This window comes from Cygnus atratus, chromosome 5, assembly GCF_013377495.2.
Source record: "Cygnus atratus isolate AKBS03 ecotype Queensland, Australia chromosome 5, CAtr_DNAZoo_HiC_assembly, whole genome shotgun sequence".
In the NCBI taxonomy this organism is placed as follows: Eukaryota; Metazoa; Chordata; class Aves; order Anseriformes; family Anatidae; genus Cygnus; species Cygnus atratus.
In genome coordinates this window covers 50,852,373-50,913,320 of record NC_066366.1, presented here as the reverse complement: position 1 = coordinate 50,913,320, position 60,948 = coordinate 50,852,373, and the positions used below count along the sequence as shown (strand labels likewise).

Here is a 60,948-nt window from a genome sequence, read left to right as displayed (position 1 = left end):
TTAGTAACAGTGCTTTGCTAGAAAAAAATAAACAGGGCTGTATCTTGAGAGATGAAAATAAGCCAGTTTTCATTAAGATGGTTTAATAAGACCGCTTGATTGAGCTGTTAAACTGCACCCACCTACAGTCAGGTTTTCCCATGCCACTGTGACATTACTCTTTCTGATACCCAAAAGCAGCATCTGTACCTGATTGTTGCTGATGTCTCCTGAGAAGCCAGGGCTGGTGCCATGTGCCCACAGAACTGGGGTGGCTTCTGGGTGCCCAGGAGCAGCCAGAGAAGGGGTTGCACTCGTGAGCATAAGTGGTATGTGGCTTCCGATCAAAAGTCCATCCAGACCTCTACTCTTTGCGCAGCAGTGGTTGGTGATGTTAAAGTAGAGAAGAAAATAAAAACAGTAAATGTGTAGATAATTCTTCCCAGCTTCAGCATTCTAGGGATTTCCTAGATTGGACTATATATCTGTATAATCTTACTAAATAGCTTCAAATAAATCCAACCCCATGAATGAATCTAGTATGTACCGGGAGGAAAAATAATCATACATTGTAAATGTTTTTGACTTGAATTTGTTTCTAAGAACTCTCTAGAGGGTTTTAGGGTTCTTTCTTTCTTTTCATTTACAATTCCTGCAATCAAAACTTACAGAAGGAACATTTTTATTTTGATAAATATTTTATTTTCTATGTGGGCAAATCTAAAACAATTCGTCTTAAACTTTATCTGTTATATTTTGTTGTCAAAGAAAGTGCATATTTTGTGCTGGGCATTTTGACATTAAGTGATGTCTGACTGGGCTGGAAAACACCCTGGAAATCTCAGTTCAGGGGCTCGGTTTGAGGTCCCTGGCCAGATTGTTTGTTTTGACCACACTATCCGGTGCCTTTTGGAAAACTAAAGGTTATTTCTGCAGCATGGATGTAGTCAGACTAGGAAGCAAGGAATGGGATGGATAAGAGCAACAGCCCACATAGGGTTACTGAGGCTGTTCAGATGGACAGAGCTTGAGGACAGCTGTAACGGAAAGCATTCCTGAGTAATCAAAAGCCTCAAGCATGTTGTAATTTATAAAAAGCTCTTGTAAAAGTGAGCAACAGGCAAGATGTAGCTAGAGGAGTGTATACGTAAGCACCCATGTTTAAATTTTCCATTTAAAATTAGAACAGCAAGTCATGTGTTATCCATATCTGGGTCCAATAGAAATAAGGGACTTTTTATGAAGTCACATTGTTAACCTCAGAGTCCACTGCCAAAATGATTGCATCTCAATGGCCCATGTTGAACCACTTGAAGCTTCCCCTCAGCCTTTGTGCTCTGGAATGAAGAGTGAGAATTTGGGTAAGCAGATATGACTCTGGTACAATGTGGGTGGGCATGCTCCCACTGGCTGTTGATGGTTTTGTAAAGCCTAGCACCAGAAGTGATGTAGTTTCCATCTGGTCTCTCCAATGGATGCTGAGTTGGAAAACACACCCTTTCATGCAGTGCGTGATCTTGCATGTTTTTGTGACAACAATAATAAGATTTAATAAATGCTACTCTGTTGTACTAGATTGATAGATATTATAGATCATTTCTCAAGGTGTGTTGCTGGTCTTAGTTGTGTCTTGTATCTGACATCACCCCTGCAATGTGCAGTACAGCTTTGCCTGGATGCTCTGGAGGTATCATGGTAGCCACTTTTAGAGAGATTGTTGGTATGAATTAGCCAGTGTTACTCTTGTAAAAGTCTTTGAGTATGCCTAAACTGTGCTAGGATTAGTTTCTGACATATAAAATTACCCAGAGATCTGGAGATTCTCTCTGTCCATTAGTGGATAGAAAGCTCTTTGCTTGGGAATTTCTCCTAGGAAATTTGAGAGTAATGTCCTAAATTCCCTAAAGAGAAAGCGTTCTCCTGCTCTCTCATGCTTAGAAAATGACAATTATTGCAAAATTGTCTGCAAAACTAAATAGAGGCAGATGTGCTTTGGAGCAGCCACTGGCATGTGGGACCAGTTTTTAATACTAATATAGTGATTTGCATGCTGAATTCTGTTTCTCTTTACAAAGCTCAAAATAAAGCTCAGAAGTATCACAGTTTGAGTATTTGCAGTAATTCCTGGCATGTGCATTTGTGTATGTGCAGGGATTCACACAAGCTTCTTAATAAAAAAGGCTTTTTTGTGCCTCTGCCAAGCGGTCAGTCTTCTGCAATGGCTCAGCTTACTGGATGCAAAGGCCTCTCAAATGTTGAGACAAAAATATTTCTATCGGAACTGCTTAGGGCTTTCAACACCTGGTCTGAAGTGCTTAAGCATGAGCTGAGCTCTCTTCAGTGTCCTAAACACTGCTAATGCCATGGATACTTTTTCCTGTTGTGTTGGTCTTGCTGAATTCACAGAGAGGTGGTGCTGGATCCTCTTGGTAGTCACTGCTGTTTTATAACTCTTTAGAAAAGGTACTAGAGTGCATGTCAGTTTGTTTGGGGTTGTCTCTCCCCCTGTTATGAATTCGAACTAATGAACATGAACACCACAACTCCCTGTTTCTGAGGTGTGTATTGGTACCAATAAACAGAGCAGAGTAAATTAATTAGCCTTCAAAGCAGCAGGGAAAGAAATCCGGATGGACTAGCCAGCCTTCTCTATAGCCGACGAAGTATAAACAACACCCAGAGATGAGAGAGGTGATTTCAATGCCTTTGTTTATGGCCAAATTAAAAGCATGGGATAAATTCCAACTGCTGAGGCAAACAGCTCGGCAGGAAGGGTGTTTTGTCGCATGGTGGACCAGGGGACGTACACTTGTGAGAAAGGTATGTGCTTCCCCTTGCTTGTCCAGGCCCTGAGGAGCCTTGGGGTATTTATGGCAAGTACAAGGAAGTGCACAAAGCAGTTTTCCCTCAATGTGGTTTTGTATTTTAATGAGTTTAAATATCTCATCAGCTCGTATTTTCAAGTATCCTGAATGTTATTTATCACTGAAGCAAACACTCAAGGTTTCTCCCAGTATGATGAAGTCCGGAGCTCTCCTTGCTGACAGGAAATATCAGTGCTGGTTTATGAGCAGTGCCAGACAGCAAGCAGAGGAAATGGCTGACCCCACCTCCTGTCTCCCCAAGTTTTTATACCACCCCAGGGCACTTCCTCTGGAAAAAGAGGTATTGCAACAGGGGGATTAAAGAATCATAGAATGTCTCAGGTTGGAAGGGACCTCAAATATTATCTAGTTCCAATCCCCCTGCCATAGGCAGGGATGCCACCCACTAGATCAGGTTGCTCAGGGCCTCATCTAACCTGGTCTTGAACACCTCCAGGGATGAGGCATCCACAACCTGTCTGGGCAACCTGTTCCAGTGCCTTAGCACCCTCTGAGTGAAAAATTTCCTTCTAACGTCTAATCTAAATCTCCCCTCTTTTAGTTTAAAACCGTTCCCCCTTGTCCTGTCAATATCTGATTGAGCAAAGAGTTGCTCAGTCAGACCCATAGGCTATCTAGGAAGGATAAAGGACAGTGGAGACTAGCTGCATTTTCTCAACTGAGAAATTCTCTGCTCGAGGAGGAGATATTTTTGATATATAGTTGAGGTATCCAGCTCCCTTGCTTCTTCCTTGCCCAACTTTGGCATAGATGATAAGATTGGGTCATGCTGTGGCATGTGGCTGCTTGTGAGTTATTTACAGCCAGCAGAATTTGTCCCCAGATATGAGACTGTACCCAGCCAATTTAATTAACTGATACTCTGGCTAAATTCCTTGTTCTGGCAAGCAGTTTATTAAGGAAATACTTAATCGTTCAGAAAAGCTAAACAGATTTTATTAGCATCAGAGCTTGCATTGGAAATGATGGAGAAATACCAGCATGAGTTTGAATTCTGTAGCACGCTTTTTAGCCTAGCTCCTCCTGGCATCAGAATTTTTTGGGATTTGTCTGCTTTTAAACAATGTTTCTAAGAAAATGTGTTTGAATCTCAGCTTTCATAGATGAAATTCTTTCTGCTTGGGATGACCTACAGACTTCTCCAGACTAGTGTGGGACCTAACTAATCCTTGGGGCAGTTCCAATCATATAATTATCCATGCTCAAAATTGCTTGGGCTGGAGTCTTTCCCAGGACAATTCTCATCTATGCCAACAAAATATTTCCTTAATTTGGGCAAACCCTCAATCAACTTGATCAAAGGTCAACTCTACAAACATAGGGAACTTGAGCAGTGGCTTTCTGGGAAATTTTGGGAAAAAAACTAATGGCAGGATTTTAATGAAATTATAGAATTCAATAAATGTTTTTCATGTATTTAAAAAATTAAGCTGACAGGTGTACCATGTTCTTTGATAATGACAATCTATACTATTGCCATATAACAGTCTCTCAGAGCAATTTTTTTATAACATTATGTTGACTTCTTGTAATAATATTTGAAAAACATTTTGTCAACTTTCTTCTGGTTCAGAAGGTGATGAACATCATGATCCTTCCCAGACAGAGGTATCCTTTTGGAAGTACCATATAAACAAGGGGAGACAATGTCTTGTTCAGAGAGCTCAAGTAAACAGGAGAGCCAGTGGGATGGGGGGGGCCAGGATGAGAACCAAGTTCTCCAAGCACCCAGATTCTTGCCTCTGGCAGACCAAACTTCCTCTGTCTGTTTTCAGCACCTACTTAAAGAACAATTTTCGTCACTGGTCCTTTCCCTAATATGGCTAAAGCTTTAAATACTGCAGTATACCATTGTATGATTTTTCCTGGGTTTCCTCCATGCTATTGAATTCCTTTTTCCATTACAAAGCCACTACTAGATTGAGTGCTTACTTTCAGAAATACAGCCCCAGAGGAAACAATTATGTTTTTCCTCTTGTTGGCCATCTGTCTTTCTGATAATTCGTTATGTTGTGGACTCAATTTATTTTTAGTTAATTCTGAGCTGTAGCATGTGGCTTTGTTGTCCTAACAGTTTTTTGCCTGTTTCACAATAATTTACTCAGATGTTTCCGCTTAGTCAAGTTCCTTACAGTCAACGTCTATCTGAAGAAACTTGCCTTCCATTCCGCTTGTGTCACCCTTAAAAAATATGTAGAAAGTGAGGGCAGAAATCACAGTCTTCTGTGAAATCTGATTATTTATGTTTTTAATTATTAGTAATTTTCCTCTCATTGCTTGAAATTCTTACGGTCATGTTAGGGAAATGATAGTCACTTGTTTTAGGAGACCTTTTATGTAAATTTTATGAAAAAGATTTTTTTTTTAAAAAAAAAAAAACAACTTACAAGATAGATTGCAAAGTATATATCTTCTTCTTGTATTGTTTTGGAATGTTATTAGTTAACTGCTGTTTTCCTGAATTAAATACTTGGGAGAAGGCAGATCTTGTGGCTCAATTAATCACAATCTTCTACTGATACTGGAATGCGTAAAAACTTCAGTTGTTGGGCATTTCTAGATACTCTTTTTTTTGTTTGTTTGTTTTTTTTGGAAGAGTAGCAGTTATGACTCCATTAACTTTCAAATTAGTATTATTTTACAAATACACCACTCTAGTTTTCTAGATCTGGGAGATTTGGTCCTAGGCTAAGTTGTGTCTGTCTGACACCTATAGAAACTGTAGAGATTCAACCTGGTCTCTCATTTCCTTAAGGAGTGCTCCAAACAGTAGGATTGTATAGTATGATTTTGCAATATTCCTCAGGCAGACCACCTCCTATGTGAAGAATCATGTATTTTAATTTGTTTGAAACATGTTTTATGCTAGTTTCATTTTTTGGTCCTTAATTTTTGTGTTGGAAGAGATGGTGACCAGCTCATCCCTACTAAATCTCTCTGTGCCAGTCATAGCTTTGTAGATCACTATCAAATATAAATTGTCTTTTTATTTTTTTTCCAGATGTTCAACCAGAGACCCTTAGTTTTATCAGATTTTTTTTGAAAACACAAACTTTCTTTACTCTCTCCTGTTGCCCTTTGCTGAACCTATTCAGATATCCTATCACGGATAACAGAACAAGAAGTTTGCATGTATAAGGGAAAAATTGTGACGATTTAGGTATGACTGGCAGGCATCCTATAATGTAAATTGGAGTCTAAATACGTTAAAAAAAAAAAAAAAAAAACACCAATCTTATTTTTCTCCCTTTTATTTTTGTCTCCCTTTTATTTCTTACATGGAGATGAGTTAAGCATTTGCACTTTGAAGCAACACAGAAAAAGCAGTGTGTATAATTTAGGGACAAAATAAAAAGGAAAGGAAAAAAATAAAGATTGAATGTCCACTTAGGTATTTTTTTATTATTATTATTTTTAAAGTGAAACACCAGAAAGTGGAAACATTCTGTTGTTGATATATACCTTGCTGAGACACAATATCACTCATTGAAAAGCAATGACCAAGGGTGGTGACAGGAAACATAAAACCAGCAAATATTTTTTAAGGTTCCTGCTCCTGGGATGTACTGCTTTTAAAAATCCAGAACCAGGGAAGGACAATAGGCGTTTATGTATCAGCCAAGCCGTAGTTCTCATACCCTTATGCAGGGAATTTTCCCTTTGTTTTCTTCAGGGATGCAGGTTCACACAGCAAAGGAGTAAAAGCACTAGAAGGACCAGAGGAAGAGATTCATTCTCTTAATGTACCGGTTCAAAAAGGGAAAGTTGAGTCATCATTCTGCAAATGGAAATATTGACAAGGATCACACCAATACTAGGGGGTTAGAATTTTCAAACTCCCCTGGCTTTTGGCTTTGCTAAAGCATGATAACTTGGGTGACTAGAAATTGTTGCATTGTTTTTCTCCCAGGCTTGCACTTAGTCATCATCCTGCTGGTCATTTTCTTTGCTATATGTGAAATAAAGAGTCCGACTGAGCTTACTGTTAGTGGTCTAATTCAAGAAGGACACTATTGGAGCCAATATTGTATTAGGCAGAATCATTTAAAATGTGTGTGAAACAGATGAGTAAGATTATCTTTTGGACGTTTACCGAAAATATTGCTCAATTTAGTGAAATTGATAAATGATGATGTTATTTAAGTAACAGAAATGAAATTTTAATGCCTTTGTTTCCAAGGATTCTCAGCAGTTTATCTGAAAATACATAGAAGGTCTTGGAAATAACTTTCCTACTTTTTTATTTTTATTTTTTTTAAGCTGCAGGAAAGAAAGGAAACTTTCAAGGTTGTGTTATGTTATAGACCTTCAAAAAGCCTTGACAGGAATTCTTAAAAGGATTCTAAAGCCAATGGATACTTCTATTATTTAACTTGAACTTGTGTATAAATAGGCCACAAATTTCCAAACAATGTTTCTCACCACCTACATTTTATGAATCTTTTCTGTAACTGAGTTTCATATATTTAGGAAGAGTATTTTTTCAAAGCTACACTATGTGGCAAGTCATATCTAGGAGAAGAAATGAGCTACATTTTTATTTTAATATATGTTTTAGGTTTGTGATTCATCTCTAAGCAACTAACAGAACTGTATCCTTTATGACTTAGGAAAAAGAATGAAGTAAGGGAATGGTGTGTGTTTGTGTGGCTACTTTGAATTTCTCATATATTGATGGACAGATGGAATATGAGTAATTTTGTTTTTATAACCTATTAATAAACAGATTCATCATTCACTGATATGATGATAATGGTGATATGAGACGATTAGTTCATAGTAGATAGAGTAGCATTCCAGTAGTGAACTCTACTTCTAACTCAGGGCTATAGAATTGCATTAAACAGTATTTGTTATTGACAGAAAAGGAAGGAAAATAGTATAGTTATGGTTATGTCAGAGCTACTCATCTCCAAAACAAGAAAGGAGAAATATCACTGTAGGCTATCATGTGAGCTTTGAAGTATTATTGGTAACAAAAACCATCCACAGCCTTCCTTGTGTCTCAACTTTGCAGCTGTTCAAGGAAACCAATGTACTTTTCCAGTGTCAAATTATCTAAGAATGCAAAGTATTTGTAGTAGTGTGTACATTGACATAATTTAAAGAACATAGGAGAGAAGAGGCAGGGAAACAAATCAGCATAGAATAAAAATTCTTAGATATTGTAATGTGTTGAGGTAACTTCATAGGTCAGGGGAAAAAAGAACAGGAATATCCATCACAGCTGGAAGCTTAAGCAGTAGAGGCTTAGAGGCTGTTTTTCCATGCAAGCAGATAAGGCTTTTGCTACTGATTTCATAGGGACGAACGCTTCTTAATACCTATGAATGTCTCAAATCCAAGTTAAATGTTCTTTAGCTCTTAAAGGAGCTAAACTAATGCACTGGCTGTGCAAAGTTTACATGTACTGGTATTTTGTAAATGACTATTACAGAAGGATTACTTAGTTCTCAATACAACAAAATTCTGCTATTTGGAAGAGCTTTCTTTCAGAAATTTCCTTTATTTCCCTGGAAGTCCAGCCAAAGAAACTATGATGTCATCCTCTGACAGCCTAATAGATTGCACTAAACCAACTGAATCAACCAAACCCTACAGTTGGTGTAACGGACACTAAAATCTGTTACTTCAAAAACACGCTGTCTTGAATCTGATTATTAGAAAGGCTTCCAGCTTGAGAAGGTAACACACAAAACCAGTTATAAACAATATGTGAAAGAACAAACACGAGGCTAGATCTTGACAGTGACAGAAAGCAAACCAATCCTGTAGCTGTTTTACAGATTTTTAATGAAGTTTAAGTACATAAATCATTCAACAGATAAGACTTATGCTTCAAAATGACTTGGATGGTTCCATAAAATGTTTGGTTTCTGAATTCTGTCATCAGTGTTTCCATCTTTTTAAGTTCTCATATCTCTGCTATGGAAGCTGTCTAACCAAGAATCTGGGATGACTTAAATTTGTTTTGGGGCATTGCCCGAAGGATAGCTTGTGTGCTGGTCCCCAGCAGGCATCCCTGTTGAACCACAAGGTGCTGTATGAACCACAAGGTTCATCTGTGAGGTTCAGAGCATCACTGGACAGAAATAATTAATATTTAGAGACTAATTTCATACCCCTTCTCTTTCCTTCTCCTCCTCCCCCTCAATATTCAGTGTTCATTGGAGCACTTACCTAAATCTAGAGGAGAGCAGTTCAGGCTCCTCTTCTCCATGTGTGGCCGTGAACTCACACTTCTGAGGTGACAGCTGCACACACCAAGCTGTGGAATGCTATTTGCCATAGTCCCTTTTTAGCATTCAGCCCTAATTAAATATTAACTGGGTGAGAGACAGTGAATGTAAATGGCCTAGCAGTTAGGACAGTCGGCTGGGAGAAGAGAAGCTGAGTCTTTCATTGTTCCTCTAATCAGTGATCTCCTACTTTAAGAAGGACAAGATGAAAAGCACCAATGTGCAGCTTTTCAGTCATGGTTTATTAACATAGCCACTGCAATTATTTCAAGTTTCCCAGTAAATACTACCCAGATTTCCAGCTGAAGAATATGCATCCGAAAAAAAATTCAAAGGCATTTAAGACTTCTAGTCAATTTTACCTATAGCAATAACAGATGTGGACTGGATACTAACTTTTAGACATCTGCCCTGAGCTGAAGTGAGATTCAGAGAGGGAGACACTTCTTTTTGTATGAAAACAATGATTCACTTCAAATATCTATAGCCAAGCAATAACTCTTTTTCAAGTCAATCAGGAGAAGAAGAACCTCGGATGGCACAGTAGGAACCAATAAGACTGGGTATGATATGCAGAACTCTCCAGCTGACTTACTTTCTCATCCAGTGTCAAGATCTGATGCAGAAATGACTATATTTCTGTTGTTTAACCTGAACTGTTAACCACGTGGGTCCTGTCGTTAGCTGAATCTCAGGGTATGAGTTATGTTATTAAAATTCTCATCTGAAAACTTCAAGGTGATACAGTAATAATTAGTTCTTGGGTTGCATAGCCAGCCTTGAGTGCTTGTCCCGGTTTTGGTTGGGATAGCCAAAAATTAATTTTCTTCATAGTAGCTGATATGGTACCATGTTTTTGATTTAGGATGAAAATAATGCTGAAAATGCAATGATGTTTTAGTTGTTGCTGACCAGTGGTTACAGAGAGCCAAAGACTTTTCTACTGCTTATGCTGCACTGCCGATGAGAGGAAGCTGGTGGTACACAAGTTGTTGGGAGGGGATGCAGCAGGACAGCTGGCCCAAGCTGGCTGAAGAGATATCCTATGTCACATGGTGTCATGCTGAAGAATAAAACTGGGGTGAGTTGGCTGGGGAGGCTTCTGTTGCTCCATCGCTTTGGGACTGGCTGGGTCTTGGTCAGCTGGTGCTGAGCAATTGCATCATACATCACTTGCCTTTTTTTTTTTTTGCTTGTTTGTTTTGGTTTTGTTTCTATTCTTTTCTTTCCTCTTTTTTTTTTTTTTTTTTTTTCCTCCTTCTTCTTCCTTGTTAAACTGTCCTTATCTCAGCCCATGAGTTCTTGCACTTCTCTTTTCAATTCTCTCCCCCATCCCACTGGTGTGTGTGTGGGAGGGAAGTAAGTGAATGACTTTGTGGTGTTTAGCAGCCTGCCAGGTTAAAGCACAACAGTGCTTCCCCTGTTCTGTGTCAAGATGGAAAGGATGAAGTCCTGACCATGTAGTCAAGCAAGACTAGGGAACGTACTGTTCTCTCCCTAGCCCAAGAGTTCCCTGACATCCAAGCTAAAAAGTAACTGTGTTGTGCTTTAATGAGCTCCCGAGTCTGGACAGGTGAGGGCCTGGAGTCTCCTGGGTGCAAAGTGTTTCTCAGCCCAGAAGCATTCTTTGTATGTCTGTCAGGCAATGGAAACAAGGCTTGGCCAGAAGGGATTTCACATAGGAGTTGGACAAGGAGCCTTTCATTGCTGTATGTTATGCTGAAGGTTATGGATTCCTGTGCTTGAACTGAATAAAAAAAAAAAATTAAAAATTCTAGAGAGGGAGAAGAGTTTTGAAGACTATTTGTACACTCTTCACAGAAAAGTGGAGACTTGAGATATCAATTCTGGCAGCTTTTCAGTACATTCTTATCACTGGCGAGAGCTGAATGCATTAGAAATAAATTAACATGATTGTAAGTATGCTACATAATGTGGCAGAAGAAAATGACTGCACTGACAAGATACTATGCTGGATATGAAAATAAAGTCCTGTCTTGCAGCCCTTGGTCATGAAAAACTTGCAACATTACAAGGGAGGTGCATGAGGAATGAAAAGTGAACTCCACTGACCATATCCCAAGCGTAAGTTATTCTATAGTCACTCTTGTCACTGAAGTGCCAGTCACAGAATTGCTCCTAGAGACTTGTAGCCTTTCCAGCAGGCCACAAAAAGCACAATCTATCCTTCAGGGGGTCAGTGGAAATAAAGCTTCTAGGCAAAATTTGCCTCTCTGAACCTGTTTTTTGGTTTTGTTTGCTTGTTTGTTTTTTAATCTTGGTATTGCAGTACACTTCTGTATGTGGTATGTGCATACAATAGGCAATTGAGACCTGCAGTGCAGGAAAAATGAAAGTTTAGGGTTTTATTTATTTCCAGTTGTTGAATGGTTTTACGTTCCGGAAATCTAATGTGGCTAATATAGTGTGGTGGCATTTTCCCTGGCTTGTATTATGCCAGAGAGGAAATACTCAAGTAGATTAAGAGGGACGTTATGCTCACTTCTATGCCAAATTTACTCTGCCTTTTTTGAAAAGCAATGCTTCAACACTTGATTTAACATTATTTTCTTCCAGTGATTCTTTCCTGTTGAATTGGACGTGTTACAATGGAGGTCATGTACCACACAGATTTGAAGGATGAGCTTCCTGTGTCCTTGGACTGAGTCATAGGTCTCATCTGCACAGATAAGCGAGGGTAGCCTACAAGCCGTGGTTATTCTGCAGTAATTTCCAGGTCAGCTGTGTGTGCCCCACGTTGAAAGGACTCAGCCCATTTGCCATCCTTGGTCCCAGCCCAGTGCTGTGCCAAATCCTACCAGAAGGGCACAAGTTTCTCAACAGAGCAGCCCTTCTGTGGTTTTCTGCAGTGCTTGTGATGACCTACTACAGTGCTCAAGTAATTGGTCGGTTTGAAGAAGAGCTTTTCAGACTCCTAAGTCATCTATTCTCTGCACAGCTGGTTTCTGAGACAGCTCTTGCCTGCTCAGCATGAATTAACACATGGTAAGGACACAAGCATTGAATGAAGAAGGGGTGGTTGTTGAGTGATAAAGTAAGGGTGGCTCACATCTAACATAAATCAGCTTTGCTGGGGGAGGCATTCATAACCCCTGAGCTTGAACATGGAACAAAAAAAAAAATTCTTCACAGAAGAGACACTAGATTATGAAAAAATTCAGTGTAATTTTGGTGCAGTGTGCTGTTTACTTATTGTTATATTTAAAAGTTACTTCAATGGCAAGATTATAATGCAAGCTTTAGAATATGAAAGTATAATGTTGTTTACAACTACACTTCTACATTATACCATACAAAAATGCTCTGACTTGTCATAGTTATTTCATTTTGAAATTGGACAAAATATTGTGAGTTGTTTTTTTTTTTTTTTTTGTACACATTTAGAAAGGATTTCTTTTTCCAAATCTACCTGAAAGATAGGAAGTCTAGATTGTAATTGGAAGATGGAAAAAATCAGCTTTCATCTCAAGTACCATACAATCAGAAGAGAGGCAACTGGGACAACAACCTTAAGAATGAGCTCTCACACCTTCCTCTACAAAGGAAGCAGGAAGGTAAGGAAAATTCTTACATGGTCAAAGTCTGAGTTTGACTCTAAGAGACCCCCAGTCAAGATGTATTTCAGAAGATGGGACCCATCTGAAACAAAACCAAGCCAGTAAATATTGAGTAGAAAGTACAAGGGAAGTTTGCAAAGACGATAGAAACTAGAAGGGCTAAAGGAAACTTGTGTGGTTATATAGGCCATTAAAAAAGAAACACAAACAAAAGTGTGAGGCTTTCAAAGGAATTAATGGGTACTTTGATTTCCCAGAAAGTCAGAGAAATAAGTACTTTGTAAGTACCTTCTTTGCATTAGCTATTATCACAGAGGACTTTGAGGAACATTTACCCTAACGATTTTCTTTTCAAGTAATAAATATTGCCAGAGATCAGAAGAGTTTGGGTATTAGCACAGAGTAGGAAATGATAGAGTGGAAAGATTAAAAAAAGTAAAATCTGAGGTGCTTGGTAGAAGAGCTGATCTGCCAAGAAAACAGAACAGCTCTGTTTAAAGTTGCTCACTGCATTGGAGGCCCAGGGAATAGGTCACTTTACCTGTGCTTTAAGGAGCCACTTAAGACCAGTAGGCCTTGCATTTGTAGCCAACTAGCATTTATAAACATAAAATCTTTGTAAGTCAAAATAGAAATTACAGGACAAACTTTTTCATAAAACAAGCATCCTTCTTTCCTTTAACATGCATGGATTATCTGAATACGTAAAGGAAAAATGAGATCCAGATTATCCGATATACTGAAATTACAAAGTGCAGCTTTGTAAGCTATAATACAAACTTTGTGGATGATTTGCTTAGCTCAGGATGAAGCTGTTACAAGAAATACAAAGCAAAACTCAAGCTCCCATTTGATTGCAATGTTTCTTTTGTCACAGCAGGCAATGAAATGGAAAGCAGGCTGTTTACAGAGGTACTCCATCAGCCCCAGTAAAAGCAGTATATATGCTGCAGTGAAGTCACGAATTTATTCCAAAATGAATTATTCTCTAGCCTTGATAAAACCATAACATAGCTTTTGACAAAGCAAAATGTGGCAGATGAAACTGTATAGTGGGCAGGATCTCTTTGGGCTAAAAGACTGATGTTCCTTCTTAGTCTTTTTTCAAAAGAATTTACATTAGTGTACATTAGCATCCAGTTTGTTTATGTAGACGTACAGTTCCAAAATTCTGTGCAGGTTTTATTGATTTGAACACACATAGCTGAAGCTTTATTTTATTACATGACTGTTTTCCTCCTTGACTGCTCAACAGGACATTCTTTTCCATTTCTAAATTATTCTCATTTCTAATTATAGAAGTCTAAAATGAACAGATATTTGTATGATTCTGATAGAAATAGAAAATAGAAATAGCAATAGAAAAGTGACTTATAATTAGACGTCACTGTAGTGTAGTAACTGCACTTCCTTGCATTCTGATAGGTAAAGTCTGGAATATGTTATGTGGCTAGATTGATAAAGACTGGGAATAGGAAAAAAAAAGTCTGATTTCTATGAAATTTTGTCAGACTCTCTAGTAGGAATGGCATAGGCAGCTTTGTGATGTTCCAAGTTTGATTCATTCAAAGGTAAGTCAAATTGTTATTCAAAACTGTGCATGAGAGGTCACTTAGCATGTTGTTTTGTCATTTCCTCAGTCAATCTGAGTGTACTTGGCTCACTGGTTCCCGTTTGGTAATCGTAACGCAGGCAGGTGTTAATCTACATGTAGTGTTGCATTAGCACAACCAAATGTTTTCCTCTCTTCCTCTTGCCACTGTTTGTCTTTATGGAACTTGCTGAACAACCTGCGGTGAGGTCTGAGCCCTCTTCCCCCCAACTAAAATCCCCAAAAGTCTTCTGAATGGCTGCCCTAGGACAGGAGTTTGCAGGAGTTTGGGGCCACAATCAGAAAAATGTCCGTGCTGCACATTGTGACAGTATGGTCATGCTAAATGGAGTGAGCTGGGACAGTAATGACTTTCACAAGGGTTCATGGTATGAGGCTTCTGAGCTGAAGTTTGAGGAAGTTAAGACTCCTTTTTTTTTTCCCTTGTCTTTTCTTTGTGCCAAATATGTAATAGAGATAGTTACCAAAAGCTGACAAATCATGCAGATTTGTAAATTGCAACAAGTTATTAGTGTCAGTATATCACTGGAAGTAACAGTAATTAAACTGATGCATTTACAGATTTTTAAATGCTGTCAACTAAAGAGAATAAAATGAAAAATCGCACATTGCCATCAATTTGAAGAACTTTATCCCAAAACACAATTTCCATCTGATGTTAACAAAACGTGTCATTTTCATCATAGTAAAAGAACAAACCAGTACCAAGTACATACATAGTGAAAGCAGTCAATAACTGTGTAAGAATATAACAGGAGCAGAAAAGAATACATTTCTGTTAACTAAACTTACTAATTAGAGAAAACGGGTATTTTTTAAGAAGTTTTTCTCTTTACAGATAGTTTCACGTTTCAAGAACAATTATTACAAGAGCAATTTTTTTTTTCTGTAAACCAACCCATATACTACAAATACAATACAAAGAAGCCCTGCAAACCTGTTAGTGTACAAAACAGGGTAGCAGAGACAAAGAACAAGAGAATTAAACTGTCCAGAATTATTATGAAAAAATAACAGTGCATTCTAAAGGGCTCCTGTAAACTTGTTTTACATGAGCTGAAGGATGACATTTCCAAATGACTGCAATTTTGCGAGAAGTACAGATGCTTTCAAAGTGTCACTATTTAGTTTATCATGGGGAAAAACACAAACAATTAGGCAATATTTGAGATGAGGTAACAGAAAAGTAAATGTTACAAGCTACCTCACAAAGCTAGCTACTGGATTTATTTACATTAGTTTAAAACTTCATTGAGGCTTTGCACTTTATTCCTTCCCAAATTTACAACTTCATAACTGAAAAGGTCTTTATTGGAGAAAGAACATATATTTCTTCAGTTAGGTGCTCATACAATAGAAAAAATAGTGCAACTGTTTGCTACATTAAATACCATTCTAGCATATCTATCAAAATACTCAGTCTTGTTTTCTTTACCTTCTCCTTTAAAAAAATAGTGTTCTGCTCTTTTTTTTTTTTTTTTTTTTTTTTAATTAGGGAAGTGTGGACATCTTTAGATGCGTTTAAAATAAAAAACCAGCAACCTGGAGCTAGTCCTACAAGATGTTCCACTAAAGCAGATGTTATATACAAGTGTTATTAATCCAGTTGTCTCCAGGTGGAGGCAAAGGTCCCTCTGGACAAAGCAACTTGCAGGCTCCGGAACTTCAACCATTCTTGAGAAGGCAGTAACTGAAAAGAGTTTTAGGCCTAAATCTTGTAGATGGTTTAATCTTTTTCACTCATTAATAGGACTGAACTCCACAAGAGATGCAACATAACCTTAATGACTGCTGTTCAGAAGGCTTGCCAAACAATACCAGAACAAGCATGGACCGATGAGGAGGTTGCTCAACACTTTGCAGTTCTTAAGGTACACCTCATTTTGCTCCAAAAAGATTTGGAAATGCTCAATCTGACTGTAGCAGCTTTACCATGCATCTGAGAACTTTAAGTGTGACTTGATTTGAAATACCCATGGCTCAGCACATTGTGCTTTTTCTTTACTGACTAGAATAGTGGTTCATGGCTGTGATGCTACAGTAAATCACATGGGGTTTTTCTACCTTTTGTGGTGCTTTTCAGTGCCCATTTTCAGCCCCCTTCCATTACCCTAAGTACTTTAATGCTGATTATGATTTGCTAAGAAATGAAAGTGATTTGGGGTGGGGAAAGCTCAATTACTGATGCAGTAATAATTTAAAAAATAGGAATTTCTAAAAGGTACCTTATGGTTGTATGGATACTGATGATAGAGTTACAAAGATTAATGGCTACAGCTCAATTCTGCTTGGGGGAAATACATTACAGTTTGCTGAGGCATATAATGATTAAGATCTACCTACAGAAAGGGACCTTATTTTACTGATCTTTGTCTTGTGTTCCTTTGAAGGTCAACAGAGGTGGTTAAGGAGGGCTAAGAACATTGTTGGCTTCCAATTGCTTCTGTTGGTTTCCAATTGCTTATGTGCTCTCATGCCAGGGAATGAAAAGATGATGGAGAAGACATGGGAAGAAATAAAATAAAGGCATGGAGACACATGGTGCCAAGAGATTTTAAAGGGATGGATGAGACTTCACATCAGGGTATTTTGGGAAGGTAAGAGGAATGACAGTCTGAAGGATCAGGTAGTGACATTTAAGACGTTCCTGAAAAATTATTTGTCTCTGTTCTCGACTTTTGTTAATTGTGGTTAATAATAATAAAACATTCTGAGATTTACTGGCATAAAGCTGCAGAAAAAAATAAGGTGATGCTACTGTACAGATGATACTTGACTCTTTAAAATGCCTTATGTAAGAAACCTGGGTGTTTTTTTTGTTTTAGCAGGGAGACTAATCAGCATTTTGAGCATTAATCTTATGTATTCTATCCACATGGGAAGCTTCCTCAGTATTTTCTACAACTGAAAAATATCTTCACTAGAAGCTTGCACTGCAAAGATAAGAGTGGGTAGCATAATGATCCAAAGACTTCTGAAAAAGATGGAAACACTGGTTGTGCCTATATAAACGGGCATTTACCTTGGTACCAACAGATCAGGCTTGCTGATGACACTCAGGTAAACCTGCCTTTGAAGCATTCCGTTGAGATGATTAGACACGACAGGTTTGTATTACCATTTTGTTTCCATTACCTGTCTGCCTTGCATTAATTCCTAAAACAGGTTACTGCAACTGTAGGTCTGTCCATGTTGTCTCAGTGTACATACTCTGGTACAGGCCAGAATGGGACAAAATTGCCATGCATTTTGTTCTGCAAAGGCACATATTTCCCTGGAGATTTCTGGGCAGAGAACTGGAATCTTTCCTACTACTTTGTGCCTGAACAGCCAAAAAGTAAAATGGCACATGTTTTTTTTTTCCAACCTGCTAGGATTTCCCTACATCCCCATAGACAAGGATAGTGGTGACTTCATTTTCACTGTCTCAAGTCGGAAAGACAAGGTAAAAGGCAAAGAGGGGCTGTATGAGGAAAGACAAAAATCAGATAAAGAACAATAGGAAATTTTAAGACCTCTGAATATTTTTATTTTTTTTTTTTTAAGCGTGTTCCCAGATCAGGAGCAAAGGGCTAACCACTTTTTAAACCATTCCTATCTTGATCTTACGATGACTGACCAATATACTGAGTAACAAGATACCTAATAGAATATTGATCTTCAACTCTTCTTCTGCTAAGGGCATAATTGCACTTGGTCCCCTGAGGATAAGCAAGCTGTAAGACAGGAGGGACACATTGTACCTGATGGTTAGCTCACTCAGACTGTGCATCCAGAAAGCCAGAGGGGCAGAAGAGGAGTTAATGAAGCTCTAAGCTCTGCTTGTCAGAACCCTGATGTCTGACATTACCATCAGAGACCTGACTGCCCTTTTTCTTTCTGAGCGTTAGCCAGATGAAATCCAGTTATCCAGAGCTCTAAGTGCTTTAAAAGCATAGAAGCATTTTGATCTGTGATTTTGATTTTCAGCCTATTTCTCTTAATAATGGAAATCAGCCTCAAAATGAATAATTTTCCAGATTCTACTCTGTGATTAGCCACAGGAAGCCCAGCAAAATTACCCTGTATAAATGGACAGAGCTATATGAAATTAATAACTCTCAGCAGCCTGCAGAGAAATGTGAAAAGGATATTAAGAACTGGAATAGTTTGAGAATAACAAAGCTTCTAATAATAGACAAAATGCATAACTCCCTATAGACTAGACTGTTGTTTTAATTTGGGTCCCAGACAGAAAGGCAAATTTTCCCTTTAGCTCCAAATGAATGTACGGGTTCCGACTACAATGGCTGGCTGCTTCTATTCACTCTTGACTGGGGTCTTGTTATTACAGGCTGCTCAGCAGTTTGGTGGGGTGCTGACGACCCTCAAGTCCCATTGCAAAGAAGGATTTTGGAGAGTGGATTTCATTACTTCTGAGGTAACTATTAGCTCACTTTCCCATTTAAATGGCTAAATATGTTACGTGTAGCTGTTGAGTCCCTCTGCTACTGTTGCATCAGTTTCAAAATCTGTTCTGTTTTGCAAATGCATTGATGTGGCAATACATGCTGCTCCCTCACTTTATTTTAGGGGGATATTAATACTGTGGACAAGAACAGGTCTTGCCTTGGAGGTAAATATATAGCAGGAGTGGCTCTAGGAGTGGCCTCACTCACATCTCCCATCTAATGTGCCTTTGCACCTACCTCCAGAACTGTTCAGCTCTTCAGTCTCACAGAATCACAGTCATAGAGCATTCTGAGTTGGAAGGGACCCACAAGGATCATCGAGGCCAGTTCCAAGCTGAGTCTCCTTGCTGTGGTGGCTGCACAGCTGCTGTGTCGAGCTGCTGGCTGCTTAGAGCAAAAAAAAAACAAAATTCTTAACTGACAGTTTGATTATCTGACATGTTGTCGTAGATCCCTAGGGGTCATGGCAAGAAAAGACTTGTGAGGGCATCCAGTCTGTTCCTCTGCATCCCATGGATCACTAATAACTGCAGAGGAAAAGCAGTATGGCTTGTGTTTGCAGGATGGTGTTTACAACATAGCTAGGGGTCTAACACTGCAGGTAGGAAGTGTTTTTCTTTTATCTTTTTTCTTTTTTCTTTTAACAAACTCTGTTCAGGATCTTGTAACTGTTATCTGTGCTAGATGCATGTACTTAAAGCATAGATCTACAAGTGGAATCCTGCTCTAATGCTGATGCATGAAATGCTCAGCAGAGCACAGAAGCCTCTTCAGCTTTTGCAGAACAGCTCAGGGGAATGCATTTGGACTTATCACTCCTCAGTGAGCGACAGCACTTCTCCAGCTGCTTTGCTCCAAGGAAAGGAGTAGCTACAGTCCTCTAAGTCAAGCTATGTTGACAGTTCAGGATATAACATACACTCACATAATGAAGCAGTAATAACACATTTCACAGGACCACACCTACGAAACATCTATCATTTCTTCTCCCCTCCCCTGTGGTCTCCCTGAACTTAATGATGGATGAGTCTCCTTTTTTTCAGTGCTTGAATTTTAGCCTTCCTTAGCCTCCCAGGAGATGTAAGAGGCTGTAGCAGACCAAGTCAGAATGCAATATCCAGAAAGATACAGTGTTTATCCTGATCAAAGGAGATCATAATTTGAGCCAGCTCTGCTCACTTTAATGTAGGAATCTTTTATCACTTGACAATACATTTCAGCAGCACTAACTGGACAGTTTGTTTCTTTACCTACAAGATGGGAAATGCTTGCACTTGCTGCCTGCACCCTGTTTTCCATGTCACCCCGTCAAGCCAATTACTTTAATTAAGGTTCTGTCTGGCTGCTTTTGACAACTCATCCTCTAATGATGATGATCTGGATGAGGGAGGCAGAATCATTGTCTTCCAACACTCCTGCAATTACTATCAGTTTCACATGAAAGTAGGACACTTTCTTTGGGAAAAGCAACACGAAAGCATCACTCAGGTTCATTAGCAGAATGGTGGTTCTTTGCTGTTCCCTCTGTAACGCGCTTCTTCAAGGGTGAAGGATTTAGTCTAGTGCTTTGAGAAAGAAATGTAAACATTGCTAATTGCACTTAGATTAATATTCTAGGAAATTTAAACAAAGCACTCCACTGGCAAAGTTATTTAGCAGCAGAATAATCCCATTGGGCAAGTACCATAGTGTCAAACTGGTTTTTAATCACGGTGAAAAAAATTTTGCTCTTCATGCACAAATAATGCTTGCAGGATGTGGCATAACTAATTAGAGAGCCTACTGAAACATTGAAGAAAAAAGCATAAGAAAAGTCCACTGATACAATTACAAAGGCAATAGAATATCAGAAAAATGTATTTTAAGTAATAGTTGCATGGTTCCTAAATGTTTGCATACCAGATCGTGTCCTGCATGATTCCATTTTTGAGACCTTTCTGCAGCCTTCCAGCCTCACTTAACAGTTTACTTTCTGCTCAGAGAGGGTAAAGAGGCATAGAAGAACAGAAGTACAAAATCTATTCAGCTCCTTTGTTGTTGATTATTATTATTATTATTATTTCTGTCTGCCTATGAAGGGGCAAACAGCCATTTTAGGACTGTGAATAGCATTACTTCTGTGTATCACTCTTAAGACTATAGCTATTTTATTAGACAGAATTTGCTTTCTGTGCATTTGAGTTTCCAAAAGTGTGCTTCTCAAACTTTTTTTTACTTTTTTTTTTTTTTCCCAGAACAGATTTCTTCTATTCTCAAACATCTTCACAAAACCCTACCTCCAAACAGTGAAATACCTAAACACACAGAAGCTGCATTCCTCAGGTGAGTTGTTGTTGTTTTTCTCATCCCCAGAATAACTTAGTCCCTTTTCTCCCTCCTGCTATCTGTTTGTTTGCATCTTTCCAGCTTTAAAAGCAAGTTCTTGAAGACATGAAAAAATATACACGGTGACTATTGAGCGATTCTAGATGCTGGTTTGGGGCATGCTGCTTTGATTCATGTAAATGCTCACCAGCCCTGCAGGAAAATGGGTCTAAAGAGAAAAGAAGGAAAATCCAAACCTCTCTTTACATTTGCCAGCTCTTAGCCCAGCCTCAAGCTCAGTGGCAGGGAAGTGTCAAAAATAGTCTCTGTGTCTTCAGACAAGGCTTTCTGGAATTAGCATACTAGTTGTATGAGGCAGAAAACTGATACAGCACATGCAGACTTAGAGGAAGAATTGGTCTACTACTATCTCAAAGTTCAGATATTTTATGTATTTTGTTTTGTTCTAGAGGGAAGACAAAGATTTCCAACAGAGATGATTTTTTCCCCCCTCAGATTTTTTAATCTCTGTAACATAGAGGGCTACAGCATGTTTTGGAAAGATACAGCTCTTAAAAGGAACTGCTGATAGGAAGAATGCAGTGGAAATACTGTTCCCCAACAGAACAAATCCAAATGATAATTGGAGTCCTTACTTAACGTAGGCTACATAAGAGCCACTTCCAGGAGCCTCACCAGAACCCAGAGACTTACTAAGACTGAAACACGAGTATTTGTATATCTGCCACATATTACCTTTTTGTGCTATTTCCACCCCAGCACATATCAACACTTGCATTCACTCCCTTGTGAGCACAGAAGTCTCATCTTTCTTCCAAATCTATTTTTCTCAGAAACATCACTTACTATTTGGCTTCACAATGTACCTTTGCTATGACTATATGCTTATGAAAGTATAACTTCTGTGGAAAACCTGGATTACAAGGAAATAAGCTGGAAAACATGATATCTGTCCTTTGTTTCCTGGAAGGAAAACTACTGTTGTCATTGCAGTCCAGTATCCCTACACAGAAATGGGTTTCACCCTTCTTTCTTTGAGAAGCAGAGGGGCTGCAGACCAGTCACACCTTGCAATAGCTGTGCCTCCTCCTGCAAACAGCAGGCGTGCTGAGCATCAATTCCTAGATTGTCACATCTAGTAACTGATAGTGGAAGGCAAGTGTTAATAGCATGCATCTGCCTGTCAGAGCGTTAGACACATTTTGAACACAGCCTAGTGTATACAAGTGCTCAAGACACACCTGTGACGACCTTGTACTGCATCAGAACTGAGCCAACGCCTACCATTTACTCCATCCAGAAAACTAAGATGTCTAGCAACTGTAACACAGAACAATATCATACAACATTATACCACAGTAAAAAATGCACAGAAAAAGCTGACAAAACCCAGAAAAGCTGCTAGAAAAATCTAAGCAGTAGAAAATAAGCACTTTCTGTATAAATCTCAGTTTCTTTTGGATCCACTATACCCACGCTGGTCTCTCTTTCATTTCCATACGAAACTTGTATTTGCTCAGTTCTTGATTAAAGCTTTCACCTCCATACAATTTGCAATTGCATCCAAACTTCTGCCATCAAGATTCATGATGCATTTTCACTTCACTTGCATTTCATTTCTACGATTGTGGTAGCACTTAATCAACAAAGTCCCTACCTATACGTATTTATATAGATATACATGTATATATACACACGTACATACATACACATGACAAATACTGTTGCAGTTATCCTCTCTTCCAGTGTTCAGAGTGACAGACATCCTAGAAGGTGAAGGCATACACCACTCCCACAACCACAATATTTCCAATTGTTGCTATGATTGCAATCCATAACAATATGGCATCGTTTGAAGACCGGGATGTCTCTTCGGGTGGATTCTGCATGGAAGAAGCTGCATGGACATTGGCTGAGGAGTTAAACAAGGAGTACTCTGTACTAAAGTCCTCATTTGGTGAGTCCATAAAGGCTCCTCCCATAACAGGAAGCTGTGAAGAAGGATATGGCAAAATTAGATTGAAAGCCAATACTTGTATTTGTTTGCTCTCAAAGTTATTACAAAAGAGTAAGCACCAGCCAACCTGCAAAACTACTGAGATTTCATGTACATGGTGCTAAGCTGTCAGGCATATCACATACACTTTACATGATTTTTTTTTTTCTGTTTCTGTTAAAATCAATATTATTGCAGGAAAACTATGTATAGTGCATGTAATATGTGTAAGAGCTAACATGCAGACTCCAAGTCAACCTACACAGTTATATGAAATTAAAAATAACAGGTATAACTATCCACAATGCACTCACATACCAAAGCATAATTTTACAGCACCACGATTTTTTTGTGGCTATGAGCAATGGACTCATACTGCTCAAAGGCCTTGAGCAAGCACAGTGAGGATGCGATACAAGGAATTTATTCCCTGTTTGTGTTTGGCTCAGAAGTAACACTTGATTTATAAACACAAAAATATATGAATTGCAAAAGTTGGTGCAGTTAGATGGATGAAGTGTACTTAGTGCTCTAACTTCACTGCAAAACATACCTGCAGTGTGTGATTTATAATTGTATACATTCTAATAATTCTATAGAACTAAAGGATTTATAAATCTATGCAATGAAAAACTTCAAATTAGATTATGAAAGGCTGCATAGCAATGAAGTGACAGATTTCCAACACTTCTCCCATCCCAGATGTCTACTGGGGAAGAATAAATTTTCTTTGGTGTTCTTAGTGGATTTGTCAACAATACCAGGAAAAGTTCACAGTTCTTCACTTGCAGATGTTTTTTGGCATCATTTTTCTTCACCATTCCCAATAGGTCTCTCTCTCCTCTACAGCTGAAACCAGAGGGCTTTCTTGCTCAGTAACAACAAGATAAAAACACTTGCTAGTGCAGTACTAGTAGCAGTACTATTACAGCTAGCAGCAGCACAGTACTGTTGAAGTCACCACAGCCTACGAATAATGGAGGAACCAACCTAGCCTTCCTTCAGCCACATCACAGAAGGCTGCTATACCATGCTAAATTACCATGCCCAATACCCACCAGGTTAGAAAATCAGTGTTTTTCAACACTGTGTCCTTCAGCTCTTGCATTACATTTTGATGCTGCCTTTGACACCAAACTACACCCCTCCTGGCTGTCTGCAGGTATGCTATGGAGGCTGCTAAGCAGGAGAGGATTCAGGGATAAGCCACCTCTCTTCTCCCACTGTGGTGGCTGTAATCTACAAATTAGAGCAAAGAATTTCCTAAGCTCAACAATAAAGTAGCTTTTTTTGTTTGATACTCAAATCATTTTACAGCAATACAAGACAGTCTCTTTTTCAAAGCTGAGTGCTGAACAGCTTTGTTTGTACTAGAAAATATCACGTCACATTCAAAATGAAACAGAATGATTAAAGACTACAACGGTTACGTCATACTGCCCAATCCACATCAAATAAAATTATCTTTGAGAGCACAAATGACTACGCAAAAACAGTTTGCAAGAAGCCAGACAGGAAATTGCAAAAGTCAAGTGTGAAATATTCCCCCTGCACCAAAGATTTTTGCTTCCAGTTTCAACACTGTGTTTTAAAGAGAACAAAAGCTTCAATTTCACAATGAGCCCAGCCTGATGTTTTGAATTCAATTCCTCCAGCCTCTTTTATGTCTTGGGACTTGATAGGGAAAATACTTAGTTTAGTCAGGATTCCTTTTTATGTAGACCTTGCCATAAAAGGCAATTCTGACACCAAACACTTATGACGAGCATACACATGCAGCAGTGCTGCCATTTAACAGCTATGGAGACACAAGTTAAAGATCTACATAGAAAACAATGGGCATAATTTACCACAGTGGCAACAAAATGCTCAATCTGAGATGCTTGCCTCTTTAGCAAACCATTTTAAGGGCATCAGTCTTTAGGCTGATCAATTCTGCAACGTCTTACAACTAGAGCAACCATCCTGGTGACTGTTCATGAAAGACATACAGGTATATGTGTACGTGCACGTGCCCACGATGTTGGAAGGATCATGAGAACTGTTCTGATGAGTGATAATCTGATTTTTGGGCCACACATTCTCTACCCTCCATGAGTTATTGGAGCTGACAAGCTTCCACACTGCTAGTCCACATGGTGCTGTCAGAGGGGCAGGGAGCACTCGTGTAGCAGCGCAGCTACACACCATGCTGCAAGTGATGTCAAATCTGAGTCTCCTCATACCGTGTAAGGCTTAAACAAGCTGTTTTCACCATCTGAGAGGAACACATGGTGAAACAGCTCATCTGAATCTTCAAAAGGCTTGTGGTGACCTGACATAAAGTACTGACGTTCAGCACCTGGCACAGACTCTTTCTGTAGAACTGACTTCCCATTTTTCTGTTTGTAGGTCAGTAGCACTTACCACAGATCTGGAAATAAACCTTATTGCTGATTTTCTGTTTGAAGAAATTGTTTCTTTCTAAATGCACACTCTCTCTTTTTCATTGCTAAAATGACCTCATGTAAGAACCCTGGAATGGCTATAAAGTGCCTGACAGAAAGCCCATCTCCCTTGTAAGCTCCAACACTGGCCATAAATGTTCAGGAAAGAGTAAGAGCACAACAGGAAAAGAATATCTGACACTACCCCTTAATATCTCACAGCCTCCTGCTGTTCTGAGCTGAGGCAGTTCATAAGCCAGACGCTTATGAATCCACGCTCTGGATTTAATAACTCTCAAATAATTTTGCTGCTATGAACTTGTCAGCTTCCACCCGAGCTCACCTAAAGCTGCACATCCTTCTCAATCTGGCCTCTTACTGCCACTTAAGAGTAAGGGTTGCCCAGTGATTAGCATCACATAAATCAGCCGTGAGAGATATACCCAGCTCTCCACTGGAGAGGGAAGCACAGGGAAAAACATCAAATGACAATTTATCCTTATGGTATATTAACCTTATGAGATGAATCTCATCCTTAGCCTTGATGTCTTTGTTCTCCCCAAAGGTACCGTATCTTCCCTCTGCAGTATTATTTGAGGTATTGCATTAAAGACATTAAAGACATCCCCTCCCCCCACTAATGGAAGTTGTGAAATGCCTGATAAGGTTAAGGATAGAAAGCCTGCAATGTTTTCTGTGCTTGTTCTACTTGTCTGTCCATGCCTCCATGAAGCAATATATGCTGATTTACATCAGCTATGACTTTTGCCCCGTCACTGACATTACAAAGTGACATGCAGCCTCTTATTCTCAGAGGGTTTTAAAGTTTGGGCAAAGCTGTGCAGCACCTGTGCCACCCTCCCTAAAATCACTGAGCAAGGAGACCAGAGAAAAGGTGTAACTGGGAAACATGGCAGTGTGGGACAAGGCAGAAGCAGATGGTGAGGGAGAATGCTGTAGCTTGGCTCTGAAATTAAACTCTTTCCTGAGCGACTATGTCAATAATGCTAAGTAGTGTTCATACTACTTCTCTTGCTAAATGACTTTTGGGAGTGGTGGGGAAAGGATTCGAATCATTAAATAACAACAGGCAGAAAAACCAAACAGCAAAATGCCAAGTGGTAATGAGAACACCCACTGCGCTGAATGTCTCCTGCTGGCATCCAAGAGGATGCTCTAGGGTCAGGAGGAGTGGAACAAGGCTCTTGAATAGTTAAGTGACACATTTGCCAGTTAGCAGAAAAATCCTATTTTATAGCCAAAAGGATTCATGTGAAGGAAAAAAAAAAAGTCAAGTCCCAGTCACCAATACTCCAAAAGGGATATCTTTCTTAAGTAGTAACACTTAAAATCCATCATTTAGCAATAATACTGCTCTGCTTCTTTGAGAATCAGGGGACAGAATTTTGGAGTTAGCTAGAAAAGCGCAACATTCTGTTCCTGCGATGTAAGGGGGAAACCAGACTCAGCATAGAGATTTGAAAGCAAGTTAAATCTTCCAGTAGTTATTTTCTAGAAATTAGGAAACCTCAGCAGCAGCTTTAACAGACATGCTGGACCTTGACCCTGGCTACAATCCTCTCTGAGAATGGGATAGTGTGTGAAACGTGCTCAGATGTTAGTTTGTAAACTCCCTGTTATTACTTTGGAATATCTAAATTTTCAGAGTTTCTTTCAGGTTAAATTTTAGATAGCATATTTTTACATGATGGCATATTCTGAACACATAAAATGAAATGAGTACAACCTTCTGGCCTGGCAATGTGTGATCACTGGAGTGTATATTTGTGTCTGAAAACCTCTTAGCTGCAATCACAAGTCAATCTGACTAATGCAGTTTTTGCTGAAGATGGCAGCAATACAGGTTCACCAAAGAATCATATTTTAATTCTTAAGCTCTTTTTAAACAAATGTTTTGCACTAAAAGGGTACCCCATATGAACAATATTCTCCCCGCACTAAGTCTCTTGCCTTTCACAAATTCATGCATATATGTATTCTCCTCGTCTAAGACATGTACTATTAAGCAAATAAAGAAGTCCTTGCTATTATTTATTTACTAGTAACATCTGGAAAACCAATTTCTTCCACCCATCATTTGCCAGAACATGACTCTACTACTTGCAACACAAGGACTGGGTACACAGGGACAATCAAGACAGTTATATGATGTTCTCTGCAAGGGGATTAGTTAAAATGCATTAAACCCCACACAGCTAAAATTAAAGGGCACCTAAGGCGATCTTATTTAACACAATTAAATAGGTCTAATTCTGAAGGGGGAGGATCCATGTAAATGCTTTATGCTGATAACTTCAATTTTGCACTTTAATTAATTCAGATCTCTGCTTCACCCTAAAATCACAGTGTGAGGTTGACAAGCCTAGGAAAAACTGCTGCTTATTTTCAAAATATGGTTGTCAAAATGTTCGCCCTACCAGTAGCAATGGAAAATTTTCACTCTAATTTGGAAGCATCAGGATTTCACCTTTTATTTTTAAACCTACTATTCTATTCCAGTCAATCTCTGATTTTCTTCCAATTCACCATATTCCTAGGACCTGTGTATTTCCCTCCACTGCTTTCCTGACTTCTGCTAGGCTAGATATGTCTTCATGCTCTTAGATGAGAACACTGTTCAAAGTTGTTCCTTATCAGCAGTATCTCAGATGCCAGAGGTGCAAGCTTCAGCCTCACTGTTGACCAACAGAGAGTCTTGAGTTGACCAACAGTTGTCTAGAGATTCAGAAAGGTACATCCCAACATGACCAGAGCTGCAGCAGGCATTTCAATTCTGAGTTTGCTCTTGGCTGTAGAAACAGCTTTGCCTTAACTAAGGTAATTGAACCAAGCTCATCTAAATCTTTGTCCCTAAGCACAGCCACACCTCAAGTACCTTATAAGTGAACATGCCTTGTGCAGACTGGAGCACCTATCTGTGCAAACATATTCTACTGAACCAGCTGCAAGAAACAACACAAATAACAAGCATGGAAGTATTTTTACCCTGATTTTTTTTCACTCTCATGTTTCTGCATAAGTAGCATCCAAGATATGTTAGTGATAAACAAGTTGCAATTCCATTCCCACAAGTTACACCTGCCTAATGCCTCCTTGAAATAGCTTTTATTATTTCAAAGAACACTATGATTTTTAAACTATTATCAGTGTCAACCGACTGTTGGATCTCATCTTCCAGGTTTGGAAGACTGGAAACAAACAAACAAAAAAGCCTATTACTGCTGACAAATGATAAGTTTCAAATGGAAAAAGAGGAGGAGTTTTTCACTCTATGTTTGTTTCCAAGAGTTCCTCCTCTTCTTCCAGACAATGCCAACAATGTTGCATCAAAGAAAAGAGCAAGCTTTGCTCAGAGTTGAACAGAAATCCAAACAACCTTATGAAGAAGCTTCAGGATTTAAATTATATGTGACTTAGATTTGAATCTGTATACTCTAAATTGGAGGTGGCGATGAATACCACAAAAACATGTAGAGAAGTCAAGTATGACGTGCTTTAAACTATCTGGATGTGTCAGGAACAGCCATTCACGCAGCAGTACTTGCTGACCTTCCACATTACTGTAATATAATAGAGGATAATATTGTAATACAGTAATAAAATACATTCTGCTGGGGACACTATGCTAGAGAAACAGAAGATGCCTGGGTCCTATTTGCATACAATTATAACTTTCATGCATCCAGGCGCACATGCACGTAGAAGAAAAAATGTGAACAGAGGGAACCAGAGGGGCAAGTATTTATCAATACAGAAAAACTCAGAAGGAGGCTTTAAAGTGTTATCATGGGTAGAAGCTATTCAAATTTGTTCACATTAATGTTATCTTGAGTAGGAGCTATTCAAATTTGTTCACAATTTTCAAGACTGGCAGAACGGATGACCTTTTTGCACCTTATGTAATCACATTAGTGACCTCTGAGAGAACAGGAATTCCTTTAGAGATAAGAGCAAGAGTTGTGTCAGTTTAATACTAAACACAGTTTTGGAAGGACTTCAAACACCACGCTTCAGAGTTTAATTCTTCTCTAATCATACAGGATGAGAAAGAGGTGCTGAATATCCCACCTATTGGAGGTTTCCTTGCACCTTCTTCTGATATTTCTGGCAGTGGTCACTTCAAAGCCAAGCTACTGGATTTAACTGAACTTGTATGGTCTCCTGCTCTGATCCAGGCTGCCAATTACTGTTTGGTGAAAAGAAAGGAACACTGCCCATGGCAGAGTGTCTTATGGGATAGCTTTACTATAAAGAGACAGGGAGATATTGCTGTCTGGAAGCAAGCACACAGCTACACAGTATCAGTGGAAGTTTCAGTTGTTTTTAAAACAAGAGATGAAGTGGCTGTCCGTATGCTGGAGGGTAAGGAGGAAAAGAAGAGTAACACAAGCTGGTTGTAATGATGCTCCATATCTGCAAGAGGAAAAGACATTCCCATCACAAATAGAAAAGCCAAGTGATGAGGTGTAAGCAGAAAACCACAGAGCTAAAGAGTGGGAATATAATAAAAACTAAATGACGTCTAATCCCACTTCTCAATATGAAAAAGGGTTGCACAAACCTTTCCTCCACTGTGATCTTTGCAGTCGTGCTCATCTGTGACCAATTTCTTATTCTGGGCAAGATATCTTAGTAGCAGAGAAAGGGGCTGACCACCATATTTTATTTTATATTTTAATTTTCCTTCTTCTCCCTTTTCCTTATCCTAACAAGATGCTTAGGCTAATCCCTGGAAAAGAGCATAGGCATAGTGATGGGGGAGGATGGGAACTAGCAGTCACTCACAGCAACAACATAATTTCAGAACTAAAAACTAGTTTCAGATGAAAAATCATTACACTTGAGGCATGGACAAAAGCAGCGAGTTTGTAAATGACTGTGTAATTCAATAATCAGGATGTTTCTCACAAAAAATTAAATGAATTTTAAGGGGCAGATGTTTGGGGGGTGAGACCTAGAAGGATATGATATTTTGGACATCCTCTTATTCCTCTAGAGAAAAAATAATTGCATACTGATTCATCTGTGTTGCATATGCTGACCATGTTCAAACCAAAATCCAGTAGGAATAAAATTCTTGCATGCTAGATCCAGTCCTTGCTACACAGCCCATGAAAAATTAATTGGCTGAGGTTTAGCTATACCACACCAACAGGCATAATATAGCTTAGCTCTATTTCATCAGAGAAATTATTTACTGCTCCATGCAGACTCAAAAGCTTTCAAATTATACATCTGATGTGTTTTACACAGTGATGGTTGCTCTACAAAGACAGGCTGGGATACATTTACCTGTTGAGGGAAGTAATCACTACCACTGCAGCTCTGCTGTACCTAATGATAGGATATAAATGCCTCATTTTCAGCACCTTGGAGACAGCCACCTGGAATCTATCCTCAAATATGATAACATAAGAGGCCAGTGCCCTCATCATAATGCATACCCACTGGGAAAAAAATAATTCTGTGATGTCTTCCAGAGATAATTCACCCATGCAAAATACTTCCAGGCATCCAAGAGAAAGCCTTAAAAGGGAAATTAAAACAGTTTAATAGTCTCAACTTATAACGATTACTATCCTTAGGTTTATATAAGCTATCAGAGTCCTTCACAAAACAGGGGAGAGATTTTCATCCAATATTTTTTTTTCCAATTTCTTTTTTTCCCTTTCATTTTCATTGCATCACTTTTTCAAAAACAAAACAGGGGGGAGGGCTGAAGTATGCTGAGGTATATTTCTCATGTCTCAAGGATATTTTCATAAATACTTTTGCTTGCCTACTTGGTACCTAGCTTAAGATACACAAAAAGCCTCAGAGTCAAAAAAAAAAAAATGATGTCTCCCAGTTGAGATGGACAAAAAAGAAAAAAAAAAAGAGAGAAAAAACTGACAGAAATAGTCCTTTTCATGTCTGGAGATCTTATAAGCAGCAGAAGGCCTGAAGGTCAAGTAAAGCATACAAACCAGCTTCTAGGAAGAAAGGAGGACTGCCAAAGATTATTTCTATATACACTTCACTTGATAGAATACCAACATCTGGCAGGCTGCCATACTTCTTGATCCCGTCAGGCATACCAGGCTCAACTCAACATATGGCTTGAACAACCTATAAAATGCACATCCCCTGCAACTTATTCTGTAATGCTTCAGGAGTGGCTTATACCTGAAAATGAAAGCATGCTAATGTGCTTGAAAATTAATCCTGTAATCTTGCATTTTTGTGTCATGAGTGAACTAACTATACGATACACAAGAGAATTAAAGTTGGAATGTAAAAGATGTTGACAATTTCCTAACTTCTGGTATTTGAGGAGGAACTCACAGTGATAAGAAATCTGTCTTCCAAAGGTAACTATTTGTTCCTATGGTGGTTTTATTCAGCTGGGCAGCTGATCTCCACCACAAGGGCTCTCTCACTTGCTCTCCTTAAAGGGAAAGGGGAAGAAAATATGATGAAAAAGGTTCAAGGGTTGAGATAAGGACAGGGGAGATTACTCAACAATTATCGTCATGGGCAAAAGAGACTCAGCATAGGGAGATTAATAAAATTTATTACCTATTACCAGCAAGCTAGAGCAGTGAGTAACAAACAAAAAGAGACTAAAACCACCTTCTTCTCATCCATCCTCTTTCACCTCCTCCCCACAAGCAGCGTAGGGGAATTGGGGGCTGCAGTCAGTCCCTAACGCTTTGTCTCCGCTGCTCCTTCATAGTCACTCTCTGCCCCTGCTCCACGTGGGGTCCCTCCCATGGGATGCCGTCCTTCCTGAACTGATCCTGCGGGGGCTGCCCACAGGAAGCAGCTCTTCAAGAACTGCTACCACATGGCTCTGTACCTCGCGGTCCATTCCCCAGAAGCAAACTGCTCCAGCACGGGTCCCCCACAGGCAGCAGCTCTCCCCAGACCCCTGCTCCTGCGTGGGCTCCTCTCCACGGGCTGCAGCTCCGGCCCGGGGCCTGCTCCTGCGGGGGCTCTCCATGGGCCGCAGCCTCCTCCAGGCCACATCCACCTGCTCCACTGGGGGCTCCTCCACGGGCTGCAGCGTGGAGATCTGCTCCATGTGGGACCCATGGGCTGCAGGGGGATAGCCTGCTCCACCAGGGGCCTCTCCACAGGCTGCAGGGGAACTTCTGCACCGTACCTGGAACACCTCCTGCCCTCCTTCTGCTCTGACCTTGGGGTCTGCAGGGCTGGTTCTCACTCCTTGCTCTCCTAGCTGCTGTTGCACAGCAGTTTTTTTTTCCCCTTTCTTAAATCTTCTCAAAGGTGCAAACAACGTCGCTTATTGGCTTGGCTCTGGGCGGTGGCAGGTCCCTTTTGCAGCTGGCTGAAACTGGCCCTTATCTAGCATGGGGCAGTTTCTGGACTCTTCTCACAGAGGCCACCCTTGGAGCCCCCTGCTACCAAAACCTTGCCACGTAAACCCAATACAGTTGCATATCACGAAGAAGCTAAAAGCTTAATCACTTGCAAGTCCTGAGTGCTTAAGAACCAGGCAAGTGCCACCAGGCAACCATTTCAACCATCTTCTGGGATTTACTGTTCCCACAGCAGAGCCCAAGGAAAAGTTCTAATGTGTTTTTCATCCACTTTGGTGCAAAGTCAACAGGCTTTGTTTAAACACACTTTACAAAAGACTTAAAATAAGATTCAATCACTTTGCTTTCAAGTAGAAGAGGAGCACCCATATGGGACATTTACTGTCTCTTTTGAGGGGCAGAAGCCTTCATCAAAGTGTGAGAACAGCCTTCCTCAGAGCCAAATATTCCATATGTTTTCACAAACGTGGATTCTCACAACCTAGGTTTTACTCATGTACTAAGACTATCAAGGGATGATGATAGCAGTTGATGACATCCTTATCATGATCATCTTTATCATGCCAAACAAAACAGAACAGCCAAGCCATCTGTGTTATGTTTAAAACTGTTCAAACAGTTCAAAGTATGCTACAGAAAAATATAATAAATTATACATTGATTCCTTTTCTCTAGATAAGTGTAAGTCTGTATACATGTATGCAAAAGTGGCACTCCTTAGTGACTGTTTATATACATATGCACAAGATGGGCACGAATCAATGTATAATTTATCATACTTCTATTTGCAATTCAATATTTGTGCTTTGAACTGTTGCAGTTGGTGGGGCTGCATGGGATAATTAAGAGACATGAATATGTAACAGATTTCCTTGGGAATTAATTTTTCCTACCCAAAAATGACTTCTGTAAACTTGCTCAGTTATTTCTGTGTTATGGAATGGTGAGCAGGGAACAGAGAAAAGAAAGTTTACATTTTATTGGACTTTGGAATTTATTGGACTTGCATTTTTTCCCCTCTTTTATTTTTATTTTTTTATTTTATTTTTTTTTTCTTTTTCAGTGGAGTCTGAACTATGGAATCACTACTTGCCAGGAGAAGTGGAAAAGTTCAGGGAGGTGGAGTGGTTTGGTGGCCTCCCAAGCCTTATAGGAGATACAAGTTTGCACTCCCCTGGCATCTTTGGAACAATGTTTTCAAAGTGCAAGCACCTTAAGTCACGCGTAACAGGAGAGAAATGTTATCGTCTCTGAGCTTGATAACTGTCCCTGAATCTGACACAACCCTGGTACAGGTAATAAATAACCTCCACCAAAGCAATGCAACAGTTGAAAAGTCTTTCACGTGAAAGGTGTCAAAAAGTAATCAGAAAATGGACTCACTCCAAGTTCAAGCAGGGTTTTTTCTAAAGCCTGTCAGGAAAAATAAAAATACACTTTTTTCTCCAAACCTGAAGTTCAGAGTCCTTTGAACTTCAGATAACAAAAACAACAAAATAGCTTAGGGATACCTTGGTGTTTTAGGAGACAGAGTTCAGTCTAGAGAGAGACAAGTACAGGCACATACCCTTACACTGATACTTGCACATGCAAGCACATATATGACCACACACAATTTTTTTTTTTGCAGTGGTAGCTTGCACCTACACATGCAATTTTAAAATAACCAATCTAGCCAAAAGTAGTCCAAGAGTCCAATAAACTTTAACTACTGGAATGCAAAAAGCTAAAAGACCATCCAGGCAAAAGGAGGCAACGATATCCACCTACCCACAAAGGGACTCAGACCGTCAGTGCCAAAGTCTTCAGCACTGTGGCTCAAGCCTTTTTCAGTTTGAGCATCACTCGTCAAAAATACAACACAGGGATTTTAATAGGCAGCATGGGAGTCTCTCAGTAACAACAGTGTAAATATCTTGGACTTGTAAAAATGCAAGCATCCCTCTCATCTTTAGTCACTGTTATTCTGAAATGATGTACTGAAGGGCTCTACTTCAAAAATATCTCCAGGACATTTATGCATCCCATACCACCAAGTGGCTTGCATGGACAAATCCATAACACGATGACATACTGAGAACTCAGGAAGAAAAGTCACAAGGAAAAGGTTTCCAACAGATGACCCAAGAAACAAGCAGAAAAGAGACAGAGGTTCACTCCATCTGGTTCATGCCCACAGAAGCAGTCTCCTTAAAAACACTGTTAAATTTACCATGCATCCAAAAGAAGGCAAATTTAGAAATTTAAACTAGGTATCAGGATCTCCCTTTGGAAGACAGTCATTGCTCTTCATTTGAAAAAAAGGGGAATCTAAGTACATTAATCTTGAGGGAGTGCACACACAGACCATTCATAGAATTATTAAGGTTGGAAAAGACCTGCAAGATCATCTGGTCCAACCATCCCGCAACCACCAATATTACCCAGTAAACCATGTCTATAACTACCACATCCAACCTTTCCTTAAACACCCCCAGGGTAAGTGACTCCACTACCTCTCTGGGAAACCCATTCAAATTCCTGACCATTTGCAAGCTTATATGAGAAACTTATATTGTCAGATGCTGATAGAAACTTATTTCCTACTTCTATTACTACATTTAAGACTTTAAAGCTGAAACAAAAAGTAGTAGTCACACATACATCTAAAATTGTCTACAAAGACCCATCTCAGAGGTAACTGAAACAAGAAATTAATAATACAAGGAATGGCAGAGGAAAAGGGAAGGATTTTTCAAATGAAATTGTCATTTCTTTTAACCAATTCTGCATTTGCTCATTTTGAAAGTGCCTTGAAAATCATGAATCCTTCTGTAATACGAATGACTGTACACTGAAAGCATATTCAAAGGGATAAAAACAGTTAACAAATATGACCCAGATAAAAAATATATGACCATAATAAATAGATTAGTGTATTCGCCCAAATTAAAATGAGGTCAATTAGAAAGTTTAAAACATTCCTAAATAAAATAATGTTTTCCACATATTTGTTGGTAGCCCTGTACACAAGAGAACATTTTAAGCAATTTTTCTGTGAGACCTTTTCATACTCCTTAAAAGCATGGATGATGCTCAGAGTGCTTTCCTTGGCACATTCATTTCCTGATCCAGTTCTCCCTTGAAGATAAATTGGAAACCATGAAGTAATATCACATAATACGCTCCCCGACTGTAGAGACTGTACAAAATTGATCTCTGCAGTACATCCTTAAAGGAGAATATAATTTCTTTCATCTGTGGTTTACCATTACTTGAAGTTCCTCTAAGTTAAGGAAAGACATTACTTATTTATTGGCAAGTACATAGAATTAATTGCAGAATAAAATCACATTTAAGCCATCCTCTTTCTAAAACAACATCATGGAAATATCACTGATAAAACAGTGAAGAGGACTGCCCAGCTTAAAAATTTGCCACCAGCTACATAGAAAAAAGCTTCAGCTCAGTTCAGGGACCAGTGGCCTAGAGAGGTAAATAAGCAAAAAACACACAAACAACAACAAAACCAACCAACCAACCAACAAAATTGAGTGATTGGCTTGTTTGGGAAACTTGCAAGTCTTTCTAAATTGTTTTATTTCTAGATTACCATTATGAATTCAAGTTAAGTCAGCAAAACAAACAGAATTTAAAAGATGAATATGATATGGTTTCAGGCCAATTCCAATAAAATACAACCTAGAGGGCTTGTAGAAACCAGTGGAAAGTCTCTACCAGCTTTAAAGCAGAACTACTAGTGGCCACAAACAACCACCCAATCGGAAAAGAATAGTCTGAGACATACTGGTTGCCATGGGCGCTTGCCCATGTGCTCATCAAGGCTTGTGCTCATCAAGAAAATCTTATTTGTGTCCTTGCTGTTGCTTGAGTCAGTACCTTAGGAAACTTACATTTCACTGTACTTCTTTTATCTCTTTTTGGTTCTCACTTCTTCACAAAAGATTTTGCGAAGCATTTGTTGGGGTTTTGTTTGTTTTGAGAAATCATTGAACTCCATTGCATTTTTGCTTAGTTTACACAAAGCCTACCACACTGAGGTCCCAGTCTTGTCTGGACACTTTGATTACTGTATAATTCATTTGCTACTATAACTACTATAACCAGTAATTGCAATTACCACTGGTTCTTTATACAAAGATCTAACACAGTGTAAGCAACCATCTGTTGCTGGATAGTGTTTATCCATGCAAGGCACATCCATGCCTGCCATATGCGTGCAAAAATCAAGCCAGTGGGTTCCTCTTTGCATTACGTTTATACTAACTTTTTTTTTCCTTTTTGTTTTTTTCCTTTCCAATAACATCAGTTTGGGGGAATTCCCCAAAGCAAAAAAAAAAAAAAAAATCCTTTAATTTTTTCACCTCATTTATGTTAGGAAACACAAGAGCGAGGGACAGCAACATAGATTTTTCCCCCTCAGAACTACCTGAAACCAAAAAGGTTTGGAAAAATTTAGAAGATATTCAAGAAGGTAGAGTTTCGGTACCCTGAAGTGAATTTCTAAAGAATCCTGTGATACAAAACACACTTACATGAAAAACAGAAAAGCTGCAAGTCAAATCTCCTCAGAAGGATTGCCTGAAATGTGGCTGCAATCTCTAAGAAGGACTGGGTCCCAGTAAAGTAAATAAAAGAGCAAATGCAGCATGGTTAAACTTTAATTATATTTGGCTCTCTCAAAGCAGATGCTCGCAGACAGATTTCTGTTTCACCCACTAATGACTGTCATACACAATCATGTCACCAATTTCAGAGGGCTGCAGGGTTTATACACTTGCGGGCAAAACTGAAAAGACACAGCTAAAGAATATTCACAAAGTCCAACACCCTGCTTAGTCCAACAGGGATATTTAGATACTGCAGTGAAGATAAGAGAACCAGACTGTGCCATGCAGTTTCAGTAATTCTAACAGGGAGAGGAATAATCATCAGATTATGCTGGTGCCTGTTATAGCTTCTGTATGTAGAAGCAATGGCCTTCCTGACTGTGGCTTGGGCTGTCATACTGTGGTCCTCCTCTACGCTTCCTTGCCTAGTTTTACCAGATCATCACATGTAAAGATAACAGGACGTAGTGGTATGAGCAGAGGCAAAGATATGCAAAGGGGCATGAGGAAGAGGTACATTACAAATAAATGCAGGGGAAGACAATCTGTTGTGTGTGTACTTCGCATTGGCCCAGAGTAAAACCCCTCCAAAGAAAGTGAAGTCTAATTACTTCAGCTACAAACCCCATAAGGTTTTATAATGGGCCTTGGCAACTTCAACTTTTTTCTGCAAGATCTAGAAAGAATGAGATGGGAAATGAATACTCATTCCCTAGTCCAAGGCCATGTTTGTAAGATCCAAATTGGGATCTTAACAGCTCAGATGAGAACACATCAAAATGGAGCTGGAGTCTGGAAACAATAGGAGACTGAATTATGCAGCACTACTTTCATGAACCTTGTTTCAACCAATTATACCAAGAGTGGCTTTTTGTTCTTAACCCTCAAATAGGGAAAGAAAAGGAAACATTAAAAAAAAAATATCTCTCTCCTTCACTTCTGGGGACTGACAAAGCCTCAGCATGAAAAGAGGGAGTAATGCCTCAACACCCACATGCACATAAAGGTGACCACTGATGTTAAACATGCTTATCAAATAACAAAAGTATGGATGTCAGGCTTTACATTGCAGCTCTGATCATGGTGGCATTTTTCTTCCCACCAGGCAACAAATTACTCTCAACACTGTTACAAAACCAGTGCCACCATCCCCAAGGTCAAATCAGAGCCTGGATTTTATGTGCTAGCCCCAAAGATAGATGGGGCTAGCACATAAAGGAGATAGGGTTGTTCACTAGCCTGCCAAAGTCATAGGAGAAGGGTTAGCTTCTCTCCTTCCATTAGGACCCATTTCCTGCTGTGCAAGCACCACTTGTGTTTCCACAAAGGAAAAATGCCCAGCTTGGAAAACACCAACAGTACTGCTGTCCATAGATAACCACATTTGCCATAAATCCGATTATTATTCATCCCTTCTGTTTCAAGCTATCTACAGTTGTACCATAAGGAAAAAAAATAAATAGAAGGATCATTAACAATTCATTCCAGTCTTTCTGACCTCATGAAGCAAAATAAAAAGTTTCTAGAAAGCATGAAAGTGTATGACTCATTGCTTAGAAAATATCATTGGGTCATGTCTGCCTTCAGACTGAATTGGCATCTTTCAATGAAAAGTACAGTACATCTTGTGCCAAGAAAATCCTTACCTATTACTTGGCACCAAGCTTTGGCTGCCAGTTGATCATGACCTATGAATACTCCAAACAAGATATTTTGTGAGCAAGAATTTGCTCTACATAGAGAACAGCAGCAAAACCATCCAGTCAGAATTTGTTTCAGCACAGGAAAAGATGTGTTACAAATCTGATTATTTACACAATGAAGCAGGAGAAAAAGTAAAGGCACAACTAATTTTCTTTGCAGACCTTAATCTTTGCCTTTGATTCATACGTTAGGTTTCTTCTTGCCTCTTCTTGTTTACTTTAATTTTCGTGCTTCAGGGTTCCCTGCATTTGCTCCATGTCTAACACAAGACCAGCTGATGAATTTCAGAAAATCCTCCGAATCATGGATTACCAGTGTTCAGCTCAACTCTAACTCCAAAACTGCCTTGATCTGTAATGGACTGATGATATTCTAATGTTCATTTTAAATCATTTTTGTCTATAGCTTATGTCTCAGCAGTCCTAATTAACTGGTGGGTTCACAACACTGAGCAAACTCAAAATCCAGCAAGCTGTTCCACTACTTCTGTCAGATTTTTCTTTTTTCTTTTTTTTTTTTTTTCTTTTTACTTTATATCAGCAAAAGGCTGATGTTGAACACTTTTCACCAAGGGGCTAAATACAAGGGCATGCCCACTCTCTTCAGAAAACATCATGTCTGGGCTACTGCAGGGGAAAGGTCCTGATTACAAAAGGTAATTACCTCATGTCAGTTCTTTGTAGCATCATCGTTTCTTGGCATTAAGCTAGAGAAAAAAGAAAAATTCCATTCCCCAAAAGACTTTTGTCAGAATAAACAGGCTTACAATTAAGCATGACCCATGGACATAGATAATATTGCCCAAGTTATTTAGATTGGGTGTGGTGAAGAAATCAAACTGAGGAACCAGAGCAAAGATTATTTGCATTTTAATCATATCTTGAATCCTTTTTTGTTTCTCACTCATCTCTCCTTCCCTGCTTCCATTACAGTTCTATTTTCCCCCGCTTACTTCATCAAGCTCTACTCTTATCATTAATTTTTCTACGTGATACCTGTTCTCCTGCCTTTCCTCTGTCTCAGCTGCTTAACCCATGCATGATTTTGGTCAAAGCCTGCCTGGCATCCCCAGGCTGAAAAGTCCACAGCTGATCCCTGTTGCTCTCCTGTTTTGACAGTAGAAAAAGCAAGATAAGGTTGCAGCATCTGCCAACAGCACATGAGCATCTATAGACTGAGCAAGATGACTCCAGTACATGTTGACAGACTTAAAATATTATCTCATACATATTATTTTTCTTTTAGGACTCTACTAATTAATGTAATTTAGATGATGACACTTTTTTTTTTTAGAAATGCAAATGAGATATTTTGTGCATGAAAAGTTTGACATTGGTGGAATGAATTATGGAGATATTGTTGTACTCAGAAGGTTAGCATGATCTTTTGTTGATTAAGAGACGTGTTACTAAGATGAATGCTTCAGTTGCTATTAACAACAGATCTCAGTGAAAAATAAAACATTTTAACATAGAGCACTGTAATAATATAAGGAAAGAATACTTGTGAGGTCAAAGTAGGAGTTCTGAATGAATAAACACGAAAGCCATGTTTTAGAAAGTGTCTTCCAACTGATACCCTTTACATCTGTTGGCCGTCTTGGTCTATCAAGTGAAAAGGGCATGAAGGAAAAGAAGCTACCAGCAAGGATAAACATAATTTGAATAAAAAATTGACTGTTAATTTGCATAATGATTTCAGAAGAATTAAACCTCCATCTTTTTGTCACAGAGATAGTAAAAAAAAATAAACGAATCAGGACCAGAGCAAGACTGGACCTAAAACATTCCCAAAATATCTGACGTCTAAGACAGAGATGTTGACATTAGTTCAAAGCCACAGCCATCTCTTCTAAGATACCCTCATTTATATCTCACATATGCAGGAGTCAGCACAAACATTCAGTTCCTGTCCTCAGGTTTGACACCTTTGTTGAAAACATAAGCTAGATAAACCCAGCTTTCACTTAGCCAACTACAAACTGCAACTGGTTAATGTGAGCTTGCTGTTCACTTGGACAACTTGTTTTAAAAGATGGAGCAGAGTGAGAAGAGGCAGAAAAGCTACAACTGTGACTTGAGAAGTGCTGGAAAGAGTACAATATTTGTCCCACCTTGACGAACATGTATAAAGACAACTGCAATTTAAGTGACAGGGTGAAAAGTATAAACAAAGACTAACAACCTGAAATGGACTACGTGAGTAGAGTGATGAACTGATGCATAAAAACTGCATCTAAACTCATGTTTTTGAAATCCAGATATGAAAACAGATGCATAGGCAGCAGCATGAGTTTATTTATTTATTTTATAACTGAGGTGAAAAAGCAAAAGGGCCATGCTAAAAGAAAAGGAAGGAAAGGAGGGTGATTGTGCAGATAGTTCAGAGTGGATTCACTCTGTTTATTTCCCACTCACAGTGCTGACTTGGGTACTTGTGAGAAGACCCAGACAACTGAATGAAGAAACATTTGAACTTGAACTGTTTGAGCAAAAGAAAGTTTGCATAAAGAAGGATATCCACAAAGGAATTACTCTTTCTACCAGCTTTGCTGGCTTAAGAGCTCCTTCTGATTGTTGCTGAGGTGAGAGCACTAAAACTGAAGGACCAGCAGATTTACTAGCTCCAGCACTCTTAGGCACTTTCAGAGTTGTTCTCTGGTTACCCCATATAGTTATGTAATCAATCTTCATTTTTCATTGACTGTTCTTTATTTGTTTGGCCTTACCCCTAATTTGAAGGGCATTGAAGAGGGCTGTCCAAAACAAGATACACCCAGAACAGTATTAGGCTCTTGTGTCACCTACCTCATTGCTTAGAGGAAAATTGTCCAGCTACCTGACAAGCAGTACCAGGATGATAAAGACCCAGTGATTTTGCAGCACATTTGGGGAAGATCACTGGCAGACTGACAGCTTTTAGACATGTATGGCTGCAAGTATGAGAATAATTACACTAGCTTTCTCCACATCTGTGAAAAGATGAAATTCCTTCCCAAAATGTGTCCAATTGACTGAATATTCCAATATCCATGTTTTTAAAGCATTTTATTTTATTACTTATTAGTCTCTAGAGTCAGAGTATCTCATAGGAACTATGAAAATTAATTGAAAATTCTTCGTCAAAATGAGTGGGAGATGGACAAAGATGGCCAGGAGCTTCAACTAGAAAGCTCTGGGTATCAGCAGTTCAGCCTTTGCCTGGTATTTTGCTGACTTTAAAAAAGGACAGTTTTCATTTTCAGAAGGTGCTCAGGAAAAAACAATGAAGTGATTTTTCTGTGTGTGAGCAAATACATGCAAGATTAACGGGATATGTGGGATACAGCACTTCTGTGGATAATGGAAGAGATCATTATAAACCAGCTGGGATTAGGAGATGACATTTTGAAAGAAAATACAAAGCGATGGACAAGACGGTCAACAGAAAAGTTTACTTATGCTATAAATGCTCCTCCTTTGAAAACAGGAAACTAATTGACACAGACGAGGCCAGAAATTAAGACTAAAATAACTGTTTGTTTCATTGGTTAATTATATCAGTTTTCCAAATCTTTATAACACTCCCAGTTTGCTCTGCATCCAGACAATGAAGAGTGTGTTGATCAGTCACTTGCTGTTTTCCTCAGCTTGCATTTTTCCCTCCACAGATGTGTATAAGGCCCATTTGTCTTTCGCTTGAGGACTCTGCAGTTGCTGAACAGTTTGTGGGAAGCAAGAAGGGCTGAACTCAAAACCCAAGAGCAGCTGTCAACAATGCGCACCTGCTGGAAGAGAGCAAACAGGCTTGCACCTGCTCATGATTCCTGCATATTTTTCCAATTCTTCCATGGGTCTCAGACACATGACAATTTTAATATATGCATAGCTTTCCCTTGGCCGTATGTGCTTAACCCAGACAAAGCTTGTGTTATTCCCTCTGATGCTTTATGTCTGACCTAAGAACAGAGTGCTCAATTTGCACATGCAGAGATGTGGACCTGAAAAGTCCCTGGAGCAACATGAGGGAGCAGGTGTATGGGAAACACTCCTTCTCCTGGGCTCCCCTTCTGTTTTACGGATAAAGGCACTCCTTTTGCTCTGAAAGACGAGAGCAGCCATGCTGGTGGGCAGCAGCAGATGGAGAGCAGTTGCACCCTCCACCCACTCCTCCTTCCCCACATGCTCCTTAGCACTCAAGGGCTGCTGCTCTGCCTGTAACATGCGAACATGGAGCCGTCTGCTCCTGCACGTTGACAATAAGGCCAGGGCTAATCCTGTCCTTAAACAGCAATAAGGTCAGGAGACATCTTGTCGCTTCTGGGCTTTCCCAGGCAGGAAGGAGTGCGTGCACAAACCTACACTGGTAAGCATCTGGTTTACGTGATGTGAATGCACATATGGTCTTACCTCTGTTTTGCCTCCAGCCTGTAACAGCAATCGTTCCAATCAACCTGTCTCTTTGCAACTTTATCACATTTTCCAAAGAACAGATTTGGAGGCTATTTAGTGACTTCTGTGAAATAGATTTAAAAAAAAAAAATAATAATCCAACTCAGGAGGAGTCAGGATTTTGCTGACAGTTCCTGCCACAAAAATCCAATGCTGGGTTTGGGCAGTATAGCCCACAGTTGAATTTGGACCCAGAAAAAGAAATGTAACCCAGATCAAGAATGCTCTTGCAGCAGGAATGGTAGCATATTTGAAAGATGAATGGAAGCTGTGCTGCCCGAAGTGCTGGTTCCAGCAACCCTAGATTTGTGAAAACATGTCTGCTTTATGATTATTTAGAAAAACATAGGAGGAAAAAGTGTGTGAGAAAAAAAAAAAAAAAAGGCCAATCATAGAGGCTGCTACATTTTGGAAGCTACAATCTGGTGACTCTAGTGGAATGCAGAGCTCTGCTACTATGAACCAGTGGAACTGCATTAGGAAGTACCGAATCCATGTGCAGGATCCTACATAGGATGATGCTTTAAAGTTATCAAATAAATACATCCATCCCTTAGTGATTCTGAAAGACAAGCACCACACTTCTTTGACACTAGCTGATGAGGCAGGCAGGAAAGGGGCAGCAGCATCACACAGAGCTACAGCAAAGGTTGGGCAAAGGAGGATCAAATGGTGACCAAGACATTTAAGCACTGCCACGTGCTGCTGTCACCCAGGTGTTGGGTGCAAGGCTGCATCAGGACAGGTGACAGCAGCAGCAGGGATGAAGCCTGGCAAAACAAGGGGAAACAAAGAATCATAGAAAGTTTCACTGCAGCTCTAAAGTCACATCCCCCCAAAACACTGTCCATGTATTAACACCCACTGGGGGCTGAGATTATAATCACACAGTTTCCCACATACTTTAGAACACTTATAGCTGAGATCCTAAGGGACCAGTAAATCCCAGTAATGAACACTGACCGCAGGTCAGCCTGCTCACAAAAGCCCTTCACAGCAGCCACTGTACTGGAATACGTCTCTGAGAGCCGGAGCTACTAAGGGACAAAGACCAATGATCAGACTGTGTGTTCATGCCATGAAATGTTTCTTGTGTGTGGTCCCTTCCACGGCTAGGAGGAGGAGGAAAGCAGAAACAGAAAGACAGACATACAGCAACATCCACATCCCCAAATATTGTCTCTGTGTGGGTTATTAGGAGCTGGTCAGCATTCTGTTTATCCAGGATTATCTCACTTCAGCCCCAAAACCAGAGCACAAATTTTAATCCTGTCATCTTTTCTGATGTACAGCTTTGATTAGAAATGGTTTATGGTCAGCCACTGTTTGACTTTAATAAATATTTAGAAACTAAATAAGCTATTGCAGTCAGTTTCATGCCCACATATCTGGGGATTCAATGTTGAAAGATATGAGCTTGAGCATTTCTTTCTTGGCTATCAAAGAGAAAACATTTATGTTTTCAAATTGTTTTTGTGTTTTCAAACAAAACACAAAAGCAATCTCTAATTGTTATTTCTTTAAACATCCACCCAACTACAATTTCACTAAGCCTTTTTACAGTAAATACCAATTGCCTACATGCAAGGTAGTTAGTCTTCTCTCCAGAGCTGGTAATAAAACCAGAGAATAAAAAGGCAGCAGTAGGCAAGAATTACTGTGTATCTGCATTCGGAGAGCCAGATCCAATCTTCATACAAATCCACTCAGAGGAGAAATATGTACTTCCACCAGGTAAGGATGTGGCCTTTACCTGAACTATCTTAAATTAACAGAAAGGGAGACCCTGAAGTCAAGCACTATGTTGCAAACTGCACAGAAATTGCTGACAGAGCTATTTTATTTGTCCCTTGGTATTTTTCAAATGACCGACTTTCAAAATAAATTGCTAATCATGCAACTGCATGAATACCGAGTTTGTTTATTCTCACATCAGTGAGCGAGGAGCTGTAAATAGGTGCGATAGCTGCAGCATCTCCTCTGTCACTGCTCTGCTATTCCTGTGTGACAGGCAGGGAACGGGATGACTACCAGGACTGACAGGAGCATAGTATGATCCTCAGGCAAAGAGCCATACATGAGCTGTAGTGCTCTTAAACATATCTGTCAAAATCGGCACTCGGAGATGCAGCTTATTTTTGGAGAAGAGTGTGCCTCATTCTGCCAGCTGGCCAGGCCTTCGCTGAAACAGTGCAGTCTGACAAGCCCACTTTTCCAAGCCTAAGTTCACTCGTTAAATTCATTTTGAAGGAAATGACACCATACTTAAAAATAAATAACTAAATTAATAATAAAATCACAGAATTTGGTAGTCATAAGTCCAGTATTGAAAGGCGAGGCTGTAAGCTTCATCTATATCTAGAAGAAATCCAGGGATGATCAGAGTGTTACCTTCTGGGACACCTGGCTGTATACCTGTGGCAAAAGAAGGAATTAAATTACCGCTTTGCTCCTGCCACTCAGACAGTTTAAGCTTTCCCCTTGAGAAAGCTCCAAAATGGGCATCAGTTCTCATTAAGATTCTTACTTCCTCCGTGGCATCACTGGGGAACGATGCCTCCCTCTCCCTGTCCCCTATAAAAAGCTTTGAAGCTCACAAAAAACTCTGAAGATCATGTGAATGAAGATCACATTTGAAGTTGAAGTGAGTAAGCAGTATGTAACTGCTGCAGACAGCAATTGGACAGCCACCCTGAAATAATGCCTTAGCCTGGAGCCACCTGTAGTAGATGGACACATTTTGGTTGCAACCTCCTGCTGTGCATGCCCAGGTGGCTCAGCCTGGCCATGAGCAGTTCAGTCATCTCTCCGTGTTATCCACACAACCCAACACACCAGAAATCCTTCATGCCTTTCTTTTGTCCCACTTGGGACAGCTTTGGTCAGCATTTTCACCCTGCCCAGCTTGTCTTTGCTGCACAGATCCTGCCTTTGAGTGGAAAAGGGAGTGGAGGGCTGCATAGTGTGGGACACCGCTGGGACAACACATGAGAGCATGGAGGGACAAGAAAGCTTCAGATATCCGGATATATACTTTTTGAGACTTGGAGAAAAAGCCAACATAGGCAGGCTACCTCAACCAAATTGGTCACCTGTGGGGACATGATTTTTCATCAAGACTGGCTTCTCCGTACAGTTCATCTCCTGTCATGACTGCTGCCCTGACAGTCAGGCCAGAGCACAGGCGCCACAGATGGTCAGTGTTCAGGTGAGGGTTCTCAGTCATACCTCACCCAAAAGGAGCGTACATGACTGAACATCACTTACATTTAACAGCTCTGGAGATCTCTAGAATAAGTATGGAAATGTACTCATACCCTAAACGTTACAAAGTCTGAGGGGAAAAAAAGATGAAAATATATCATGGATGTGGTGAAGTCCAGGTGAATCCTCCATAGCGGTATATAAGGTATGGAATATTTTCTCCTTTAACAAGAACAAATAATAAAGAGTTATTAAATCTATTTGTATTGACGAAATGATAATCTTGCTTAGACAAATCTAAAAAAAGTGTAGAAATGTGTAATTGGTTTTCTAATAGCTAATGTAGCTAGACAAGACAAGCTTTTATTTTAGAAGAGATCCTCCTATATCCCTTTATTCTCATCTAGAGTTGAATTTAAGATTTTTAATAACCTAGATGCCATTTCTTAAGCCAACACTTTCAGAAATAATAAACAGCCTCCCAGAAGCTGGCCGGCATTCTTTGCATCAATCCAAATCATACCATGCTGCATGGTCAAGAAAGACATCAGAGTTTGGCCAAAACTACCCTTGCCGGCTGTCTTCCATTTCCCTTCACTTCTTCAGTGTTCCCTGTGGCATACACTGATACCTGAAGTCTCTGTTGAACAGCAGTGGGTTCCTGTTGCTGCAGCCTAGACAGCAGCTTACATCAGCTTGTTTTCTGCCTTCCACGTGCCCTCCTTTCCTGCCTACTGTGTACTATGCAGATGAGAGGTCATGAGAGAAATGTTTTAGAAGCAAAGCTGTTCATTTAGTCATCCAAATGACTGCTCATCTTTAAAGCGCCCTTAACAGTGTTATGTACACTAAAGTGATAAGCAAGATATGCACCATGAGAACTACCCATGCTGAAAATTACAGCTGCCTGAGTAAAGGTTACCTGTGAAAGTAAAAAGCACAGTTATAGAAGTCAGGTTTCTTCTCACACTTCATAAGATTACAGGAGAAAAGAGTTGCAAAACTACCTTAGAGAACAATGGAGAGCAAGTACAACAATTCTATTTCTTCTGTTTCCATTTCATGTCCGTGAGAAATGCCAGAGAATACACAGGAGAATAAAACATCTGCCACCTTAACAGTGATTCAGTTCAGGATCTTGCTGCCTTGCCCATCTGCACAGCTTGCTCAGTCAGATGGTTCGGAGACCAACACCGAATGAACCATTTCACAGCCTAGGTCCCGTTACAGAACGGCACCCATTTGCCATGCCTTAATGTTAATAACCGCATATTTGAAAAATGTTTTCCTCCAGATCTTTGGGGAAAACATATAGGACAGATGAAGAGAGTGTTTGCAAATGCGTCTCCCCAGTTACTTACTATTTTAGTAATCTACAGCCACAGAAAGACTATGCAGACATACCAACACGCATCCATCTTTAGTAAGACAACTAAAAAGGTTTCTGCTATGTTACTTACGCTTTCAGTGATTCTGTAGCAATTTAGTTTGCTTCTGTTCCACTTTCACCTTCAATAAGTAATAATATTACAAACATACTCCTTTTCAATAGTAATTTATTAGCTTGATTCAACTAAAGATCTGCAAGTACCTGTTAATAAGGAATACAGGCAAACAGGAGTATGAGGTTTGCCCAGGATCACACTCAGAACCATCATTATTGTCAAGCCAACAGATTTTGACCTTTAGAACTTGTTTCTCTATATGTATTTCAAAAACATGTTTGCCCAAATTTAAGCTACTTCTGCAGTTCTGTAGACAACAATGTATTTTTTGGCCATCTCTTCAAAGAGCTCTAGCAACACATGATGAAACTGGATACACACAAACTTGTGCATGTTTACTCCCTCTCAGAACCACATAAATCTGTGTTAAGGCATGATGACAGTCCCTACACAAGAGAAATATTTAATTTTTGCCCAAAGTTTTCAAGTCTAAGCTTAGATCTATGCAGGATTTGAATAGATGGGATATGATGGAAGGATGGAGGATACAAGAGTTGTAGAAAGAGGATACCCAAAAAGGACAGAAGACCAAATTTGGAAGGAAGTTTTTATATGTGCATACTAGAGAAAAGGTAGGAGAAAATCCCTGAGTCCAGAAAAACTTAAGCAGGGGAAGACAGACGGAGAGGAAAGGAGCAATCTATTTTTACTTTAAACGGAGCTGAGCTTTAAGAAAAGCTATTATGATTCCTCAGAATGCTTTGACAGTTATTGCACATCATCAAGGCACTTAATTATATGCTTCATTTAAACTGAGGTGCAGTTCAGAGGGTTACTCACATACTTTAAGCATACACTTAATTGTGGCTGAGAGAATTTAAGTGTGAACAGCTGTTTCAAGTCCTTGGGTTCAGCTACACATTCAGAAATCCTTTAAAATTTTATATTTTGACATATTTGTTTCCTTATCTGTTCAGTTGTTATTTTTCCTCTCTGTGTGTGTATCTCAACACCTCACACATCAGCCAAAGGGATGTGGCTGTCCCTTCTGCTGCCATGTAGCAACTCTGTGCGGCTTGTAGCTCTTAATCACTCCCAGCACATCTCAAGGCTCAACACAATTCCCCATGTTTTGCAAATGCTCATCCAGTTGATCTGACAGGAAAAAAAAATCATAGTGGAAGTTGGAAGTTTGTTTTAACCACGCACAGCTTATCCCTAAACCGTTCCCCCCCTCCTGACATTTGGAAGGTTTACAAGAAGATTGGCAACTAATAGAACTAGCTGAGGTTAAAAGCTTATTTTTATTTTAAAACAAAACAACAAAAAATAAAAAACAAAATACCCACAACACATGCTTTCACACTCTTTGCAAAACAAGGAGAACTGGCCTCATACCCAACTCTGTCTCCCAAAGCCTGCTGCAAAGAGGTGTTGAGCATTTCTTAAGTGTCTGTAACATTAATGATTTCTAATCAGCTGCTGCTTGACAAGTTTGGGTTCTGGCAGCTTCTGTGAGTGTGGAATTGAGAGCTCAGAATAGAAAGACTAAAGATTCAGCCTAAGAGTACGTGTCACTTCAAGCACCTGGTGCTGTGAGACAGACCTGAAAGTGCTGCGCGGGCGTGCGAGCCAGCGAGGGAAAGGGTGGGCAGGGACTGCTGCTAGAAGCATCCGCTTTTACACGGCATGTTTGTATTTGGAGGGAGAGATCTCACACCCAGCGTTGCCTCTCCTTAATCCTTCCAAAGCCGCAAAGAGCTCATTCAACAAGCGTTTGCTGTGCCTGGCATCACATCTGGCCATGAAGTTTTCTCCCATTTAAATGCTCAGTGTATGGTCAGGTATTGCTCACTCCAGCAGTAGAGGGGACAGAAGAGCACAGCCTGGACAGCACCACCAAAATACATGGCAAGGAGGTCACACACCTCATTCTGACCCTTTTTGTCAACAACTTACACAGGCAGTGTCAGCATCATATTTGCCATGGCTCCCACTGAGTTGACACTGCTGCTGCCCCACTGAAATGGAAAAATCTTTGACTTATCTAAAGGCACAAGAAGTAGTCAAAGCCCTTGATGGGTGAAGCAAATATCTTCAGTTCACAACCAAATTTTCTATGACCTTTCTTCACATTTGAGTATGCAACTTCTGGGGGGAAAAAAAAAACAAACTCAAAAGAACTCCTGAGAGCCATCACTATTTCTAAACACAACTTTAAAAACCATCACCGCTGTGAATAGCAGAAGGGGTTAACACCAACCCATTTTAGGTTACTACACAGTCATCAAGCCAAGGAGCCTGCCAAAACCACAGAGAGCTCTAACAGGGCTCACTGGGTTAGGGAGATAATGCAACTCGTTACAGAAAATACCTTCAAGGAAAGCAGGTCCCAGCAGACAAATGTAGCAAGCTAATGGAGCTGGTCACTGCTGAATTTACTTGGGTTACTGTTCACATTTTCTGCTTTCTACTTCACTGCACTCCATTTGAAGACACTAATGCTTTCTTTGAGCAATGATCTAATCTGATGGTGTACCAGCGGTCACCAAAGCGTCAGGCTGCTCTACTAAATCCCATGCAACCCTTTGATTCATTTGGAGGTTTTTGGCCCTTACTTTTGCCTGGTATAAGAACAAGATTAGGAACAGTTAAATGGTGTAACCTAATGGCCAGCATCCCTATCACTTCCAATAACAATTAAAACAGAACCTTCCCAACACTTCATGTTCACAGCTCATCAACAAACTGGGAAATTCAGCATATATTAGTGAAAAACAAGCTTTAGAATATATATATATATATCAATATCCAAGCCAGATTTTCTAGTCTATGGACCTAATACCATTGGACTACTCAGTAAACTGAGCTCTCATCAAGTTTTCCAAGAGCATTGCTGCTCAGCATATCACAAGGTTGCATACTTACTGCTAAATAAATACCAAGCACCTAAACAAGCAAGGTGTGTGATATGAATGTAGTACTGTTTCAGTCTTTATTGGTCTTACCTGCCAGCTGTAGCTATTTTCTGTGTACAATAGGACCCCAGCTGCTGCTGCCGCCATCAACTATGTTGTTGATGCTGGTTCATCTTTGTAATGCATGTGAATATGTTCATTTGCAGTCATCTTACAAACCTCCTTTTCGCATGCAGCACAGATGGAAATACCTGAGATCTGCACTCTTTGTGAATTCTTTAGTCTATATCCACTGAAAATTGTGTAAATGGATTAAAAACAACAAAGCACTTCATATAATTAGTCTCACGGTTAATCAGCACATAGAACACAAGTTTATTTTCGATATCTCCTAACCTTTCCTATGCAAGCATGCACATAGACTGTACAAATACAAGCATGAGCCATTTCCTCCCCTCCCTACAACCCTTTCTGCCACATCTATCTCCTATGAGAAACTGGACCTGTTGTTAATCGATGGAAGTACAGCCATGCCAAAACATGTAGCCTAAGCCTTCCCTGAATTAAAAGTATGACCAATAATGAGTTTCTTCTTGCTCTTCAAGGAGCTCTTCGTATGAACTGCAAAGCATTCTCACCCCTTCTGTGCCAGGTTTTGAGATATTTCATTTTAAGCAAGTGCACAGTCCTACTGACATTACTGGAACAACTTACACATGCTCCAAGTGCAGAAAGTGCTTAAGTGTTTTGTTGGATTGGAATTACTGTTTTTAACATCTTTGACAGCAATCACAAGCACAATCCTGAAACAGCCACCTGCCCCAAAGTACGGTACCCACACTTGACAAAACCAGCAAGTCCAAACCTCTGCAGAATTTTCAAAAGCTTTGTTGGCACAGACATTTCTGCTATAGAAAACTTGGAAATGGAGTGTGCACTGTCACTGCAGTGATAAGAAAGGTGCAGCGATTTCTCATTCCCCACCCCTCCCCATAAAAATCTAATGTGGTTGCACCAAGCAGCTAGCAGAAAGACTCTTCCGGAAAATGATTCTCACCTCAACTGCTAGCAACATCCTGGATGAAGATACCACTGATTTCTGCACATAGAATAAAATTTCACAACATCTCGATTATGCAGGTGGTCCCTGAGCCTGTGCCATACCACAGAAAGACATCAGAACTTTAATTTTGAGCATCTGAGACACCCTCAGTTAAACTCTGACTTGCTCTTTCAGCTTCCAGATGTTTGATTTCTATTTACTATAGGTCAAGACATTCTGGAGCATTAAAGGGGGTCACAGAAAGTTACCTTAACCTCTGGAAGAAAGCAGATCTGGGAGAGTAACAGTTAGTGCCCTATTATTCTGTACATAAGTGGGCACTGAAATGGTCATGTAAGAGAAAGCCTACATCCTCCTAGCAAACATTATTAATGTTCGATGCTACAGATCAAAGAGTTTATGTCTCATTTGCCAAAGATTATAATCAAGTGAGCTTTTGACAAGGACAGGTTCACAAGTCTTTACATCATGATTCACCAATTCATCTTGTGTTTTGCCTTAGTTTTTTTTTTTTTTTTTTTTGGGGGGGGGAAGGGGAGGGTGGAAGGGGAGGGCAGGACAATCACACTTTTTAAAGTGGCACATATATGTGCACACAGGCACACACACAAGCTCACATTGAGCAAGTAGCCTGGATTCTGCTTTAAGGTGGTGGAAATAACCTACCAAAACCACAAATTTAAACTCTTTTAGTTTTAACGCCTTCAGAACACTTTGCTGTAGGAAGAGCACCCAGCAAATAAAGGCTTTCAATGCCTCTTGACCCCTGAGATGGAGAATACAGTAAGAGAAAAGTGGAAAAACATATATAGGATTATCCTGTGCTCTGGTTCCTCTATGCTTGTATAGCAGAGTACAGCAGATCCTAGTTGTGCATCCTCTTGCATCCTGAAATCAAATTAGAAAGGAATTAAAGGAAATTAACCTGCATCTGGGATGTCTGGAAATGCAGCAGCTTTGTTCAGCTTTGGGATGTCCAGACCAAACACCCCCCATATACACAACAATTAAGCAGCATAGACATGGACAGCCCGCATCTTCTGGAAAACGTGACTAGTAAGTTGAACACAAACTAGATAAATTTACTTTACTGTGTGTACTCCAGTGCTTTCCAGAAGTTACACAGCTCATAACAATATATTTTGTATATGGAGGCGTGACAAGGTTATAGGTGACTACAGGGTTTCTTCAAGGTACACCAAGAACCAGTCACCTGTTTTGGGGAAAACAACTGACCTGAACCACTACCAAGACAAAGAAAAACTCAAAGTAACTTGAATGATCATTGTTCAGACCTGAAATCCTGGAAGCATGATACAGAACACAAAACCCGTGAAGTTTAAATTCTCTATATTAAGTAGTTTTGCTTTTTGTACCAAGCTTATTTGTTTCTTCCACCCCTGAAATATGCCAGAGCCATGCTTCCTCAAAATACCTACGGTAAAAAATCCGCAGCACCACAAGAGAAATTAAAGATTACTAAGACTTCACTTTTAATCATTGAAAGTGAACACAGAGTTCAATTTACCACATTTCAAATCCTTGGTTGTTTACAAAGAGCACAGAGAATCAATAGATAAATAGGTGAACTCTATGTGAATAAGATTAAGAACAGTTCCACAGAAGTGACCATGCTCCCAAGGCTCTTACTAGCTTTTCTCTGTTCTGTATGTAATTGCCAGATAATTTATCCTTTTCTTTTACAGTAATATTTTTACTGCATGTACATATACCCAACTGTAAAAATATTATAAGCTAAAGTCCATTTCACATTTTCAATATGAAACAAAAAATTACAGAAATCATTTAATGGAAAGCTAAATTGCAAACATGAATCCTGAAAAACAGATAATTGTCACTGACTGCATGTGCTGTTCAGCTCGTATTGATTTGTATCATACTGAAGACAATGACATCATTTTTTCCTTTGTAGCTTCCCAGTTTTCGTCCTTTGTGTGTCTCTGTTTTTCATGTTGAATACATGTTTCAGCCCTGCTCACAATGTTATTAACCCAGCTGCAATTTTCATTGCTACATTTTTCCAAGCAGAAAAGCTTTAGCCAGCTCTTAAATATGGAAGTAGGGAGGGGAACAAGTCACCACTGAGCGTCTGACAGCAAACCCCAGACCCCTGCTTTGCTGTTGAATATTTTGATAGAAGCAGCAATATGCAGCAAGGCTTGAAAAACACTGAATGCTCTTAGCTTGGACCCAGTGCCCAGAAATCCCCCAAATCAGGCTCCTATGCTGGAAGTTTAAGCCTCTACCTAAGATAAGAGGCTATTTCTGAGGTTACCTAGACTACAAGAGCGCTCTGAAATCACTGAAATGAGCCACACATACAGCTGCACAGCTCAGCAGTAGCTGAATGTCTTTGGCACAGGATTTTGATGCACACAGGATTACTTTAATTAAAATCTGGATTTAAATTGAAAAAAAAATACTAATAGGCTTTCCTTATACACGAGTCATCCTTATTACCACAAGTGACCTTATGGAAATCAATTAAAGCACCTGCAGAACAGAGGACACCAAAAGCCTCCACACCCGAGTACTGATGAACACAGATGCTTATCTTAACAATGGATTTAATTGTTACAGTCAAAAGCCGTTCTTCATGACATGCCTAACAAGTGTATTACAGCTGAGATGTTCAGACATGGGCGCTTAAGCTGGGCAACCAAACCCTCATGTTGTATCCACACCACACAAATCTGTTAGCATTACTACTCTGACAATCTGCTGTTCCACAACAACATTTTTTATCAGCAAAATGTTATCCTTTCTATGGCGTCTCATATATCATTCGGAGGGCACTTCATTAATCTTCCTGCTGGCACAAGGAATGGTTTCAGGGCCTCCAAGGCACAAACAGTATCACAGACAGCTTAAAAAAAAAAGAGGAGAGAAGGTGCTGAAGATTAAAGCCCCAGTTTATTTGTACAGCCTCATATGCCTAGTGTTTCCAGAAAGCAGGCTTCAGGTGTCTGAAGAGGTAGGCATACCGACACTGCTATCCAGATTTACAAGCTCTTACCACAGAACATTTAACAAACACACCAAAACTTTACTAAAAGACACTGATAGCTATTGCATTACCTGGCCTTACCTTTACACCCAGTGCACTTTAGCCTCTATAACACACAATAACATATCAAAAAAGAGTTAACCTAGTTTATGCAGTTCTTCTGTCTCTGTGCATATATCAGTGTGGCTCTAAGGTACAGAACATTTGTGGGGTCTCTCAAGATATCTAGCAAAGCTGACTCGGGTCCATGATGAGCAGTGCAAAGTTGTGATAAGCATAATGACAGAAGTGACTTACAGGAACCTAGCCAATAGAATCCTGTAGGAACTAAGTTCACTTGAGAGTTAATCAGCATTTTCATGCCATTAAACATCTCAGTTTAGACACTGTCTATTTTGGCATACAGTATTAATGTACCTGGCATTCATGAGGCAAAATACAAGCCCTGCTTAACATCACAGGGATGTTAATGAGAGTGACAGCAGAGCATCTTTAGGAGCAGGGCACGCGAGTCAGTTGTTCTCTGTTCTCCCACATCCCTTAGTAAAGGTCACCTCAGTGGACCACATCACCAGAGATGCCGCAAACAATTCAAAAAAAGATTAAAAGGTACACCAAGGAAAAGAAAAGCAATGCATAACTTAAAGAAATGACACTCTACAATGACAGGAAAGGAGAGTGCCACTCAGGTCAGAAAGAAAGGTGCAAAAGGCCTGTGCTGTGACAGGGGAACAGCAGAGGTAAGCATAGCATTAATGGTATGCAGTAACCTAAGAACTGGATGCCTTTCCCTCAGAAATCCTCTCATATAACTCCAGAACACAAACTGCCCTCAGAGGATGTCCCCAGACCTGCTCAGCCCCAGGCACCCATCAGGGGCCCTGTCTGCAAAAGCAGATTCCCCAAATTCACCAAAATAACACTGAAAGGATTATTCTTTGTCATTCGTCAGACACAGGAAAATAAGCCACCCCCACAGGAACAGGCAGAAATGCACATAATTCAATGTAAATTACTGCAGTAGTAACCTCAGTAAGCATAAGATGTATTTACACAGGGAACTTCTCTGACAGGAGTAAAGCGCACAGCCTTGAGGCTCTTAGAATACACAGAATTAGGGTAAAATATGTGACAACAAGAATAAGGCAGAAGCTAGAAAGGGCAGTATTAGTCCTGGCTTTGGCGCAGACCACTCCGATCACTGGTAAAAGCCACTACTGTGCTTTACCTTCACTTCTGTGGAAGAGGGACATGGAACCTTAGGGAACCGAAGACAGACACAGGGAGCTCACAGGCCATGCTCAGCAGTACCACAGGAAAATGGTCTGACACACACAAGATTTCCTTTGAATTTCCTTGCAGTTACTAGGAAGACCTCAAACCACTTGTGGTACTCCTTTCCTGCTCCCTACTGTGACTTTTGTTAAAAAGTAAAAATAATAAAAATAAAAATGCTCTTCTTGGAAATACCCCCAAACAGAGGAGATTCTCAGACAGCTCACTGCTATCTTCAGTGGAGCCTGATGCCCCCTCAGAAGTAGACTTAGAGGAGTAAGCAGCCCTTGCATTAATGAAACAGATCAACACAGCAAGGATCACACTTGGTTTCCCTCAACCATCTCCAGCTGATGTGCTCATGTAGCAGCAGTGCTGAGAAGCCTGTCTGGCCCCTACTCCACCTCTAAATAGTGGGTGACATTTTTTTTGGCTAAAGTTCAACCTTGGATCCATATAATCCTTGGAAAGGAAAATAATACATATACAGTTATTTATAGACACAAATTTGTGTTTATATGCACACATTGGTAACCGGTGATAGAGCACAAGGGAACGGCACAGAGCTGCGCCAGGGAAGGGTCTGATTGGGCATTAGGGAAAACATCTTTACCATGAGGGTAAAGACAGGCTTCCTAAAGAGGTGGTTGGTGCCCTGTGCCTGTCAGCATTCAAGGGTCATTGGGACAGTGCCCTCAGTAACATGCTTGAACTTTTGTTAGCCCTGTAGTGGTCAGGCAGCTGGACCAGATGATCTTTGAAGGCCCCTTCCAACTGAACTATTCTGTTCTATTCTAAAGACAATAAATTATCACAGAAAAAACACAAAATGGATTCTCCATATGCATGACTTTTTCCTGAAGCATGGTACTACTACTGTTTGTCTGTTTAAAACCTAATTCATCTGGATTCATACAATGATTTTTGTCTTGTCTTTGGGTGACTTACGGACTTTAGGTTCTTCTCACTATATTGAGCATCAATACATTGAACACCAATATCTACAAACATCCCTTGAGCCTCAGCCCAGAACTTAGGTGCGACCTGAAATGATTTGGTCATGCAACCAGGGGTATTCCTACCTATGCCACGCTAGATTAAGCATGCAGAGACAACAACTCACAAACACACGGCTGAGTGCACAGGCGTAATGCAGAAGGGAGGAAAAGAACCGAAAAATCCCATCTCCGATTTCTATTTATAGGCGGCATCGGGAGCAAAGGCAGATGCCGCTTTCCGGCGCGGGGCGATGCGAGGGCACACGGGGGGGACCGGAGGAGATGTCCCCCACCAGGGGACCCCCAGCCTGGGCTCTGCTGCTCAGCACCAACAGGTGCAGCGCCCTACAACTCCCCCCACCCCGTTTTTTAGGGGACATTCCCCTCCGTTACCGCGGCGGACGGGGCAGGGGATGCTCCTACCTGTGCGGCCATGAAGGAGAGGTCCATGGTGCTGGGGCTGGAGCTGCCGGCCGAGCTGCCGGGGGTGCCGAGGCCGCTGCTGCTGCCGCCGGGGGCGGGCGGGGCGCGGGGGCGCGGGGCGGGCGCCGCCTCCGCCCCCCCCAGCAGCGGCGGCACCGGGACCGGCACCGGGACCGGGACCAGCTCCAGCTCCGGCGGCTCCCGGCCCGGCCCCCCCCTGGCTTGTGCCGGCACGCCCCCGCGGGTGGGGGGCCGGAGGGGTTCGGGGGGGCTCCCCACGGTCCCGTCTCGTCGCCTCCCACGGGATGGAGCTGCCGGGGATGAGCCCCGCGGCTCCCGCTGCCGGCTGGGCAGGGCGATAGGGATGGGGAGGCCGGGGAGGGACGGGGAGAGGAGCGCGGAGCGGAGGGTCCCCGATTAAGGCGCTGGGGAGCAGGTGGAGCTCAGCGCCCGCTGCATGTGCGGGTCCTTCGCCCGATGCAGCCCGGCGAGGGCAGGCAGGCTGCTGCGCCCAGCGAAACCGGCACCTGGGCTCTGAATTGCTCAGCCAGCTCCTTCAGCGCCACAGCTGAAAGGGATTTCTGACATGTGCTTTTAACACGGACCGGGTGATCCTGGAGGTCTTTTCCTACCTTAACGATTCTCTGATTCTCTTCATGACTTGGCTGCTACAGCTTCGTTTGTAACCTCTCTGCTCCTTGCTCCCCGTATTTACCATTCAACAATTCACAATAAAGATGTTTTGTCCCTTGCGATATGCTTTCTCTTGTATCTCATAGACGTTTTTCATCACTGTGAGTGAAAATTCAGTGAATTCATATATTGGATGGTATTGGAAAACCTTTGACACCAACTAGAAAAGCAGAATAACAGAAATTTAAGTCTTTACGTGCTGAATGCTCTTGCTGTAAGATTTCTGTAGTCCCTCTGCAGTGTACCTGTTTCCTCTCCAAGACTAAACAATTTCACCGTGCGTTTGTTACTTCAGCTTCATACAGGGGCCTAAACCAGGGCTAGTGGGAATATGAGCGTATGCCAATAGAAGAACTACTTGAAGAATTAGCTTTGCACTTGGCTTTTAAACTCCAGAAGGAAAAAAAAATAGTACATACATTCACACTGTGAACTGTATGCTGCTTGGTAAGTATAAAGTTGCGTAGTTGCAGCAGGTGGTGGTGAAAAAAACACAGCTGTTTTAAATCAGTCCTTTACTTGACTGACTATTAAGAGTGCCTGCCAAAAATGCTTTTATGTGAAGAGGCCCATTAACTAAAACAAGTAAAAATCCAAAAGAGGCTGTGCCATTTTAAGGTTTAAAAATTCAGTACTGTAAATAATGGAATTGTCTCTTTGTGGACTGTCTCCAAAGTTTTGAAAGGGTATTGATGCATGTGCCAGACACCATAAAGTAAATTCAAAATGATGTTAATCTTTATCAGCCAGATAAATTTTATATACACTCTGTAGACATCTCTGCCTGATGAATGTAGCCAGGGCTGTCTCTGCATTTGCAGCAGCAGCTATAGAGAAGATCATTTCATTAGAAAAACAAAATAATCAAGGCTTTGAATCTTCTGTATTTGATTAATTTTATGGAGCACAGGAATGGTGGGCAAATAGAGCTGGAAAGGACCTCAAGAAATAGTCCCGTGTAGCTGCTTAAAATACAACGAGTTACACCTGTGGCCCTTCAAGCAGGGACTTTACCTTTACCCAATCTCTTCTTGAAAGTATCCAGTGAAGAAAATTTCATCCTGTCAGGCGAGGCATAGCTTTACTCCACTGGCCATTTCCTAAGGCTGTGTCTACCAGGGATGTGGAGAAGAGATTATTTTCTAAGGGACAACCATGTGCCTTCTGAGAACTATTGATGGATACTGTATTTGTCTTTTTCCATTCTTATGATATTTTGTCTATCCCCTAAAAGCAAGGAGGATTTCTAACAGCAAAAAAGTTTGTTCAGTCAGCTTTCCAAGTGTTTTACTGTGACATTCAAAAAATTCAGCCAACTAAGAAGTCTCCAAGAGCCTCCTGGCTGACATCTTTATTACACATAACAGCATGAGATCACAGAATCATTCGGGTTAGAAAAGACCTCTAAGATCATCTAGGTCAACCTTTAACTTAGCACTGAAAGTTCACCACTAAACCACGCTACTAAGTTCTACATCTACGAGTTTCTTGAAGACCTCAAGGGAAAGTGACTCAACTTCTTCTCTTGGCAGCCTGTTCCAATGCCGCACAACCCCTTCAGTAAATAAATTTCTCCCAATATCCAACCTAAACCTCCCCTGGCGCAACCTGAGGCCATTTCTCCTTGTCTTATCACTTGATGCTTGGGAGGAGAGCCCGATCCCCACCCCACTACAACCTCCTTTCAGGTAATAGTACAGCACAAAAAGGTCTCCCCTGAGCCACCTTTTCTCATAGTTGACATTTTAGTGAGCAATGACCCATTATCACTTTGGATTTCTTCACATCAAGATTCATTAATTTTACCTTTCCACTGAAAAAATGACTAGCACTTTCATTGGTCTATTAGTATACTTCTGCATGATTTTCTTTATATCTTTGCTATTTCAAAAATTGATTTTTATTTATTTATTTTTTTGTCTTATGTAGTTGCTCACTTCAGGAATACCTGACAGAACAATTATTGGGGAAAAATAAATGTGAGTTGTTCAGGTGTCAAATTCTTTATTTCTACGCTGACTTTTGGAAAACCTTTTTATCTATTAAAAATTGGATTTAGCAGAAACATAGTTCAATACAGGGGACAGCAAACTCAGCTACTTTCAGTTCCTATTACACAAAATTAACTAGCATCATTCCATTATGAGATTTGAGTGATATACAAAATCACTGCCTGTTCTTGATATATGAAAATTTCTACTAGGTTAGAGAATGAAGAGTTTATTACATGCAGTGAGAGTGGAAAGTAGTTCTTATCATTATAGCTTGCTGATGCTATACATTTATCAGTAATATAGAAAGTGATGATATCTGTTAAGCACCT

General features: G+C 40.2%; 1 protein-coding gene and 1 long non-coding RNA gene across 2 annotated transcripts; one reads left to right on the top strand and one right to left on the bottom strand.

Annotated features, from left to right (window-relative positions):
- Nucleotides 1–10,128: 10,128 nt before the first annotated feature.
- Nucleotides 10,129–16,971, top strand: LOC118244603 (uncharacterized). The gene is made up of 5 exons (XR_004777601.1): nucleotides 10,129–10,184; nucleotides 11,681–12,109; nucleotides 12,509–12,678; nucleotides 16,044–16,164; nucleotides 16,684–16,971. It is a non-coding gene; the product is annotated as an uncharacterized LOC118244603 (long non-coding RNA).
- Nucleotides 16,972–22,709: 5,738 nt separating this feature from the next.
- Nucleotides 22,710–23,886, bottom strand: C5H14orf132 (chromosome 5 C14orf132 homolog). The gene is made up of 2 exons (XM_035539279.1): nucleotides 23,827–23,886; nucleotides 22,710–23,117 (listed from the first exon to the last, which is right to left on the bottom strand). Exons 1-2 carry the CDS (start codon nucleotides 23,884–23,886, stop codon nucleotides 22,836–22,838), a joined length of 342 nt encoding a protein of 113 aa, XP_035395172.1. The 3' UTR covers nucleotides 22,710–22,835.
- Between the last annotated feature and the right edge of the window lie 37,062 nt (nucleotides 23,887–60,948).

What these genes read in the sequence shown, in the direction of transcription:
- C5H14orf132 (XM_035539279.1), bottom strand. Translation starts at nt 23,886, where the DNA reads ATGGTGAAGAAAAATGATGCCAAAAAACATCTGCAAGTGAAGAACTGT. An exon ending in AGAACTGTGAACTTTTCCTG is followed by an intron (nt 23,118 to 23,826) that starts GTATTGTTGACA and finishes AATAACTTTGAG; the next exon opens with AGCAAACAAATACAAGTATT.